The sequence below is a fragment of the Bombina bombina genome, chromosome 1 (assembly GCF_027579735.1).
Source record: "Bombina bombina isolate aBomBom1 chromosome 1, aBomBom1.pri, whole genome shotgun sequence".
Lineage (NCBI taxonomy): Eukaryota > Metazoa > Chordata > Amphibia > Anura > Bombinatoridae > Bombina > Bombina bombina.
In genome coordinates, this window is record NC_069499.1 from 508,729,148 (window position 1) to 508,801,236 (window position 72,089).

Sequence of the window (72,089 nt, forward strand, 5' to 3'; positions counted from 1 at the left end):
AGAGCAGAGAATTTCAGATCTTGAGGACACTAATCTGTCTTATAAAAATAGTATTGAGGCCTTAAACACAACATTATTAAAAATTCAGAACAAAATGGAAGATCTTGAAAATAGATCTAGAAGGAATAATCTAAGAATCATTGCAGTTCCAGAAGAGAAACAATATGAGAACCTAGATAAATTGATCACAGAGACAATACCGAGACTATTACAGATCCCTGAGTCCTCCCCAAGGATAGTTATCGAGAGGGCCCACAGAATAGGGACACTTACTTTAAACAAAACTAACACGAGGCCAAGACCCATAATTGTTAAGGTTTTGAACTTTCAGCACAAAGTGGCAATGCTCCAGGCTTATCGCAAATATCAACCTATATTTTTAGGCGACGTAAAAATTCTTATGTTCCAAGACTATTCAGCAGAAGTTGCCTCAAAAAGAAGGGAGATTGCCCCAGTGTGCTCACGGTTCATAAACCAAGGTGTACAGGCTGCCTTGCTTTACCCAGCAAAATTAAAAATACAAAGGGAGGGACGTACATACTTCTTTGATTCTGCCCAAGATGCAGTAAAATTTTATGATGAGATATTTCCCTCAGGACATGGTTAAAATTAGTTTTGACATTGTTGACAACTTAGATATTCTACTCAATACAAAAATGCATAGGAGTAACGTAAACAAGGGAGGGGAGGGAAGGGAGGGTAGACCTTTCCCACTAGCCTCTCCACAAGGGGATACTGGTGTTTTTTATTTCGTGTTTTTTTTTTTTTTTTTTTCTTCCTGTATTTATTTACAGCCTGACAATATCAATATAGATGGTTATGAGATGCATAATATTCACACAAGGCTTAGATCATAGCCTTTACATATCGCAATGGCTCTTGTTATATGTTGGGGTGTCTCGTCATGTCTTGTGTCTTTTTTTTTTTTTTTTTTTTTTCTCCCCTGAATATATGTGCTGCCCTATTCTTCCGTTTTTTTTTTATGCAATGATTGACATGATAAAAGGTTTTAAATTGGCCTCTTGGAATATTGGGGGTATCACATCACCTATTAAACGTAAAACAGTAATAGCACAGTTAAGAAAAATTCAGACAGATATCGCATTTTTGCAGGAAACTCACCTTAAAATGCAAGAGGTTCTTAAACTTAAGTGTTCTTGGGTGAATGAAGTGCTTGCGTCGCCCAGTACCCAAAGGAAAGGAGGGGTAGCGATACTATTAGGTAAAAAGATAAAATACCAGGTTCTCCACACCAACTCAGATCCAGAAGGAAGGTTCTTAATGGTAAAAATTAAAATTGATCAAATACTTTACACACTATGTAACATATACAGGGAGTGCAGAATTATTAGGCAAGTTGTATTTTTGAGGATTAATTTTATTATTGAACAACAACCATGTTCTCAATGAACCCAAAAAACTCATTAATATCAAAGCTGAATAGTTTTGGAAGTAGTTTTTAGTTTGTTTTTAGTTATAGCTATTTTAGGGGGATATCTGTGTGTACAGGTGACTATTACTGTGCATAATTATTAGGCAACTTAACAAAAAACAAATATATACCCATTTCAATTATTTATTTTTACCAGTGAAACCAATATAACATCTCAACATTCACAAATATACATTTCTGACATTCAAAAACAAAACAAAAACAAATCAGTGACCAATATAGCCACCTTTCTTTGCAAGGACACTCAAAAGCCTGCCATCCATGGATTCTGTCAGTGTTTTGATCTGTTCACCATCAACATTGCGTGCAGCAGCAACCACAGCCTCCCAGACACTGTTCAGAGAGGTGTACTGTTTTCCCTCCTTGTAAATCTCACATTTGATGATGGACCACAGGTTCTCAATGGGGTTCAGATCAGGTGAACAAGGAGGCCATGTCATTAGATTTTCTTCTTTTATACCCTTTCTTGCCAGCCACGCTGTGGAGTACTTGGACGCGTGTGATGGAGCATTGTCCTGCATGAAAATCATGTTTTTCTTGAAGGATGCAGACTTCTTCCTGTACCACTGCTTGAAGAAGGTGTCTTCCAGAAACTGGCAGTAGGACTGGGAGTTGAGCTTGACTCCATCCTCAACCCGAAAAGGCCCCACAAGCTCATCTTTGATGATACCAGCCCAAACCAGTACTCCACCTCCACCTTGCTGGCGTCTGAGTCGGACTGGAGCTCTCTGCCCTTTACCAATCCAGCCACGGGCCCATCCATCTGGCCCATCAAGACTCACTCTCATTTCATCAGTCCATAAAACCTTAGAAAAATCAGTCTTGAGATATTTCTTGGCCCAGTCTTGACGTTTCAGCTTGTGTGTCTTGTTCAGTGGTGGTCGTCTTTCAGCCTTTCTTACCTTGGCCATGTCTCTGAGTATTGCACACCTTGTGTTTTTGGGCACTCCAGTGATGTTGCAGCTCTGAAATATGGCCAAACTGGTGGCAAGTGGCATCTTGGCAGCTGCAAGCTTGACTTTTCTCAGTTCATGGGCAGTTATTTTGCGCCTTGGTTTTTCCACACGCTTCTTGCGACCCTGTTGACTATTTTGAATGAAACGCTTGATTGTTCGATGATCACGCTTCAGAAGCTTTGCAATTTTAAGAGTGCTGCATTCCTCTGCAAGATATCTCACTATTTTTGACTTTTCTGAGCCTGTCAAGTCCTTCTTTTGACCCATTTTGCCAAAGGAAAGGAAGTTGCCTAATAATTATGCACACCTGATATAGGGTGTTGATGTCATTAGACCACACCCCTTCTCATTACAGAGATGCACATCACCTAATATGCTTAATTGGTAGTAGGCTTTCGAGCCTATACAGCTTGGAGTAAGACAACATGCATAAAGAGGATGATGTGGTCAAAATACTCATTTGCCTAATTATTCTGCACTCCCTGTATGCTCCAAACGTATTTAGCTTCCCTTTTTGGGAAAAGCTTCAAGCAAACTTACTGTCCTATACAGAAGGTTTTCTGATACTAGGTGGGGACTTCAACATGGCACCACAATTCCCCCTAGACAGGCTAAGGCATAAGAACTCCTCTCTTAGAACCAAAAGGGACAACTTAGAAGCCAAAATGTTTCTCAAACTTTTTCAGAATCTCCGACTTAGAGATATATGGAGGTCATACAACCCAGACTCCAGGGATTTTACCTGCCTTTCCAAGGCGCACAAGTCACTGTCAAGAATTGACCTGATCCTCATAGATGAGAGATTATGCAAAGTAAAACTAGATGTTAAAATTTTACCTATTTGTATATCGGATCATGCTCCAATCTCTTTAGAGTTTTTCTCGAGCAATCCTACTTCAAGATACTCCAGATTTGTTTTTCCCACTTATCTTGCTTCTGATCTTAAATTTAAAAATTGGCTAAACACTAAGTTTCAGGAATACTCTTCCTTCAACAAAGAATACATTAATCGTCCTATAATCTTCTGGGAAGCTGCCAAGGCGGTTCTGAGAGGAGAAATTTTAGCCTATACGATAAACAGGACAAAAAAATTTAAGCTCAGAGAAAGAGAAATCATAAGATCTGTTTCTAACTCTTATAACGCCTACCTATTAGACAAAACACCCAGAAATTGGGCAAAATATACCCAAGCGTTAAAGGAAAGAGACTCCTTTCTCTTACTTAAGACTACACAGAAAGATCTGAAATTCCAAGCCAAATTATATAGGTATGGGAGCAAATCAGGAAAACTGCTAGCAAAATTAGCAAAAAGAGATAAGTGCTCAGCTATGATTGAGTCATTACAGGGGGAAAACAAGACAATAACATCTTCAGAAGATATAATTCAATCTTTTGTAGAATACTATCAGGACATATATTCCTTGAAAACCTCAAATTTACAGGCACGGGAATCTTTTTGGGATAAAATTACATATAATCTGGCACCGTCAGATCTAGTTGAAGCGCTTAATCTTCCTATAACTGAGCCCGAGATTTCAAAAGCAATTCTTGCTCTCTCCTTAAACAAAGCCTCGGGCCCCGATGGTTTACCTAATGAATTTTATAAAATACTTTCCACTTCAATATCACCTCATTTACTTTCTTTATATAATGAGATTTACATAAAAGGCATTATTCCCCCACCCAGTTTTTCTGCCTCAATCACAACCTTAATTCTTAAGCAGGGGAAAGAGCCTGATAGAAAGGAATCATACAGGCCGATAGCATTATTAAATACCGATTATAAAATTTTGTCTTCCATTTTAGCAGATAGGCTGCAAATACTTCTCCCTAGTATTATACATAAAGATCAGGCAGGGTTTATGTCTAAAAGAAACTCGTCAGCAAAGATCAGGGAACTTTTCTTAACTATAGATCATTTTAACAAGAAGGGGGAGAGGGAGGGGGAGGGAGGCGCCCCAGACGCTGCAATCATTGCAATAGACGCGGAGAAAGCATTTGATTCTGTTCATTTTGATCATCTGTTATACTCTCTTCAACAATTTGGTTTACAAGGTAATTTTCTTAATTTTATCGATAATCTACATAAAACAGCATCTACTAGAATATTAGCTAATGGTTTAACTTCTTCAAACATTTTTCTTAAGAGAGGTAGTCGTCAGGGGTGTCCTCTCTCCCCCCTCCTCTTTAATATCTCAATTGAGCCCTTTGCCATACACATCAGACAACATCTGGATGGTATTAGGATTGGTGAGAAAGAGATGAAATTAGCTTTATATGCTGACGATATTTTAATATATACGTCTAAAACATCTACGAATGTCCCTAAACTCATAGCAATCATAGAACAATTTGGGGCTTTCTCTGGTTATAGAGTGAACACGTCAAAATCCGAACTACTATGGATTAATCAATCCAAGGAATCTATGAGCAATATCCCATTCAAAATAGTGACTAGCTCATTTAGATATCTTGGTATCTTGATCTCCTCCAATCCAGATACGTGGTATAATCTTAACATACCTCCGATATTAAATAAGATTAAAGAAAACCTGAGAACCTGGCAAAATCTTCCTCTATCATTGTCAGGTCGTATTGCCCTATATAAAATGGTCTGCCTCCCGAAGATACTATATATTCTACAAAATACTCCCTTGGTTCTTAAAGGTAAAGATGTCTTAGTATTTAACGCTGCACTGAGAAAATTTATTTGGCAGAATAAAAAGCCTAGAATCTCGCTAACTAAATTGTCTCTTCCTAGAGAGTACGCAGGGCTAGCCTTGCCAGATATTAAACTTTATAATCTTGCCTTCTTGACCCGATTGATTTTGGATTGGATTTCAGAAAGAGATTATGTCACTAATAACGAATTGGAAAAAAATATTTTATATCCATTTACCCCTTTAGCTGTACTTCATTGCACGAGAAGCTCTCTACCGAAAGAAATGAAAAATATGAAAACAATATTTAATCCTTTATTAGCTTGGTGGAGAGTGTGTAAACTCCTCAATATCGAACAAAGAGTATCTAAACATATGCCAATAGTAGGCAACCCTCAATTTCAAGCGGGTCTTAATCTGTCTCCTTTCCAGAGATGGGAGGCACTAGGTTTGGGAAAAATGTATCAAATGTTGGATTTTGAAAGGAAATGCATAAAAACTTTTGATACTCTAAGAGAGGAGTTCAAACTATCCCATAAAGAGTTCTTTGCCTACCTTCAAGTAAGACACTTTGTCCTAAACTTAGTTGATAAATTTGGCTGGACTTGGTCACTAGGAAATATAGAGAAATGGCTAATTTTAGCTAAAAATGGCTTAATGTCAGTTTCCCCCATATATCGAGACCTAAATTCTCCAAAAGGCAACTCCAGCTTGGAAAAAATACTCAATAAGTGGGCGGTGGCTCTATCGCAGAACTTGGGGGATATTAAATTAATTCAATATTCACTATCTGAAGTCTCAAGAATCACTCTCTCCTCATCATGGAGAGAATCACATATAAGATTATTACTTATGACCTATTTTACTCCTGAAAAAGCTATGCGATGCAGGAACACTGAATTCAATCGATGTCCTAGATGTTCCTTACCATCGGCCAATCTTCTACATATGATGTGGAATTGTCCAAAAATTCAACAGTTTTGGCTGAAGGTACAATATTGGCTTAATACACTAGGAATTCTCCCCTTGACCCTCTTGCCAGCACACATTATATTTCTATGGAAAGAACCGGAAGATCGAGTAGTAAACACTAAAATAGTTAACTTAGCTGTTTTAGCAGCAAGATACTTAATTTTTAAGAAATGGAAGAATAGGACAGCCCCCAGTATCCAAGAGGTTAAAAACTGCCTTAAAAAACAATGTATTCTGGAACAAATAGACACCAATCTGGAAGATGAAGGGGATATTATTTTGTTTTTCAGAAAGTGGTCGGTTTTTATTAGATCTCTTCCCTTGAATGAAATTGACAGCTTAATATACCCATTCAGAAATACTGAATTGGTTTTGCTCGGTCTCTGGTAATTTTAATTTATTTTTTTAATTTTATTTTTTAATTTTTTTTTTTTTATTATTTATTATTTTTTTTTTCTTTTTTTCTGTTATTGTCTGTCTTGTTGAGTGTTGTAATGGCTTTGTCGAAATGTAATTGTCTTTTGTCAAGGGGGGGAATACAAAAAATGGAAAAATGTATCTCAACAGTTAATGACGAAGTTCGAGGAGTACTAGATTGAAACCATATGTTAAGATTAACAAGGGCTGAAAGCCCTTAAACTTTACAGAAGAGATTTATTCTTTTCTTATTATTTTTTCTTGTGTTCTTCTGTTATTGTTTTTCACTGTTTTATATATTGGGCATATCAAGATATGAAATGTATATGATTGTTTTGTTTCTAATTATTTGTTTTGTTCTCCTTTTATGCTGTTTCCACTGAAATTATACGAAATCTTATTATGTCTGTTGAAATACAAAAATAAAAAAAAAAAAAAAAAAAAAAAAATGCATTACAAAGTACAGTTGCACTTACAATAATTTTTAATAAAGTGTTACACTATATAATTATTCTAAATATTTGGCATTCCAATGTTCTGCACATATTAAAATATGTTTTTGTATTTTTAAATAGATATTCCTATATAAATATTTATGTATATCTCTATACCTATATATAATCATGTATATATAAAAGTATAGATATATATTATACCAAAATACCATCAGATATTTGTAGAAATATTTATTTATGAATACATAAAACATATTTCTTCTATGTGAAAAACATTGGAATGTGAAATATTCATATTTTTAAGTCGGCTAGCACACATGAGAATATGTGATCGGGTTTGCGCATGAGTAGGGTGTTTCCACTTTTTCTGGAGGGGCCAATGTGGGCTTGAATTTGCAAACAACATGGTTTTATTAAGCTGTGATTGGTTCTAGTAGAAGAAGAAAGATCTATTATTATTATTATTATTATCGCTGTATGTTTATATATTCTTGTGGATAACAAATAACAAATTACATATTAATCAAAACTAGATCATATCTTTCATAACTAAGTACATGTTTCTTGATAACAGAGAAACAGAACATAACTTTTTTAATTTGTAACTCCAGTTTTAATATTTTCCCCATGTTTTATAACAGAGTTTCCATAAAAGTTAGGTTTTATATTTTTCTGCAAATTGCTTCTAGGCACAGAGTGCTCAAGGTGTACAGAGAACCGCTTCCAACACTTGATTAAAGTATGTAAAGTTTTAAAGTATTAATATAAAATACAAGGGGGCCTAGTTATCAAGCCGTCAACCTCAAATACGCTGGAATTCCGCAGCGTATTTGTGGCGAGGCTGATTCGCCTTAGTTATCAAAGGCTAGAGACCGGCAAAAGTAGAATTTTGTGACGTAAACTTCAATCCGCCGGACTCAGTCCGACACAGACCGATTCTTATGTCACTCCAGATGTTCCGCACACAAGTGCGGCACAATCTGACTACTTTTGCTAGTTATCAAAAAACTAGCAGGTACGCTCGGCACTTTTCCGGCCCAGCGTACCTGGTTTTCAAACCCTGGAGGCAGCGGATCCCATAGGAATCAATGGGAGTCTGACCATAGCGAAAGTACAAGTTCGCTGCTGCCAGATATCCCATTGATTCCTATGGGAGCTGTCTACACCTAACACCCTAACATGTACCCTGAGTCTAAACACCACTAATCTGTCCCCCCTCCCGGAGCCCACCGCAACCTACTCTATAAATATTAACCCCTAAACCGCCACTCCCGGAGCCCACCGCAAGCTACTCTATACATATTAACCCCTAAACCGCCGCTCCCTGACCCCGCCGCAACTATAATATATGTATTAACCCCTAAACCGCCGCTCCCGGAGCCCACCGCCACCTACATTATACCTAGTAACCCCTATCCTGCCCCCCTATACCGCCGCCCTCTATAATAAAGTTATTAACCCCTATCCTGCCGATCCCGCAACTCGCCGCAGCTAAATATATAGTTTAACCCCTAAACCGCCGCTCCCGGACCCCGTCGCCACCTATAATACATTTATTAACCCCTATCCTGCCCCCCACTACACCGCCGCCACTGTAATAAATTTATTAACCCCTAAACATAAGTCTAACACTAACCCTAACACCCCCCCTAACTTAAATATTAATTAAATAAATCTAAATATTTCTATTATGAACTAAATTAATCCTATTTATAACTAAATACTTACCTTTAAAATAAACCCTAATATAGCTAGAATATAAATAATAATTATATTGTAGCTATCTTAGGATTTATTTTTATTTTACAGGCATCTTTCAATTTATTTTAACTAGGTACAATAGCTATTAAATAGTTATTAACTATTTAATAGCTTACCTAGCTAAAATAAAGAGAAATTTACCTGAAAATTAAATCCTAACCTAAGTTACAATTAAACCTAACACTACACTATCATTAAATAAATTAAATAAATGAACTACAAATAACTACAATTAAATACAATTACATAAACTAACTAAAGTACAAAAAAAAAAGCTAAGTTACAAAAAATAAAAAAATAAGTTACAAACATTTAAAAAATATTACAACAATTAGTTACTTACACCTAATCTAAACCCCCTAATAAAATAACAAACCCCCCAAAATAAAAAAAATGCTCTTTTACCTTACCAGCCCTTAAAAGGGCCTTTTGTGGGGCATGCCCCAAAGAATTCAGCTCTTTTGCCTGTAAAAGAAAAATACAACCCCCCAACATTAAAACCCACCACACACATACCCCTAATCTAACCCAAACCCCTCTTAAAAGATTGAGCTCATATTCTATTGGCTGATCGGAACAGCCAATAGAATGCAAGCTCAATCTGATTGGCTGATTGGATCAGCCAATCGGATTGAACTTGAATCTGATTGGCTGATTCAATCAGCCAATCAGATTTTTCCTACCTTAATTCCGATTGGCTGATAGAATCCTATCAGCCAATCGGAATTGAAGGGACGCCATCTTGGATGACGCCCCTTAACGGAGCCTTCATTCGTCGGTAGTCCGTCGGTAAAGAAGGATGTTCCGTGTCGGCAGGATGAAGATTGAAGATTGAAGACCCCGCTTGGAAGATGACATCACCGGGATAGAAGACTTCTTCAGCGCCTCTTGGAAGATGACATCGCCCGGATGGAAGACTTCTTCAGCGCCGACTGGAGGATCACTTCATCGGATGGAAGATTTCTTCAGCGCCCCTTGGATGATGACTTCTGCCGCTCCGTATCTCCTCTTCGGTTCCATCGCTGCTCGGCTGAGTGAAGACGACTAAAGGTAGGATGATCTTCAGGGGATTAGTGTTAGGTTATTTTAAGGGGGGTTTGGGTTAGATTAGGGGTATGTGGGTGGTGGGTTTTAATGTTGGGGGGGGTTGCATTTTTCTTTTACAGGCAAAAGAGCTGAATTCTTTGGGGCATGCCCCCACAAAAGTCCCTTTTAAGGGCTGGTAAGGTAAAAGAGCTTTGAACTTTTTTAATTTAGAATAGGGAGGGCATTTTTTTTATTTTGGGGGGCTTTGTTATTTTATTAGGGGGCTTAGATTAGGTGTAATTAGCTTAAAATTGTTGTAATATTTTTAAAATGTTTGTAACTTATTTTTTTTATTTTTTGTAACTTAGCTTTTTTTTTTGTACTTTAGTTAGTTTATGTAATTGTATTTAATTGTAGTTATTTGTAGTTAATTTATTTAATTCATTTAATGATAGTGTAGTGTTAGGTTTAATTGTAACTTAGGTTAGGATTTATTTTACAGGTAATTTTGTATTTCTTTTAGCTAGGTAGTTATTAAATAGTTAATAACTATTTAATAACTATTCTAACTAGCTAAAATAAATACAAAGTTACCTGTAAAATAAATATAAATCCTAAGATAGCTACAATGTAATTATTCATTACATTGTAGCTATCTTAGGGTTTATTTTACGGGTAAGTATTTAGTTTTAAATAGGAATAATTTATTAAAGTATAGTGTAGTGCTAGGTGTAATTGTAACTTAGGTTAGTTTTTATTTTACAGCTTAATTTCTTTTTATTTTAGCTAGGTAAGCTATTAAATAGTTAATACCTATTTAATAGCTATTGTACCTAGTTAAAATAAATTGAAATTTGCCTGTAAAATAAAAATAAATCCTAAAATAGCTACAATATAATTATTATTTATATTGTAGCTATATTAGGGTTTATTTTAAAGGTAAGTATTTAGTTTTAAATAGGATTAATTTAGTTCATAATAGAAATATTATTTAGATTTATTTAATTAATATTTAAGTTAGGGGGGGTGTTAGGGTTAGTGTTAGACTTAGGTTTAGGGGTTAATAATTTTATTACAGTGGCGGCAGTGTAGTGGGGGGCAGGATAGGGGTTAATAAATTTATTATAGGTGGTGACGGTGTAGGGGGGGCAGGATAGGGGTTAATAAATTTAATATAGGTTGCGGCGGGGTCAGGGAGCGGCGGTTTAGGGGTTAAACTATTTATTTAGTTGCGGCGAAGTGCGGGATCAGCAGGATAGGGGTTAATAACTATATTATAGAGGGCGACGGTATGGGGGGGCAGGATAGGGGTTGCTAGGCATAATGTAGGTGGCAGCGGTGTCCGGGAGCGGTGGTTTAGGGGTTAATACATTTATAAGAGTTGCGGCGGGGTCTATGAGTGGCGGTTTAGGGGTTAATAACTTTATTTAGTTGCGGGAGGCTCCGGGGGCGCCGGTATAGGGGGTAGAACAGTATAGTATAGTGTGGGTGCTTAGTGACAGGCTAGCAAGAAAGCTGTAAAAAAGCCGAAGAGCAGCGAGATCAGATGAGTGATAACTCATCTTGGTGCGCGGCTTTTTGACAGCTTTTTTGATAACTTAAGCAAATTTTTGCAGGTCCGCGGCGGCGATGTGAGGCGAGCTTAGGCGGCGTATTGGGCCGGCGAAGGCAGGAAAAGTAGACACATTGATAACTACCCCCCAAGGTATCCAGTGACTACAGTAAATCACCTTTGGGATATTGCCTCATTGATGCCATTGGCTGTGTTATATTTGTGGGACTGATGCTATGTATGCACTGCCATGCAAGATGACTGAAGTAAGAGACAATCTAGCATTCAATGTTCTCAATTGACTGTGTGGAATCAGACACAATGATCCATTTATTATTCGGTGGATAAATAGGGCCCATAGTGTGTAATGTCTTAAAGGTTAACAGGGGTTGTCTATATGAACACTTTTATTTTGTGACCGCCAACTCTTTTAAAGATATGATCATATTTTAACTCTTTACCAAATGACTTCTGTAATGGGTTAGAATTAGAATAAGATTATTGCTTTAAAGAGAGCTTTGGATATAGAAGGAAAAACTATAGCACGGTGTTTAGTAACTGTGCTTCTGCAGCTGTACTCAGAAGTTTAATGGTCCTTTCAGACAGCTCCTAAAGTAGAGAGTAGAAATGACAGAGACCTTAATATGTTCCACAGGTCAGAGCATCACGTCTGTGTGACACAGATAATGTTTAGTTTGCAGCAAAAATGTATCATGCAGACTGTATTCTTTTTAGCTTATCATATCGTTCAGTTTACTAGTAATTTATAAGGAAAACTTTCAGCTTTTACACTTCTTTAAACATTTTTTGCGTTTAGAAAATGCTGCATCTGCAATGAATACAGAAGGATGATAGGATGACAGAATCTATTACCACTAGATGAAAGCCAGTTTGGAAGTTTGTAGCAATGCATACTATGTGACTTAAAAGTAGCATCTGAATAAAATTGGTATTGCCTTAGGTTTGACATAATGAGTATTTTTCAAAGCAAAGGTGACACTAATGTAAAAGCTTAATTTTATGGATGATGCAAGCTTAAAAAATAAAAATAAATCTGTTGCTTTGAATTACTTTTTTTGTGTGGAATATATAAATGCATTACTCACTTTGTAACTTTTGGAAAAGGTAACTGATGTTAAATGTTAAATGTTGACTGAACTCTGAGTATATAGCAGCACTTAAGCATTGCATTTTAAATGTTTTAAAACTATTTAACACTATCAATTTGCTAGAGCAATTTACAGTATTTGCAAATAAAGAGCCAGGTGGAATCCTTGTTCCTTGTCTCCTTTTTATTATTAGTTAAAAGTTATCCCTCTTGCGCTAACCCGATGAGCGCAAACAGGGTTCCAATGCACTTATATATATATGTGTACATATGTATTTATATTTTTATATAAGTATATATGTCTGTAAATGCATATAGACATATAAATACATAAATATGTGCACATATATAGATATATAAATATACATATACATTTTTTAGACATGTGTATGTATCTCAATGTTAAAGCCCTTTTTTTCTCTAACACCTGAGATCTCATATATTTGAGCACTTATAACTTTTTTTGTGCAATTTTTTTTTAAATAATTTTTATTAGTGTTAATATGAGTGTAACTGTACTTTGTAGTGTATTTTTTATTTTTATTTTGTGACACTTTTGACTGACAAAACAGTTAACCACAGCTCTGAGGATGTGTAAATCGTGATTGCGCTCAAAGGATTGCACTCAACTTGTAACATGAGCGCAATTTAACCGTTGCGCAAACGATTACCAAAACCGGATCACGATAATTTGTAATCTAGCCATCAATATGTAGAATGTTGCAGGATCGAAGGTATAGTTCACCAAACTTAATTTTAATAGAAACACTGTGGCTTCTCTGAGCGAAGTGGAACAATCAAACTTGTCAAAGGTATTTTAAAATAAAGGCAGGTAAAAGAAATAATTGCTATTGTAGTGTTTTTTATTTTTCTTAATTAAATATTATCATGACCAGACCAGACCAGGTGAACCTGTGACTTAGATCAGTGGGTCTCTAGTGTGATCTAAGCCTAGAAAATATCTATGTAATTCCCCTTTTTTTGCCACCCCTTTATTAGCGCCAACAACCAGAACTATTGGAATAGGAAAATGGATTGACAAATGCTGCTTGCGCACACAAGTGGGGCTGCACAAGCAATTTTCATATGATCTCATTTTAGTAAATATAGTAGTTTTGTATATAGAAACAAATGCAATTTATGAATTCTGTTTTTAAGGCCATTTGACTAATGTGATATAATCACATCAGGTATAAGACATCACCAAAATAAACTTGTGTTATCACAGAGGAAGGAATTACTTTCTTATTGCATAGGGCTAGATTTATCATTGAAGTTCGCATTCATTTGATCCTGAGAATGAATCCCCTTATTTAGCATGTGAAAATGCACCTAAAGTGAAGATAATTCGACTCCAGAATTCTCCTTCCAAATTTCCATTTACCAAGGGGCATCAGTGCGTCAAAAAGGGTTCATTCTAGTTGTCGCGAGCTAATTTTTATGCCCTAAATGATTATCCTCAAATTTATCATTTACATGCACCTTGGGAGAATGCAAAATTCTCTCACAAATACACGCTCAACAGTGTTCCATAAGTACTGTAAAATCAGTTATCTTTCTGCTCTGGTTGTGCACGCATCTAGCTTTATCATGGAGGTTTTTTTAACACTAGCAGTAGGTGTATCTGTTGCAAGACAAGAGGTTGCATATGCTTGCATTTAAATTAAAAACTTTAATGTAATAAATATATATGTATATGTATGCTGACATGAAATTATCTTTTTTTTTCTTACCCACATAAATGTGTTTTACACATTTATTATACACAAAAGTAATACAAAATACACGTTACAAATATGGTGCAAATTATCCCCACTATTGTACCACTGTCTGTTTAATTTCTGCATATAGTTAAGGTTAGCTGAAGAACAGCAATGCACTACTGGGTGCTAGCTGGGCACATCTGGTGAGTCAATGACAAGCAGCAAATGTGTGTAATCACTGACTAGCTTTTTTCTTGAGCATATTCAGGTATGTTTTGTACACCAAGGCAACAATAAACATTTAATAATATTACATGCTCTATGGAAGTGTAGGCACTTCTGACATTGGGGATGAATTATTAAGCACCCTATGGTGCTTAATACATCTGTTTCCACACGAGCCTTCTTAAGACCGCTGCTCCTTAACTGGTCCACTGCCTCTGAGCAGCGGACAGCAATCAATTGATTGACACCCCCTGCTAGCGGCCGATTGGTTGCGAATCTACAGGGGGCGGCATTGCACAAGCAGTTCACCTGAGCAGATCATGTCGGACAGACATATTATAAATCAGCCCCCTAGTCTTTTTTTATTAGGTCAAATACACAAATGTGTTGTTATACATTTTAAATTTCTCATTTATTACACAGATATATAAAATATAAGTTACAAATAGGGCGCAAAATTGCCCCATGCAAAAGGCAAATGTAATGTTCACATATTGATATATACATATGAAGGAACAAAAACTGAACTAAAAATAGAGCGTCTTTTCATAATAAATAAGGAGAACTTCTTATTTCACGTGGAGAAATAATTTATCATTATTCACCCCAGCTCGTCTTTTGAAAAGCGTGATTTAATGCAACCTATTATTTTTAATAAATTTAAGCGCACTGGTGCGGCTCTCCGAGGGCGATCTGCAGAGAATTCATAGTAGAATTTAATGGAGAATTCTCTAAGCCTTTGATCAATCTAGCCCATAGTGTGATTTTACTGATTCATTGGGATCTGGAGAACAGAGCTTAAATAGTGTGTCACACAGAGGTCTGAGGTATTAATCATGTAGATTGGGATAACATAACCAGTGATGTTTGTCAAGTACTTTATGAATCCTTTAGTAAGAAAACAATTCTATGTAGATGTTTTATGTCCAGTTAAAATCATAATAATTTCGTAATGTCCATGGCCAGATGAAAAACATAATAAATAGATATTCTAGGTAAATTACTGGAAATGCAGAAACAAATTTTAAATTAACAGCAAAATGATCTAAAAACAATAAATTAAAGAATAGGTTCAGTACAGTGAGAGATAGGTCAGCCAGCAGTAATGAGTTTATTATTTTCATTAACACAAAGTTAGGTTGTTATGGAATTTACTGTATTAACCTTTGGATGAGCCATTGCACATTTAGATTACTTATATTTGGTTGACATGTATTTATTAATAACCAAGATCATTAAATTAAATAATAGAATTCAAGTGATGATCAACTAAGTCTCAGGAATCAATCCATGTTGTGTTTCGGATCACTAAAAGATAAAATTATATATATATATACTGTATAGATAGATAGATATATAGATAGATAGATAGAGATAGATTTTTATAGAAAATACAAGGTTAACATTTCTGATACAATAGACATTTTAATGTTTGCAGATTTTACAAACTGTTATTGCTGAATCTTCACTTCCGTAATACTTTAATGTATTTGTCAAAATGGAATAGCACCTATGCCAGTGTTGTTGTATATTGTTGGCAGTAATACTCTGGCAACTGCAAGAAAGGCATATGAAACAAATTGCTGTATCTTTCATCATGACTTTGAAATGTCTTTTTCAGACTAATAGGTCTGTTATGTAATGTTAACTTATTCCTGTCTCCATTGAAAGCAGACTATTGTTAACCATTTATCATTTCCTATGCTTCATTTGCAGCCTTGCCATTCCAATTGTTTTGTGTTATTTCTCATAGTAAAATATAAGAACTAATAATCTCAGACCAAAGGCAAGAGAAATATAATAATTTTAGTGAAACAAAATTTGAAGGATTATAAACTATTCACTGTAGGCAATGTTTATTTATGTTTTGAATAAGATAAGTATACTTGTGTATTTTATATATTGTTTGTAACCTGCATTGATAATTTGAGAAATTTTAAAGATTAAGGGGCATATTTAGCTTGATGCCCCGTGTTCTGAGGCGGCGGACAGAAATCGCCAGAAATCAACCCGACCGAATACGATCGGGTTGATTGGCAGCTGCAGGGGGCGGCATTGCACCAGCAGTTCACTAGAACTGCTGGTGCAATGATAAATGCCGACAGCGTACGCTGTCGGCATTTATCGATGTGCAGCGGACATGATCCACTATATCGGATCATGTCCGCTCGCACCATAATAAATATGCCCCTAAGGGACAGATTACAAGTAGAGTGCTAGTTAATGGTCCCGCTTGAGCGTTAACTGCAATAGAAGTACGTGTTGGGTTGCTTTCGTGTTATGAGTTCAAAGTATACTGTTTTCGTTCTTGGCCTAACCAGATGTGCGCAAACAGAGACGATAAGCCCCTTTTCGCTTGTGCGCAACTGTGAGCTCTCTACTTCAAATCTAGCTCTAAATGCACATTTCTTTTTGTCTAGGGCAACTACTGTTATCTTTTACACAAAATGTTTGTAGCCATAATAAACATATTTTTTTCCCTTATGATCTATCTGTGCATGTGTTATATTTAAGTTTGCATATATTTTTGACTAAATGTTATAATATTTTCATACTAAACACACTATTTACCAATGCAAAATATCTGGGGAGGTCTTGAAGCCACTTCCATGGCTTAGAGTATATTTGTACAAAAGATACAGTATTCCTTTAACTGTTAAAAACTGTATGATCTACTGACCAGCGCAAATAGATCTAATGGCAGATAATTACATATTATACCATGTCATGAATTATTTAAAGGGAGACTGAACACAAATTTTTTATTTTATTATTTAGATAATTCATCCAACTTTAAACAACTTTCTAATGTACTCCTATTATAAATTTTTCTTCATTCTCTTGCAATCTTTATTTGAAAAAGCAGTAATGTAAGCTTATAAGCTGGACCATTTTTGGTTCAGAACCCTGGATAGCACTTGCTGATTGGGGATCGCATTTAGCCACCCATCAGCAAGCATAACCCAGGTGCTGAACCAAAGATTGGTCGGCACATAAGCTTACATTCCTTTTTTTTTAAATAAAGTTACTAAGAGAACAAAGAAAAAATTAATAATAGGAGTAAATTAGAAAGTTGCTCAAAATTGCATGCTCTATCTGAATCATGAAAGAAAAAATGTGGGTTCAGTATCCCTTTAACACAAATAAAGCCAAATGGAGAAGCCATGTGTGAAAAACTAAGTACACCCTTAATACTTCCACATGAATTAAGAGCCAGGTATGTGTTCACTTTCAAAATTGAGCATGCCCACTCTTCTGATTGGTTATATTAACCAGAAGATCGGTGCAACCCTAGTTAATATGATTGATGAAGCGTGTTTGCAGTGTTTGAAAGCAAGGGACTGAGAATTTGGTGACCAGGCCAGAGTTTGAGTACATGGTGAACAAACGTGTAATCACTAGAATGAAATACATCTATACTGTATGCAGTTTTGGCAGGTGTATTTTGAACCACTAAAATGAACTCAGGTTCAAAATAGGAATTTCACAAAGTAAGTTAAGATTGCACAATAATTATTTTTGTAACCAAGCCCTCTACTCTCATGCAACCAATCATATGAGAGCAGGGGCTGTTAATCACCCCAGTCAGATGAGGTTACGGGAGGTTATGAAGCAGAATGGATAAGTGAGTGAACCTGCACCCCAATGGTTCCGAAGCTACATCTCCAATTTCATGAATCAATCCCTTGTGTAATAATATTAGAATATTGCTGCAATCTACTTGAAAATTTATTTTCTATTCATTTTTATTAAATATACAAGTAGAGCATTTTACAATGCCATTTAACTGATTTACAACTCATAAAAAGGTTGCCATAAATATATTTAATAATAATAATAAATGCTTGCACTGCCACATTTATTGTGCCTTCCACAGCAGTTGCATTTCCAGATGGCAGATGAATTTTATGCTTCATTTGAGCAGATCATTTTTAAACAGCAGTTCTAAAGTCCTGACACTGATTTCTATGAAAAGTGCAGGCACATCCACAATATTTATTTTTAATGTATGCTGAATATTTAAAATTTCTTCTAACAAGCTCCAGTTTAGTACCTGGCCACATATTGATTATGGATGTCCACCTTAAAAACTAGCAACAAACAAGCTATTAAAACCCAAAAAACAAATTTGTCAACATTTTGTCCATTCTAAAATATGTATCATTTCTATTCACATCTCCCAATGATTAGAAAGATGCCTTTTTTCAGACCTCTTACATTATTGTATGTTTAAATATTTAGGGTTAGATTACAAGTGGTGTGCTAAATACATTTTTCACACATGCGTAAACACTGCTGAAAGTAAACTTTTAATGCAGGTGGATTAGTGTGCCTATTAAATGTTAAGAGTAAATTGTTTGTGCTTGTGCAAATCCCGCACATGATCACTTCAGAACTTCGGATATCGCAACCATGTTCTCCCCATAGACTCTAAAGGAGCGTGTTTTAAAAAAACAAAAACAAAAAACGAACACTTATCGCTGACGTGCTAACCCGACACCTTGTAAGACCTACAGCACCAATCCTGAGAAATTCATATTTTACATTCCAACGTTCTTCACATAGAAAAAAAAGGTATATATATATATATATATATATATATATATATATATACATACAGTGAGGGAAAGCATTATTTGATCCCCTGCTGATTTTGTACGTTTGCCCACTGACAAAGTAATGATCAGTCTATAATTTGAACAGAGAGAGACAGAATAACAACAAAAAAATCCAGAAAAACGTATTTCAAAAAAGTTATACATTGATTTGCATTTTAATGATTGAAATAAGTATTTGATCCCCTATCAATCAGCAAGATTTCTGGCTCCCAAGTTTATTTTATACAGGTAACAAGCTGAGATTAGTTGCACTCTCTTAAAGGTATCCACAGAAGCAATCTATCAATCAGATTCCAAACTCTCCAACATTGCCAAGACCAAAGAGCTGTCTAAGCATGTCAGTGACAAGATTGTAGACCTACACAAGGCTGGAATGGGCTACAAGACCATCGCTAAGCAGCTTGGTGAGAAGGTGACAACAGTTGGTGCGATTATTCGCAAATGGAAGAAACACAAAATAATTGTCAATCTCCCTTGGTCTGGGACTCCATGCAAGATCTCACCTCGTGGAGTTTCAATGATCATGAGAACAGTGAGGAATCAGCCCAGAACTACACGGGAGGATCTTGTCAATGATCTTAAAGCAGCTGGGACCATAGTCCCCAAGAAAACAATTAGCAACACACTACGCCATGAAGGATTGAAATCTGCAGCGCCCGCAAGGTCCCCCTGCTCAAGAAAGCACATATACAGGCCCATCTGAAGCTTGCCAATGAACATCTGAATGATTCAGAAGAGAGCTGGGTGAAAGTATTGTGGTCAGAAGAGTCCAAAATAAAGCTCTTTGGCATCAACTCAACCCGCCGGGTTTGGAGGAGGAGTAATGCTGCCTATGACCCCAAAAACACCATCCCCACCATCAAACATGGAGGTGGAAACATGCTTTGTGGTTGTTTTCTGATAATGGGACAGGACAACTTCACCACATCAAAGGTATTATGCATGGGGCCATGTACCCTCAAATCTTAGGTGAGAACCTCTTTCCCTCAGCCAGGGAATTGAATGGATTGTGGATGGGTATTCCAGCATGACAATGACCCAAAACACACGGCCAAGGCAACAACGTGAGTATCTCAAGAAGAAGCACATTAAGGTCCTGGAGTGGCCTAGCCAGTCTCCAGACCTTAATCCCATAGAAAATCTGTGGAGGGAGCTGAAGGTTTGAGTTGCCAAACGTCATAATCAAAACCTTAATGACTTGGAGAGGATCTGCAAAGAGGAGTGGGACAAAATCCCTCCTGAGATGTGTGCAAACCTGGTGGCCAACTGCAGGAAAAAGTCTGACCTCTGTGATTGCCAACAAGGGTTTTGCCACCAAGCACTAAGTCATGTTTTGAAGAGGGGTCAAATATTTATTTCACTCATTAAAATGCAAATCAATTTATAACTTTTTTGAAATGCGATTTTCTGGATTTTTATTCTGCCTCTCTAACTGTTCAAATAAAGCTACTATTAAAATTATAGACTGATCATTTCTTTGTAAATGGGCAAACATACAAAATCAGCAGGGGATCAAATAATTTTTCCCTTACTGTATATATATGCCCGAAGTAACCACCCCAAACATACTGGTTTTGGGGTGGCAATGGGTCAATTTATTTGCATTAAGAAAAATTGTACTAATGCAAGTGATTGTGTTCATGAAAGTGATATATTAGTGGCTCAAATCCTTGCCAGAGGCTACTCCAAAAAGGTGGTTATTGCATTGATAGGGATTTGATATTTTTGGATCCGAAGGACCATGGACGTAACACTAAGTACGTTGTTCAAAAAACAACGTTTATAACTACCTATAGCGCCCAGTTTGAACAAATATGCAACATAGTCAAAAAGCATCTCCCTATACTCACTGCCGAGGACAACCTGAAGGATTTTGTTTCATTGGGTTGTAATTTTGTATCTAGGAGGGGCTGTACCCTTGGAAGTGTTCTATCTCCCAGTATGCTGCGCTCTCTGACTGTGCACACGAGTAGTTGTTTGAATATTAAGGGGAATTACAAATGCCATTAAGGCAATTGCATAGCCTGCCGACATTCTGAAGTGTCAAAATGTTTCCAATCTAGAGCAACTCAGAGGGTCTATGATCTTAACAGCTACACTAATTGCCATACTTATTTTGTTATTTACCTGGTGGAATGCACTCAGTGTAAGAAACAGTATATAGGATGGGAGGCACGTAGCAGGATCAGGGAACACCTTAAACACATTGAAAATGGCATACAGGGAGTGCAGAATTATTAGGCAAGTTGTATTTTTGAGGATTAATTTTATTATTGAACAACAACCATGTTCTCAATGAACTCAAAAAACTTATTAATATCAAAGCTGAATAGTTTTGGAAGTAGTTTTTAGTTTGTTTTTAGTTATAGCTATTTTAGGGGGATATCTGTGTGTGCAGGTGACTATTACTGTGCACAATTATTAGGTAACTTAACAAAAAACAAATATATACCCATTTCAATTATTTATTTTTACCAGTGAAACCAATATAACATCTCAACATTCACAAATATACATTTCTGACATTCAAAAACAAAACAAAAACAAATCAGTGACCAATATAGCCACCTTTCTTTGCAAGGACACTCAAAAGCCTGCCATCCATGGATTCTGTCAGTGTTTTGATCTGTTCACCATCAACATTGCGTGCAGCAGCAACCACAGCCTCCCAGACACTGTTCAGAGAGGTGTACTGTTTTCCCTCCTTGTAAATCTCACATTTGATGATGGACCACAGGTTCTCAATGGGGTTCAGATCAGGTGAACAAGGAGGCCATGTCATTAGATTTTCTTCTTTTATACCCTTTCTTGCCAGCCACGCTGTGGAGTACTTGGACGCGTGTGATGGAGCATTGTCCTGCATGAAAATCATGTTTTTCTTGAAGGATGCAGACTTCTTCCTGTACCACTGCTTGAAGAAGGTGTCTTCCAGAAACTGGCAGTAGGACTGGGAGTTGAGCTTGACTCCATCCTCAACCCGAAAAGGCCCCACAAGCTCATCTTTGATGATACCAGCCCAAACCAGTACTCCACCTCCACCTTGCTGGCGTCTGAGTCGGACTGGAGCTCTCTGCCCTTTACCAATCCAGCCACGGGCCCATCCATCTGGCCCATCAAGATTCACTCTCATTTCATCAGTCCATAAAACCTTAGAAAAATCAGTCTTGAGATATTTCTTGGCCCAGTCTTGACGTTTCAGCTTTTGTGTCTTGTTCAGTGGTGGTCGTCTTTCAGCCTTTCTTACCTTGGCCATGTCTCTGAGTATTGCACACCTTGTGCTTTTGGGCACTCCAGTGATGTTGCAGCTCTGAAATATGGCCAAACTGGTGGCAAGTGGCATCTTGGCAGCTGCACACTTGACTTTTCTCAGTTCATGGGCAGTTATTTTGCGCCTTGGTTTTTCCACACACTTCTTGCGACCCTGTTGACTATTTTGAATGAAACCCTTGATTGTTCGATGATCACGCTTCAGAAGCTTTGCAATTTTAAGAGTGCTGCATCCCTCTGCAAGATATCTCACTATTTTTGACTTTTCTGAGCCTGTCAAGTCCTTCTTTTGACCCATTTTGCCAAAGGAAAGGAAGTTGCCTAATAATTATGCACACCTGATATAGGGTGTTGATGTCATTTGACCACACCCCTTCTCATTACAGAGATGCACATCACCTAATATGCTTAATTGGTAGTAGGCTTTCGAGCCTATACAGCTTGGAGTAAGACAACATGCATAAAGAGGATGATGTGGTCAAAATACTCTTTTGTCTAATAATTCTGCACTCCCTGTAGAGTGCTCAAATTTTGTGAGACATTTCATTTATGTCCACGGGAAGAACGATGCTACCTTTAAATGGTAAATCTTCGAGCATGTTAAAATGTCTCAGTGGAGGTGACAGGACTACTAAACTCTTTTATAGAGAAGCCTTCTGGATTTTCCAGCTAAAGACCAGAAGACCAGTAAGCTTTAATATTGACGGGGACATCTTTAATTTTTGGTCCCGCCAACGATATCTTCTCTAGGCATATTGATCTAGCCATCTACCTCACGTGGGTTTCTTCTTCCTATTTAGTATATATTATATTGGGAAATTTAGCGGGACAAGCCTATGGGCCCCTAGTTATCAAGCCGTCATCCTCAAATACGCTGGAATTCCACAGCGTATTTGTAGCGAGGCTGATTCGCCTTAGTTATCAAGCCCTAGATACCGTCAAAAGTAGAATTTAGTGACGTAAGCTTCGATCCGCCGGACTCAGTCCGACACAGATCGATTCTTACGTCACTCCAGATGTTCCGCACACAAGTGCGGCACAATCTGACTACTTTTGCTAGTTATCAAAAAACTAGCAGGTACGCTCGGCACTTTTCCGGTCCAGCGTACCTGGTTTTCAAACCGCCGCGCTGGAGGAGGCGGATCCCATAGGAATCAATGGGAGTCTGACCATAGGGAAAGTTTCATGTTCGCTGCTGCCCGACATCCCATTGATTCCTATGGGAGATGTCTGCACCTAACACCCTAACATGTACCCCGAGTCTAAACACCCCTAATCTGTCCCCCCTACACCGCAGCAACTAAATAAAGTGTTTACCCCCTAAACCGCTGCTCCCGGAGCCCACCGCAAGCTATACTAAATATGTTAACCCCTAAACCGCCGCTCCTGGACCCCGCCGCAACTATAATATATGTATTAACCCCCAAACCGCCGCTCCCGGACCCCGCCACCACCTACATTATACCTATTAACCCCTATCCTGCCCCCCTACACCGCCGCCACTATATAAAGTTATTACCCCCTAAACCGCCGCTCCCGGAGCCCACCACCACCTACATAATACCTATTAACCCCTAAACCGTCGCTCCTGGAGCCCACCGCCAACTACATTATACCTATTAACCCCTATCCTGCCCCCCCATACTGTCGCCACCTATAATAAAGTTATTAACCCCTATCCTGCGGATCCCGGACCTCGCCGCAACTAAATAAATAGTTTAAACCCTAAACCGCTGCTCCCGGACCCCGCTGCAACCTATATTAAACTTATTAACCCCTAATCTGCCCCCCTACACCGTCGCCACTTATAATAAATTTATTAACCCCTATCCTGCCCCCCGTACATCGCCGCCACTGTAATAAAATTGTTAACCCCTAAACCTAAGTCTAACACTAACACCCCCCTAACTTAAATATTAATTAAATAAATCTAAATAATATTGCTCTTATTAAATAAATTAATCCTATTTAAAACTAAATACTTACCTTTAAAATAAACCCTAATATAGCTACAATATAAATAATAATTATATTGTAGCTATCTTAGGATTTATTTTTATTTTACAGGCATCTTTCAATTTATTTTAACTACAATAGCTATTAACTATTTAATAGCTACCTAGTTAAAATAAAGATAAATTTACCTGTAAAATAAAAACTAACCTAAGTTACAATTACACCTAACACTACACTATACTTTAATAAATTATTCCTATTTAAAACTAAATACTTACCTGTAAAATAAACCCTAAGATAGCTACAATATAAATAATTATTATATTGTAGCTATTTTAGGATTTATATTTATTTTACGGGTAACTTTGTATTTATTTTAGCTAGTTAGAATAGTTATTAAATAGTTATTAACTATTTAATAACTACCTAGCTAAAAGAAATACAAAATTACCTGTAAAATAAATCCTAACCTAAGTTACAATTAAACCTAACACTATACTATCATTAAATTAATTAAATAAATTAGTTACAAATAACTACAATTAAGTTAAATTAAATAAACTAACTAAAGTACAAAAAATAAAAAAAGCTAAGTTACAAAAAATAAAAAAAAGTTACAAACATTTAAAAAATATTACAACAATTTTAAGCTACTTACACCTAATCTAAGCCCCCTAATAAAATAACAAAGCCCCCCAAAATAAAAAAATGCCCTACCCTATTCTAAATTAAAAAGTTACCAGCTCTTTTACCTTACCAGCCCTTAAAAGGGCCTTTGCGGGGCATGCCCCAAAGAATTCTGCTCTTTTGCCTGTAAGATAAAAATACAACCCCCCCAACATTAAAACCCACCACCCACATACCCCTAATCTAACCCAAACCCCCCTTAAATAAACCTAACACTACCCCCCTGAAGATCATCCTACCTTTAGCCGTCTTCAGCCAGCCGACCAGCGATGGAACCGAAGAGGAGATCTGGAGCGGCAGAAGTCATCATCCAAGGGGCGCTGAAGAAGTCTTCCATCCAATGAAGTCATCATCCAGGCGGCGCTGAAGAAGTCTTCCATCCGGGCGATGTCATCTTCCAAGCGGCGTCTTCAATCTTCTTTCTTCCGGATCCATCTTCATCCCGCCGATGCAGAACATCCTTCTTCCCCGACGGCCGATGACTGAATGAAGGTTCCTTTAAGGGACGTCATCGAAGATGGCGTCCCTTCAATAGAATGCAAGCTCAATCTGATTGGCTGATTGGATCAGCCAATCGGATTGAACTTTAATCTGATTGGCTGATTCAATCAGCCAATCAGATTTTTCCTACCTTAATTCCTATTGGCTGATAGAATCCTATCAGCCAATCGGAATTGAAGGGACGCCATCTTGGATGACGTCCCTTAAAGGAACCTTCATTCAGTCGTCGGCCGTCGGGGAAGAAGGATTTTCCGCGTCGGCGGGATGAAGATGGATCTGGAAGAAAGAAGATTGAAGACGCCGCTTGGAAGATGACATCGCCCGGATGGAAGACTTCTTCAGCACTGCCTGGATGATGACTTCATTGGATGTAAGACTTCTTCAGCACCCCTTGGATGATGACTTCTGCCGCTCCGGATCTCCTCTACGGTTCCATCGGTGGTCGGCTGGCTGAAGACGACTCAAGGTAGGATGATCTTCAGGGGGGCAGTGTTAGGTTTATTTAAGGGGGTTTGGGTTAGATTAGGGGTATGTGGGTGGTGGGTTTTAATGTTGGGGGGGTTGTATTTTTATTTTACAGGCAAAAGAGCAGAATTCTTTGGGGCATGCCCCGCAAAAGGCCCTTTTAAGGGCTGGTAAGGTAAAAGAGCTGGTAACTTTTTAATTTAGAATAGGGTAGGGCATTTTTTTATTTTGGGGGGCTTTGTTATTTTATTAGGGGGCTTAGATTAGGTGTAAGTAGCTTAAAATTGTTGTAATATTTTTTAAATGTTTGTAACTTTTTTTTTTTTTTTTTTGTAACTTAGCTTTTTTATTTTTTGTACTTTAGTTAGTTTATTTAATTGTATTTAATTGTAGTTATTTGTAGGTAATTTATTTAATTAATTTAATGATAGTGTAGTGTTAGGTTTAATTGTAATTTAGGTTTGGATTTATTTTACAGGTAATTTTGTATTTCTTTTAGCTAGGTAGTTATTAAATAGTTAATAACTATTTAATAACTATTCTAACTAGCTAAAATAAATACAAAGTTACCTGTAAAATAAATATAAATCCTAAAATAGCTACAATGTAATTATTAATTATATTGTAGCTATCTTAGGGTTTATTTTACAGGTAAGTATTTAGTTTTAAATAGGAATAATTTATTAAAGCATAGTGTAGTGTTAGGTGTAATTGTAACTTAGGTTAGTTTTTATTTTACAGGTAAATTTCTCTTTATTTTAACTAGGTAGCTATTAAATAGTTAATAACTATTTAATAGCTATTGTACCTAGTTAAAATAAATTGAAAGTTGCCTGTAAAATAAAAATAAATCCTAAGATAGCTACAATATAACTATTATTTATATTGTAGCTATATTAGGGTTTATTTTAAAGGTAAGTATTTAGTTTTAAATAGGATTAACTTAGTTAATAAGAGAAATATTATTTAGATTTATTTAATTAATATTTAAGTTAGGGGGTGTTAGTATTAGACTTAGGTTTAGGGGTTAATAATTTTACAGTGGCGGCGGTGTAGGGGGGGCAGGATAGGGGTTAATACATTTATTATAGGTGGCGACGGTGTAGGGGGGGCAGATTAGGGGTTAATAAGTTTAATATAGGTAGCGGCGGGGTCCGGGAGCGGCGGTTTAGGGGTTAAACTATTTATTTAGTTGTGGCGAGGTCCGGGATCCACAGGATAGGGGTTAATAAATTTATTATAGGTGGCAACGGTATAGGGGGGGCAGGATAGGGGTTACTAGGTATAATGTTGGTGGTGGCGGTGTCCGGGAGCGGCGGTTTAGGGGTTTATACATTTATAAGAGTTGCGGCGGGGTCTAGGAGCGGCGGTTTAGGGGTTAATAACTTTATTGAGTTGCGGGGGGCTCCGGGGGCGCCAGTATAGGGGGTAGAACAGTGTAGTTAGTGTGGGTGCTTAGTGACAGGCTAGCAATAAAGCTGTGAAAAAGCCGAAGAGCAGCGAGATCGGATGAGTGATAACTATCACAGTCCGCTGCTCATCGCCCCGTACTTGGTGCGCGGCTTTTTGACAGCTTTTTTGATAACTTAGGCAAATTTTGAAGGTCCGCGGCGGCGATGGTAGGCGAGCTTAGGCGGGCGTATTGAACCGGTGAAGGCAGGTAAGTAGACGGCTTGATAACTACCCCCCTATATGTTTTAAATAACTCTAATTGACTAGCTATCTATTATGCTCCTAAATATTACCTATTAGTAATGGCTGTGTTGTTTGGTATTCAAGTAACATGTTCACTCAGGCTTATATGTATGAGTAATATATGTTCTAATTTCGATTTTAGGTGCCAAAGTTGAGGTATTATACTAATGTGAGTTATCATTTGTTCACATTACTTTCTTTACATTGGAGTATAGTTACTAGATGGGGACAATATATTATGTCAGCTTTAATAGGCAAACGCTTTTTGTAATTGTCAGCCTAACATATTTAATTTTTAGGAGCTGTTTATTTAAGATATCTTAATTTGTTGCTTTGAGCTATCCCTCATGTAAATCTCTGATTCAGATATGGTTAATAGCATTTGTATATAGGTGCACTTTTGTAGTCTTTTTCCATTTAGAAAAGGTCTAATCATTTAGGTTAGTAAGGGTGGTATTTCTTTAAGGTCTCAGCAGTCTGTAATTATCATGATTTTCACATGTGTATATAAATCTAATGAATTGCATTAACAGCATGTCTATGATTAAATGGACACTCAGGTCAAATTAAACTTTAATGATTCAGATAGAGCATGCAATTATAAACAACTTTCCAATTTACATCCATTAAAAAAAAATGTGCAGTCTTTTTATATTTACACTTTCTGAGTCACCAGCTCCTACTGAGCATGTGCACAAATTCACAGAATATACATATATGCATTTGTGATTGGCTGATTGCTGTCACATGGTACGGGGGAGTGGAAATGTACATCATTTTAAAATTTGTTAGAAAAATATCTAATACTTATTTGAAGTTCAGACTAAGTGCTATTACATTGTCGTTTTATCATGCATTTGTTGATTTAGCAAATCTGCTGTAGTGACTGGTCCTTTAAGGCAGTGTACTGCCAAAACACATAGGACATTGTTTCCATGCTTTGATCTTACCACACTTGTTTTTAACGTTTTATTCTCCATAATAAAGAATCGTTGTTTGATTCTAGACATTTTTTTTCTTCTGCTGTTTATATATATATATATATATATATATATATATATATATATATATATATATATATATATATATACACAGTGGATATAAAAAGTCTACACACCCCTGTTAAAATGTCAGGTTTCTGTGATGTAAAAAAATGAGACAAAGATAAATCATTTCAGAACTTTTTCCACCTTTAATGTGACCTATAAACTGTACAACTCAATTGAAAAACTAACCGATATCTTTTAGATAAAGGGAAATAAAACTAAAAAACTAAAATAATATGGTTGCATAAGTGTGAACACCCTTAAACTAATTCTTTATTGGAGCACCTTTTGATTTTATTACAGCACTCAGTCTTTTTGGGTATGAGTTTTTCAGCATGGCACATCTTGACTTGGCAAGATTTGCCCACTCTTCTTTGCAAAAACACTCTAAATCTCTCAGAATGCGAGGGCATCTCCTGTGCACAGCCCTCTTCAGATCACCCCACAGATTTTGGATTGCATTCAGGTCTGGGCTCTGGCTGGGCCATCCCAAAACTTTAATCTTCTTCTGGTGAAGCCATTCCTTTGTTGATTTAGATTTATGCTGTGGGTCGTTGTCATGCTGAAAGATGAAGTTCCTCTTCATGTTCAGCTTTCTAGCAGAAGCCTGAAGGTTTTGTGCCAATATTGTCTGGTATTTGGAACTGTTCATTATTCCCTCTACCTTGACTAAGGCCCCAGTTCCAGCTGCACAAAAACAGCCCCAAAGCATGATGCTGGCACCATTATGCTTCACTGTGGTTATGGTGTTCTTTTGGTGATATGCAGTGTTGTTTTTGTGCCAAACATATCTTTTGGAATTATGGCCAAAAAGTTAAACTTTGGTTTCATCAGACCAGAACACCTTTTGCAACATACTTTTGGGAAACTTCAGATGTGTTTTTGCAAAATTTAGCCAGGCTTGAATGTTTTTTTTTGTAAGAAAAGGCTTCCGTCTTGCCACTCTACCCCATAGACCAGACATATGAAGAATACGGGCGATTGTTGTCACATGTACCACACAGCCAGTACTTGCCAGATATTCCTGCAGCTCATTTAATGTTGCTGTAGGCCCTCTTGGCAGCCTTCCAGACCAGTGTTCTTCTCGTCTTTTCAGCAATTTTGGAGGGACATCCAGTTCTTGGTAATGTCACTGTTGCACCATATTTTCTTCACTTGATGATGACTGTCTTCACTGTGTTCCATGGTATATCTAATTTTTTGGAAATTCTTTTGTACCCTTCTCCTGACTGATACCTTTTAACAAAGAGATCCCTCTGATGCTTTAGAAGCTCTCTGTGGACCATGGCTTTTGCTGTAGGATGCGACTAACAAAATGTCAGGAAAGACCTACTAGAACAGCTGAACTTTATTTGGGGTTAATAAGAGGCACTTTAAATGATGACAGGTGTGTACTGACTCCTATTTAACATGATTTTGAATGTGATTGCTTAATTCTGAACACAGCTACATCCCCAGTTATAATAGGGTGTTCACACTTATGCAACCCTATTATTTTATTTTTTTATTTTTATTTCTCTTTACCTAAAAGATTTCGGTTTGTTTTTCAATTGAGTTGTACAGTTTATAGGTCACATTAAAGGTGGAACAAGTTCTGAAATGATTTATCTTAGCCTCATTTGTTTGCATCACAGAAACCTGACATTTTAACAGGGGTGTGTAGACTTTTTATATCCACTGTATATATATATATATATATATATATATATATATATACTGTATATATTTTTATATTTCCTAGGTTACGATATTATTTATTTCCATCTCAACAGTAACTTTCAATGTGTTATATATATTTACTTAACAATATTTTTGATTAATGGAATTATGAATATTAATAATCAATCATAAAATTATTGTCAGCAATATCTCCATCCAATTAATATAGTGGAATGTGTCAATACACTACAGTGAAACGTTATATAATCTCTGTAGTGTATTCCGGAATGATATTAAGATGTCTAGAAATTATAACTATAAAATTATTATAAACATTAATATTTAATCTCAAATTAAATTAATTCCTAAATTCTAACCAGTTAATCTCTATAAACACATATATTATATTTATGTAGTGACTGAATATCACCTATGACCAGTTATATCTATAAATTGATCAACACAACTTTAAAATATTAAGCAGGCTATAGAGATATTTAGATTAATTACTATTCAATAGATATTGTCATTTATCCCATGAATGGACAAAATACTTTTATAATTGTGAATCAAAAGGATGCACAAGCACTAAGGTAATCCCCACCTGTGGGTATGCAACAAACCGTTTGCAGGTGTGCCAGCTATTAGACCTGCACCATGGTCCAAGGTAAACAGTTCAAAGTAGTAATATAGCCGCACCACCAACTGTATTTAAAACATTATTGCTTTATTGTGCCAATTAAAACAGACAACGTTTCGGACCCATGTCCTCATTCATGTCTCATGGGTCCGAAACGTTGTCTGTTTTAATTGGCACAATAAAGCAATAATGTTTTAAATACAGTTGTTGGTGTGGCTATATTACTACTTTGAACAAAATACTTTTATAAATTAACCTTAACTCAAAATGAATTAATGGTACCTCAGTATTATGGACACAATCGGCTAGATTACGATTTTTTGTCGGTAATGGTTTGCGGTGCTAACGCACAGTTTTTCCTTACCGCTCACCTACAGTAACGCTGGAATTACGGGTCTTTAGAAACCGGGCGCAAAAAAAGTGAGTGCAGAGCAGAATTTAGCTCCACATCTCACCTCAATACCAGCGCTGTTTACGGTAGCGGTAAGCTGGCAAAACATGCTTGTGCACGATTTCCCCATAGGAATCAATGGGGCAGAGCCGGCTGAAAAAAAACCTAACACCTGCAAAAAAGCAGCGTTGAGCTTCTAACGCAGCCCCATTGATTCCTATGGGGAAACACATTTATGTCTGCACCTAACACCCTAAGATGAACTCCGAGTCTAAACACCCCTAACACTTAGTAACCCCTAATCCGCTGCCCCGACATCGCCGACACCTAATTTATATTATTAACCCCTAATCTGCTGCTCTGGACACCGCCGCCACCTACATTATACTTATGAACCCCTAATCTGATGCCCCCAACATCGCCAAACCCTACATTATATTTATTAACCCCTAATCTGCTGCCCCCAATGTCGCAGACACCTACCTACACTTATTAACCCCTAATCTGCAGCCCCCAATGTCGCTGCCACTATATTAAAGTTATTAACCCCTAAACCTAGGTCTAGACCCAACACCCCCCTAACTTAAATATAATTTTAAATAAATCTAAATAAATATTCCTATCATTAAATAAATTATTACTTTTTTAAACTAAATACTTACCTATAAAATAAACCCTAAGCTAGCTACAATATAACTAATAGTTACATTGTAGCTAGTTTAGGATTTATTTTTATTTTACAGGCAACATTGTATTTATTTTAACTAGGTATGATAGTTATTAAATAGTTATTAACTATTTAATAACATCTTAGTTAAAATAAAGAAAATATACCTGTAAAATAAAACCTAACCTAAGCTACAATTACACCTAACACTACATTATAATTAAATAAATTACCTAAATTAGCTATAATTAATTACAATTAAATTAAATAAACTAAAGTACTAAAAACCCCCACTAAATTACAGAAAGTAATAAAATAATTAACAATTTTTTTAAACTAATTACACCTAATCTAATCCCCCTAATAAAATAAAAAAAAAAAAAAAATAAAAAAAAAACCCTGCTCTTTACTTAATTACAAATAGCCCTTAAAAGGTCTTTTTGCGGGGCATTGCCCCAAAGTAATCGGCTCTTTTACCTTTAAAGAAAAATACAATACCCCCCAACATTACAACCCACCACCCACACACCCAACCCTACTCTAAAACCCATCCAATCCACCTTAATAAAACCTAACACTAACCCCCTGAAGATCACCCTACCTTGAGACGTCTTCACCCAACCGGGCAGAAGTGGTCCTCCAGATGGTCCGAAGTCTTCATCCTATCCGGGCAGAAGAGGTCCACCAGACGGCCAGAAATCTTCATCCAGGCGGCATCTTCTATCTTCATCCATCCAGCATGGAGCGGGTCAATTTTCAAGACATCCGACATGGAGCATCCTCTTTGTTCAACGGCAACTGGAACAATGACAGGTCCTTTAAATGACGTCATCCAAGATGGCATCCCTTCAATTCAGATTGGCTGATAGAACAGCCAATAGGATTGAGCGTGCATACTATTGGCTGATTGGAACAGCCAAAAGTATGCAAGTTCAATCTTATTGGCTGATTGGATCAGCCAATAGGATTTTTTCTACCTTAATTACAATTGGCTGATAGAATCCTATCCGCCAATCGGAATTGAAGGGACGCCATCTTGGATGATGTCATTTAAAGGACCCGTCATTGTTCCAGTCACCGTCAAACGAAGAGGATGCTCCGCGTCGGATGTCTTGTAGATGGACCCGCTTCACGCCGAATGGATGAAGATAGAAGATGCTGCCTGGATGAAGACTTCTGGCCATCTGGAGGACCTCTTCTGCCCGGATAGGATGAAGACTTCGGACCATCTGGAGGACCACTTCTGCCCGGTTGGGTGAAGACGTCTCAAGGTAGGGTGATCTTCAAGGGGGTAGTGTTAGGTTTTATTAAGGGGAGATTGGGTGGGTTTTAGAGTAGGGTTGGGTGTGTGGGTGGTGGGTTGTAATGTGGGAGGGGTATTGTATTTTTTTTACAGGTAAAAGAGCTGATTACTTTGGGGCAATGCCCCGCAAAAAGCCCTTTAAAGGGCTATTTTTAATTTAGTATAGGGTAGGGATTTTTTTATTTTGGGGGGCTTTTTTATTTTATCAGGGGGATTAGATTAGGTGTAATTAGTTTAAACAAATTGTAATTATTTTATTTTTTCTGTAATTTAATGTGTTTTTTTTAGTAATTTAGTTTATATAATTTAATTGTAATTAATTGTAGTTAATTTAGGTAATTTATTTAATTATAGTGTAGTGTTAGGTGTAATTGTAGCTTAGGTTAGGTTTTATTTTACAGGTAGTTAATAGCTATTTAATAACTATTGTACCTAGTTAAAATAAATACAAAGTTGCCTGTAAAATAAAAATAAACCCTAAGCTAGCTACAATCTAACTACTAGTTATATTGTAGCTAGCTTAGGGTTTATTTTATAGGTAAGTATTTAGTTTAAAAAAGGAATAATTTATTTAATGATAGTAAAATTTATTTAGATGTATTTAAATTATATTTAAGTTAGGGGGTGTTAGGGTTAGACTTAGATTTAGGGGTTAATAACTTTATTATAGTGGCGCGACGGGGGCGGCAGATTAGGGGTTAATAATTCTAGGCAGGTGTTGGTGATGTTAGGGACAGCAGATTAGGGGTTAATAAAATGTAACTAGTGTTTGCGAGGCAGGAGTGCGGCAGTTTAATATATTTATTAAAGTGGCGGCGATGTCCGGTCGGCAGATTAGTGGTTAAAATTTTTATTTAAGTGTTTTTACGATGTGGGAGGGGGCTCAGTTTAGGGGTTAATAGGTAGTTAATGGGTGTTAGTATACTTTTTATCACTTTAGTTAAGAGTTTTATGTTACGGCGTTAGCACATAAAACTCTTAACTACTGACTTTTAAATGCGGTAGGAGTCTTGACAGGAGATGGTGTACCGCTCACTTTTTCCAAGACTCGTAATACCGGCGTTAAGCAAATCCCATTGAAAAGATAGGATACGCAATTTATGTAAGTGGATTTGCGGTATGCTCGAGTCGCGGAAAAAAAGTGAGCGGTACACCTGTACCTGCCAGACTCGTAATACCAGCGGGCGTTAAAAAGCAGCGTTGGGACCTGCTTTTTGAGGCTAACACAAGACTCGTAATCTAGGCGAATATTTCTATAAATTATCTTTAACGCAAAACGAATCGCTTATTAAATATCACACATGAATTATAATAGAACAATTTATAACATTAACCCAATGCCAAAATATGGATTAATGATTTAACACTTGATTAACACAATATATCCCAATGTTATAATAAGAATCTTAGCTCAAATTCAATAAGTCTAATGGAATTTGCTGGAAATTATTATTCAACAACTAGCCAAAAATAGCCTTATATCACTTCAAATAATCAACCAGAGAGATTTATATATTATCAACACAATAGCCAATTTATGTGCGATTCTTAAGAGATTTCACAGTAAATAAGAGAATGAATTTATAAGTATGGACTGCAAAAACCCCTTTTCCTAATATAAAGGTTACTTAGCACTAATATATTTAATATATGAAGTACACTGGTCTATTTAATACTAGCGTTGCAACTATAAAGTACCTCTTTAAATACCAGCTTCAATTAAACTACAGCAATAAAGAATATCTTTGCTTTAAAACACTAAAAATATAACAACATCAAATCGCTTAATACATTATCAGATGACCAACATTTGAGAGTTCAGTCCACAATCAGAATTCTTTTTACTGTCATATAAGAGAGTATGCACAAATCTGGAAGTGAATATTAGGCCCAATTTAGTTTGCTCTTTTAGTATAAAGAGTTTCCCATCAGAAATTTGTCTCACAAAGACTGTATATTTCCCAGGCAGCAATTCAGCCAGTAAGACAAGGTAAGCACATCAGCCAGCATTGACCCCAATTATTTTCCGTGCAAGCATTTTTATCTATGATAAAACCCACCTCTTTTTCGAATCATCCAGTGAAATTTTGGGTATGCACTTTGAGTCTGAGCTTCTCATTGGCTACTGGGAAATGCCACTTTAATTCAATTCTCCCTAATTGAATATCTTTGGCCGCAATACCTCATATCGGACACCGGGGGCAACAGGTAACTGAAATGTAGCATTGTTTTCAAAATCTTAACTGTATTTCAAATATAGAGTGCAGAAAACGATAAGTTTAAAACTAACCAAAATTTTATTCATTCCAGTATAAAATACCCACAACATCCATGGGTGACAGAAAAACACATTGTATACATACAAAACACGGAAGGGAACTGCACTCTCAGACCAGACTGGGTACACATCCCATGACCATGCAACATGCACAGCCCTGGGTGCACAATAGCACTCTTAGGAAGCTGCACTGTCCCCAGAGTGACAGGCAGTTAACCCCAGACAGGTCTAGGTGCAAGAACCATAGGGAAAATTACAAAACAAATTAATACAGCATACAGAGAAAGTCCAGCACTCACTTACAAGCTCTCAGCTAAGAATAAAAGCAAAAATTTAAGAGTTAGTTACAGCATCTGGCCAAATGGGATAAACCCAGGTACCACATCAAGGTCTCTCCCAAAACCTGAGTCTCTAAACAGCCACACAAACAAGCTCTCAATCCAACAAACTGGGAACAAGTGAAAGGTGCACAGACCTACGTGATCACCCTAGACGTATACAAAACAAGGAAGGGGACTGCACTCTCAGACCGGACTGGGTACACATCCCATGACCCTGCAACATGCACAGCCCTGGGTGCACAATAGCACTCTCAGGAAGCTGCACTGTCCCCAGAGTCACAGGCAGTTAACCCCAGACAGGTCTGGGTGCAAGGCCCATAGGGAAAAATACAAAACAAATTAATACAGCACACAGAGAAAGTCCAGCACTCACCTACAAGCTCTCAGCTAAGATTAAAAGCAAAAATGGAAGAGTTAGTAACCGCATCTGGCCAAATGGAATAAGTCCAGGTACCACGTCAATGTTTCTTCGAAAACATGAGTCCCTAAACAGCCACACAATGCAAGCTCTCAATGCAACGAACTGGGAAAAAGTGAAGGGTGCACAGGCTTATGTAATCACCCTAGACATATACAAAACACGGAAGGGGACTGCACTCTCAGACCAGACTGGGTACATAACTCATGACCCTGCAACATGCACAGCCCTGGGTGCACAATAGCACTCTCTGGAAGCTGCACTGTCCCCAGAGTCACAGGCAGTTAACCCCAGACAGGTCTGGGTGCAAGACCCATAGGGAAAATTACAAAACAAATTAACACAGCACACAGAGAAAGTCCAGCACTCACTTACAAGCTCTCAGATAAGATTAAACGTTTTTGCTTTTAATCTTAGCTGAGAGCTTGTAAGTAAGGGCTGGACTTTCTCTGGTTTTGGAAGAGGCCTTGAAGTGGTAAATGGGCCTATCCCATTTGGCCAGATGCAGTAACTAACGCTTCCTTTTTTGCTTTTAATCTTAGCTGAGAGCTTGTAAGTGAGTGCTGGACTTTCTCTGTGTGCTATATATATATATATATATATATATATATATATATATATAATAGCGATGAATATTCAATACATTTATAATTTCATAGTTGTAATAAACTACATGTTTAATATATGGCCCATCTAATCTAACTGAGCATGTAATTTAAGACTAAGCATAAGTATATTGATTTAGTATGTATTCTTATACATTTAAATATTAGACCTGTGCATAATATTAACTTTATATAATATACATGGACAAATATATATATATGGAGCATAACACAGCGAGAATGATTTTTTTTTGTCACAATGGTTATTAAAAAAGGTGACATACTAGAATGTGACATCTTTAGTAAAGCCACAGACAGAAATAACTTGTCGTTTGATAGCTTTCACCCGCCAGCAATGATTAAAAGCCTACCCTATAGCCAATTATTAACCCCTTAACGACCGAGGACGTGCAGGGTACGTCCTCAAAAAAAAGGCAGTTAATGCCTGAGAACGTACCCTGCACGTCCTCGGTGTGGAAAGCAGCTGGAAGCGATCCTGCTCGCTTCCAGCTGCTTTCCGGTTATTGCAGTGATGCCTCGATATGGAAGCATCCTGCAATAACCTTTTTAAGCCATCCGGTGCAGAGAGAGCCACTCTGTGGCCCTCTCTGCACCGGAGATCGGTGGCTCCCTGCGTTGGTGGGTGGGAGCCGGACCGGGAGGCGGGTGGCGGCCATCGATGGCCCTGGTTATGTGCAGGGGGGGCGGGATCGTGGGCGGGGATGAGCGGGGGCGTGCACGGACGCGCGCGTGTGCACGGGAGGGCGGGGGCGGGCGCGTGCACGGGGAGGGAGCGGGTGGGAACCGCTACACTACAGAAAATTTATTAATAAAAAATGTTTAAATGTCTAAATATTTTTTTAAAAAAAAAAGATCAGCAAGGTGGTGGGGGTTTGTCTGTGTGGGGGGGGAAGCTACACTACAGAAAAAAGCCAAACAAAAATAAAAAAGCACTTTTTTTTTTGCAAACTGGGTACTGGCAGACAGCTGCCAGTACCCAAGATGGCCCCCAATGAGGCAGAGGGGAGGGTTAGAGAGCGGTTTTGGGGGGGATCAGGGAGGTTGGGGGCTAAGGGGGGGATCCTACACCCTAGCATATGTAAATATGCTAAAAATTTTTTTTTTTTTTTTTTTTTAAAAACCCTTTTATTTTAGTACTGGCAGACTTTCTGCCAGTACTTAAGATGGCGGGGACAATTGTGGGGTGGGGGAGGGAAGGGAGCTGTTTGGGAGGGATCAGGGGGTGGGATGTGTCAGGTGGGAGGCTGATCTCTACACTAAAGCTAAAATTAACCCTGCAAGCTCCCTACAAACTCCCTAATTAACCCCTTCACTGCTAGCCATAATACACGTGTGAGGCGCAGCAGGATTTAGCGGCCTTCTAATTACCAGAAAGCAACGCCAAAGTCATATATGTCTGCTATTTCTGAACAAAGGGGATCCCAGACAAGTATTTACAACCATTTGTGCCATAATTGCACAAGCTGTTTGTAAATTATTTCAGTGAGAAACCTAAAATTGTGAAAAATTTTACTTTTTTTTCAATTTGATCGCATTTGGCGGTGAAATGGTGGCATGAAATATACCAAAATGTGCCTAGATCAATACTTGGGGTTGTCTACTATACTACACTAAAGCTAAAATTAACCCTACAAGCTCCCTAAAAGCTCCCTAATTAACCCCTTAACTGCTGGGCATAATACACTTGTGGTGCGCAGTGGCATTTAGCGGCCTTCTAATTACCAAAAAGCAACGCCAAAGCCACATATGTCTGCTATTTCTGAACAAAGGGCATCCCAGAGAAGAATTTACAACCATTTATGCCATAATTGCACAAGTTGTTTGTAAATAATTTCAGTGAGAAACCAAAAGTTTGTGAAAAAATTTGTGAAAAAGTGAACGATTTTTTGTATTTGATCGCATTTGGCGGTGAAATGGTGGTATGAAATATACCAAAATTGTCCTAGATCAATACTTTGGGATGTCTACTAAAAAAAAATATATACATGTCAAGGGATATTCAGGGATTCCTGAAAGATATTAGTGTTCTAATGTAACTAGCGCTAATTTTGGAAAAAAGTGGTTTGGAAATAGCAAAGTGCTACTTGTATTTATGGCCCTATAACTTGCAAAAAAAGCAAAGAACATGTAAACATTGGGTATTTCTAAACTCAGGACAAAATTTTGAAACTATTTGGCATGGGTGTTTTTTGGTGGTTGTAGATATGTAACAGATTTTGGGGGTCAAAGTTAGAAAAAGTGTGTTTTTTTCAATTTTTCCTTATATTTTATATTTTTTTTATAGTAAATTATAAGATATGATGAAAATAATGGTATCTTTCGAAAGTCCATTTAGTGGCGAGAAAAACGGTATATAATATGTGTGGGTACAGTAAATGAGTAAGAAGAAAATTACAGCTAAACACAAACACCGCAAAAATGTAAAAATAGCCTTGGTCCCAAACGGACAGAAAATGGAAAAGTGCTGTGGTCATTAAGGGGTTAAAGGGACATGAAACCCAATTTTTTTTCTTTCATGATTTAGAAAGAGCATACAATTATAAACAACTTTCTAATTTACTTCTATTATCTAATTTGCTTCATTCTCTTGGTATTCTTTGCTGAAAAGCATATCTAGATATGCTTAGTAGCTGCTGATTGGTAGCTGCACATAGATGCCTCCTGTGATTGGTTCACCCAAGTGCATTGCTATTTCTTTAGTAAAGTATATCTAAAGAATGAAGCAAATTAGGTAATAGAAGTAAATTGGAATGTTGTTTAAAATTGTATTCTCTACCTTAATCGTGAAAGAAAATGTTTGGGTATAGTGTCCCTTTAAGAACGAAGCAGATCATTACAGATCCTATGAAAGCCCAGCTAAGGCTAGATCAGATGGCTGATAAATTCAAAGCTAGGGGCTACCCTGAGACTGTTGTGCCAGATAATCTTGCAAGAGTACAACATATAGATAGAGAAACTTTGTTATCTTCTAGACAAAAAACTGATCTAAAATGTTCTGTTCCCTTGGTCACTCAATATGGTTTGCATAGTAGGAAACTAAGATCTGTGATATCGAAACACTGGTACTTACTACAAGAGCATCCCCAAACATCTGAAGTATTTAAATATCTCCCACTTTTTCATATTAAAGGAATAGTAACCTCAGGGATGAATTTGTGAGGGCGGACTTTGGGCTCTACAAATCCGACCCCACCCCTGCATAAAAAGTGTTGCTTCCCTTCTTACAATTGCACACAATGCAATTCCTTCATCAAAGGTGATTATGTAACACATCCTCATACTGGATGTAAGATTGGGATTAAAAATACATATACTTGTAACTCAAGTTACGTAATTTATGTCATTAAATGCCCATGTGGGCTGGCATATGTGGGTGAGACCACACAGAGCATTAGGGATCGTATCAGACAACATAAGGCCGCTATTAATAATGAAGATTTTGATGCCCCGGTTGCACATCATTTTTTGACCCATTCATACAATAAGATTCAATTTCCCAGAGGAGGGGGTGATAGGCAAAATACTCTTTTTCATAAGGAAGCCCAATGGATTAGGAATAGAGATATCCCCTGGTTTTTTTTTTGTAAAGAGTATTTCTGTGCACTCCCAAAATGAGATATTCTATATATGTGTTTATAAAATGAGTTTCCATTGCAATTACGATAGTCATGGTATTGGGGGCATTTTTTTGGGGATAAGATGCTTAGCTATTGTTTCACAAATAGATGACCATTCCTGCATGCATGTGCTGTGTGGTTTGTAGAGATATATTGGGAATTGATAGTCCCCCGTAGTAAAGACATTCATGATATGTAATTACTTTGCTTATTAATGAATATTATGTATTCCCACATTGTAAATAAAGTGTTTTACAATGGTGTTCACTATGTACAGGTTTAAAGATTGCGCAAACGGTTTGCACGTAAGAAAGGTATGTTTTTGCTATCCAAACAAATGCAGCATATGAACTATATGAGGTGGTGAACACTATGATATAGTATACTCCTTGAGAAAGGGCGGAATCCCGAAACACACGTCGGAGGTTATTATACAGTCCTGTGGTGTAGCAACTCCTAAAACAGACTGGGGAATATCTAATATACAACAGGGCTTGGTTTACACCTTGCATCTGTGGGGTGTGAGGCCCAGGAGGAGAGGATTGCCCTAGACACACAGCATTTGCACTTGATACTAGAACAGCTGGGTATTGGACTTTGCAACAAGCTTCAATCAAGCTAGGTGTATAGTTTCACTATATGTGGATTGCAAAGTATCACTTTGAGCCCTTGTGCTTGTTCTATTTATTCACATTTGAACTGTGAACTGTGTGGAAAAGATGCCTATTTTTGCTTTTCCTTAGGGATGCCTAAGGGAAATTTGTGTGGTGCATTTCTTTGCAGCGTTTATGTGTTGTATGCAAGTCTGAATGAGGATAGGCTAGGTACCTCTTACCATATCTGCATATTTGTAATCATGATAGTATTACAATTCATTGCATTTCTTTTGTATCCATTTGGGGTGCTGAGTATTTTGTATTACTTAACTGTAAATGTTCACCTTTCTCAGAAACTTGTACTTCAAAGAAGTGACCACTTGTAAACTTTTAGGCTGCGGTCCATAGGGGTTCCTGTGATCTAGATAATAGGTTTCTTAGGCCAAATTAATTTAAATATTTTAATTTGGGTAAACTATACAACAAAAACTCTATTAAAATGACCTCTTTTCTGAGACCCTGATCAAAGGTTTTTGAGGTGTGACATTATCTCTTACAGTTTGGGACAGATGTTTGCTCTCTGGAACAAACACACCACATTTGCTCTTTAGAAGTCCTGGTTAGTGTACATCTGAACAGCAGGAGGTCTGATGAGACATACTTTCTTTCTGTGCAGTGTATTCTTAATCAGTAAGGGGGTTCAATATCACCCATTTCAGGTTTATTGATAAAGAACTGTATCATTATAGAAGTCAATACATTTTTGTGTCAAAGAGGATATATATATATATATATATATATATATATATATTAATCTTTAGATTTTACAAAGTCACTAACCTTTTACATGACATAATTCACCCTTTCCATTATAATATATGTTGGACACATGTATTGGAATTGACTTGAAACCTATGTAATTGGTGAGTGTACTGACAGTATATGCGTTATAGACAGTCTTCCCAGAAGAAAGTATGTTATTTTTCAATCCTCATATTTATGCTCTTTAGCTAGATATCTTATTTATCTATTAAACTACAACACTTCATTAGTGTGTTTGGGGAAATGATGGCACCTAGGATGGCATGCTCACAGCTGATTAATATGGACCCATTTATCTATGAAAGTATAATTTTTAAGGATCCTAATTTTATAGGCAACTGGGGATATTTTGTCAGTGATACCAATGCCAGCAACTAATCTGCGCTCATTATCAATAGTGGCATGGTAAGAACAACCATCAACATATACCCAAGGTAATGTTTGACAATGGTCCTTGTATATTTTATATGGGAAATTAAAATTTATTTCTGCAAGGGATAAAGTTTTGCTTACATAAGCAATGACTTTGCTTAAATTATCATGTTTTTGGTATAAAACAGCACTCATGCTTACATCTGTGTAACCTGTCTCTAGGTAGAAAGGTTTACTCACTTTAGGGAAAGTTAAGCAAGGTGTTTGAGTGAGTTTTCTCTTCAGCTCTCTTATGGCTGTCTCTTGAGCCTTACCCCAGTGCCATACTACATCCTTCTTTAGAAGATGTAAGAGTGGTTTGTCTAATTCTGCATAATTATCTATAAATTTGCAAGAATAGTTTGTCATACCCAGGAATGATCTTAATTCCTTTAAGCTAGTTGGGTTCTTAGATTTTATTAAGGCTTCCAACTTTTTCTTCTGAGGGTTTAACCCTTCAGAAGTAACCTCATGTCCCAAGAAGTTGACACAAGAGCGGCACCATTGAGCGTTTTGTAGGGATAACTTGACACCAGCACTTTTAAGTTGGCTGAGGACATGTTTAAGTTCTGCGATGTGGTTTTCAAAGTCTGCGCTTTTGATTAACACATGATTAACATAGCATAACGTCCCCCTTTCTAGTGCATCAGGCATAGCCTTATGCATGGATACAGTAAATTCATGTCCTGAGTTTATGTATCCAAACGGAAGTTTTTGGAATGCATATTGGACCTTCTGGAAGGAAAACGCAAGCTTATACTGGTCTCCCTCATTTACCTTTATGGTCCAATATCCCTGCGCACAGTCAATGGCAGTGAATATCTTAGATCCCTGAATCTGCGCTAGGCACTGATCAATGTATGGCACAGGCCAGCCAGACATGTACACTCATTTGTTTAGTTGTCTTAAGTCAGCACACAAACGCCATTGTCCATTGGGCTTAAGAATACCTAGAATAAGAATATTATAAGAGCTCTGCACCTGTCTGAGGAAACCCCTTTCATCCAAGTTTCTTATGATTTCGGCAAGTGAATCATATGAGGCTAATGGGAGTCTGTATTGCTTGCTTAACACATAAAAGTGGGACATAAGATCTCTTTGGATTCTTGCAATGTGCAGGTTTATAGTCCCATGGTCCTACAAATCCCTAGCAAAAATATTCTGGTTGTTCTTCAGGAGTTCTCGTAGCTGTTGGCGTTTGTCATTACTGGAACAGCCATTAGCTGAGGAAATTTGCTCTTCGACTATTTGCTGAAATCCTGGAAAGATTTCAGCCTGTTCATCTCATAGACTTCTTCAAGCCTAGATGTGAGATCCCCTTGATTATAATTTACATTACCCCCATGACTCTGGATATTGGGGTAGTCTTGCTCTATGACCGGTTGATCAAATACTAGAGAGACTTCTTCATTTTTACAAATGTCTTCTTCTGAGCTGAAAGGGTAAATAGATTGAATTGTAAATAATCCTACTGGCATGGATGCAAAGGATTGTTCTATTAACTGTTCTTCCGTTAAGTACATTTCACCTATTAGCCTGATTACATTATTCTGGAATCCGAAAGTATAATTACTGGATTTCAGAGCAAATCCTACAGTAGTTCCCTTGAATAAGGTGATATACTGTGGGGTCATGTTATGCACAATAACATGTATTGGAATAGTTCCAATATTTACCATAGGAGTATGAGTCATTGTTATACTCATATTTTGCATTCTCTGGGAGATGCAAATTAGTGCTTCAGTTGTTTTTAACTTCTGACGCCTTTTTACATGAGAAATGTATCAGCCCCAGCAGGGATTAGAATATCATTAGACACCTGCATATTCACAGCATATGGCATTTGCTGGCTTGATTTCAGGGCTGCATTTTCATACTGAAATACTTCAGGTTCCCCTTTTAACCTGCGCCAGAGGCAAAAGTTAATCAAATAAGGTGTTGATTATTACCTATGGAATTGGATAATAAACACTTAGCTATAATGTTATAGCTTTCAGAGTTATCATCTAGGTCATGGACCCAGTGATCTTGGGGAGAAAGATATTTTATTACTTTAGGTTCAGCTATCTGTGAGAATAAGCCTTCACTTATATAGCTAGCTTACTGAATTAAGTTTAATTTAGCATACTTGGGTTTTCCAAAGTCATGCACTTGCATAGGAATAGTTACATCATCCTTAATTTTCTCAATCCTTGTAAGGAACTGAGAATGATCACACCTTTAGGGAATATAGGATCCCCCATGTGGAGAGATATGGTTAATACATCACCATCTAGGGAAATATTGGCTATTTTCCCAGGCAACGTTTTAATGGTATGACCATCAGAGCCACTTAAGGGAGTCTGATCAAATATTTGTAGGACAGTTATTGCAGGTACAGAGCTATTCCTGAAATGAATTTCGACAGCATCTGGCTTCTCTTCCACCACATGACAGTAATGTCTGGTGTGAGGTATGCTGGACCGTTCAAATATAATAGGTCTTTGGACTTGTGACCAAATAATATTATTTATGTAATCAATTACAGTACTTTATCGCTTAAGAAGATCAATACCAATTATTAAATGATCATTTGGCAGATCTACTATAATGACAGGGTGTCTTATTACCCTGTTTCCCTGTTTTAGCTTTAACCATGCAGTGCCCCAGACTTTGAAAGAGACATCCCCCAACACCTATTAATGAACCATCAAATTCCCAGAGTTTAGGCTTGTTAGCTTTTATCTTACAGGTGCTACACACATTTAGCTGTGTGTAGTACCTGTAAGATAAAATAGTTGCTTGAGATCCAGTATCTATTAATCCCATTATAGGGTTGGTAACTGAATCCTGGAGCTCAGCTAATACATAATTTCTCCCTGCAGTTTCTACCATTTGACACATAATATTCTTATGTTTAAACATTTGTGGACTTCACCATGATTACCCAGAATCAACCACTTTACTTCATGTAGAAGAATTTTCATTCTTACCAGTCGCTTCCTCTATAATAGTAATGGCGGGATTCCTGTGTACTGCATCTGTGAGAATAAGGTTTAGGGACAACTTTGAAAGAAGAGTTTAATTTATATTTCCAGTCTGGGGACACCGGTCATCACAGTCAGGTCTTCCATTGCTGGACAGTCGGGAGAGAATTTGATTAGTATCATTATTAACATTCATTATCATCTTTGGTATTTCTCTCCCCCCAGAGAATAAGAAACTGTTGGCCATTGGCGGTACCCCTAAAAAAGGATTATTAGGTTGCTGAGCCATAAGAGCTTGACTCATATTTGCAAATTGTTCAGATAATTTAGCCAGTTGGGTAGTTGACCTACTTGATCATACAAGCTATTTCTACCCATGACCAATTATTTGATGCCCCAGGGTATTGATTCCTGGATCCTTGGGTTCCCTCAGAGTCACAGCCATTGTATCTATATTGATGTGGTTGTATTTGAGGTTCAACTTGTCCAGTGTTAATATCCTAGGGTGCACTATTTAATTGGGGTGTCTGGTTATCCTGAGAGTATCTGTGCCACTTATGATATCTACTTCTATGGGATACCTTTTACCTTGTGGGTATTCGTCTCTTTGGGGATATCTATTTTTTTGGGTAGGACCCCCATTTTGAGTATATTCCCTCCTATCAGCTTGCGGACTCTGTGCCTCAGCCCTTGGTGGGGTATGGGCAGACTCAAAACTTTGTGGGGAAGGTCTGTTTCCTCTGGCCACTTCCGCATAAGTTTTCTTTTTAGATTCAAAATGTATGAGGCCAAGTGACACCCTAGTTTCTGCCACAATTTTATGGTTGAGCATTGTTTCTCTTTTAACCCCCTGTTCACTGGACTGCTGAATGGAGTATAGCTTTGTACTTTCTCTAATAAGCCAATCAAATGTACAGTTATCATCAAAGTCTCTAGCAAGATTTACTTTGATGTGTGAGGGCAAGGCTTCATAAAATAAATTTACAAATTCTGAGCTTTCAAATGTTTTCTTGTTCTCTGACATACTGTAAGCTCCTTTTAGTGTAGAAAGGAATTTGTTTGGGCTTTGATTTGTGCCTCATTTTATATTGTATACAGCCGCTTTTGCTGTAGTTGGTGGTGCAATAATGCTCAAACTCTCTTTTACATTGTTGCTTTGTTTTACTCCAAGAATTAATATTCATATCCTTTAGTGAAACAAATAATTAGTGATTCTTACCTTCAAATACCCATGGCAGAAATTCAATTTTAGGCTGCTCACTATGAACATTTAGTATAGATAAAGCATTTTCATAGGCCTCTAAGTGAAATAAAAATGTTCCCCCTTTTGAAAAATGCAGGTACTGCACTGTTTAAGAAGTTAATTATCTTATGGGTGTCATATACCTTATTAGGTACATCTTGGATTCTCCTAGGGACCTTATTAATACGGCTGGACCGCCCCCTCTCTGTCCTATTTTTACTACAGGGAGATCCCTTATGTGTATTATGATTATATGGGCTATCTGGGTAGCTGGCTCCATCCTCTGACTCACTATAATAACTGTCCTCTCCCTCTGAAGTGTACACATTCCCTACATTTAAACCCTTAGGTGACTGCCTATGTGGGAAGTTTATTTCTGAGACATCTGGGGTCCTTTGTTTAATTTCTTCCCTTAAACCTTGTATCTCACTTCTCACAAATTCTTTTAAGGATTTAATAATCTCTGTATTATTTTAAATATTTTCATTACTAATGGAGGGGGGCATATTATTGCTAAGTTGCTCATTTAAGCTTTTTATTTTAGCGAGTAATTTTTGGTTATGTTTATCTAAGGCATCTATGTCTTGCTTAAAGGAACATTGAACCCAATGTTTTTCTTTCGAGATTCAAATAGAGCATGCAATTTTAAGCAACTTTTTAATTTACTCCTCTTATCAAATTTTCTTCATTCTTTTGGTATCTTTATATGAAAAGCAAGAATGTAAGTTTAGATGCCGGCCCATTTTTGGTGAACAACCTGGGTTGTTCTTGCTTATTGGTGGATAAATTAACCCACCAATAAACAAATGCTGTCTAGCATCCTGAACCAAAAATTGACTGACTTCTTAGCTTAGATGCCTTCTTTTTCAAATAAAGATAGCAAGATAATGAAGAAACATTGATAAAAGGAGTACATTTGAAAGTTGCTTAAAGTTGCATGCTCTATCTGAATCACAAAAAAAAAAAAAAAAAATGGGTTCAGTGTCCCTTTAAGAGGAACCATTTCATTTTGGGCTGTTTCTAAACTTTCTTTGCATTTGCGTGATGAGCGAATTTCATCTCTTAGCTGCTTTAATTGCCATTCCTTTTCTATAAGGTGAGTGGACAGTTGGTCATTAATGCATATTACAAGCGGCCAGGATTTGAATATTATCTCATCCAGTTTTTTAGAATTCTTGCATTGATTCATTTTTAATAATTCTTGGAATAAATAATTTGTTTTGTTCCACTTTCTATTATCAATAGCAATATTTTTGGCCTTAGTGGTAAGCATATCAATATACTTGTTTAAATTACCCAAAATATTAAATCTATTTTTGATGTCGCTGATTGCGTTCATTCTAAGGGAGTCTGCCTTTGTAATGGGTAATATTGGAGGGCACATTTCAATACTGTGTATAGATTCTTTTGAGTCACTTCTAGTGATAGACATTGTGATCATGCCTTTGCCGCTTGCACAAGGCAATCTAGGCATTATTTTTTAAAAAAATTTTTTTTAATACTTTATCAGTGGCGGACTTCCAGGATCCTAAAGATCACATAAACCATTTGTTGTGGCCACCGGGCCCTGGAGATCCGCCACTTGCGAGGGCCCAGGCCAGGACCGTTCCTAAGGTGCCTCAGTCAGTACTGGCTTCTCCAACGTGTGCTCGGCACTCCCTCTGTTACCCAATGACTCGTGACTTCACTGCTCATTCCGCTCTCCCTGGCAGCACGTCCGGCTCACTCTGCTGACAGTCTCAGTCTGGTTATTGGGGCTCTTCAAGAAGATCATGGATGATGATTGTCACAATTGCATGTTACCCTGGTCCCTGCCAGCTCCACCTGGCTCCAGACTTCTGTGAGTACCGTACCGGGTTGTTAGGGAACTCAAGGCTTGAGCTGTGTCACAGGGTCAGTAGTACCTGCTGTGATGGCAAGGTGTCCTGCTATGTACCCACCAAACCTGTTATATATATATAGTTTATATAGTATATATAGTATATATATATATATATATAGTGTGTGTGTATATATATAAATATATATATATACAGCATGTATATACATATATATATATATATATATATATATATTGTACATACATGTATATATAGTATATATGTGTGTATATTAAAAAATATATATATATATATATATATATATATTTATATATATATATATATATGTGTGTGTGTGTCTAAATATTTAAATAGAGAGAAAGAGAAAGACCCTTATTATTCCAGCACCCAACTATGTATTGAACAATATAGTATTAGTCTCAGAATTCTGATTGAGCCAAACATCAAAAATGAAAAACAAACTCTTTAAAGTGCGTGATTAATTCTGTTTTTATAAATGTCACAGCAATACAATGAATTATAAGCATTACCCCCAAATTATAGAGCTAATAGTTCACAACCCGGGTTGTAGGTAAGAGTTCATAGGTTTAGTCCCTTGGTACTCCGGTGTATTGGAATTATAGATTCAAATGCCTTTAATTAGCATATTTGTAATCCAAAAGTGGAAATCAACGTTAATGCAGGTGCGGCACCAAAATTTGCAACACTCTCAATGCAGGATTATAACTTGTATCGCAACACTCAATGCAGAATTGAAACTTGTATCAACTTCAACAAGATATAATAAAATGGCAACTTAACATTACCATATTCATCTTGATTGTAACAGCTCTGTTCAGCATATTGTAACACGATAAACAAGTACCTGTTTCCTTGGTGTCATGGTGCCAAAAACTACCTGCTCATTGCTTCCAGCTACTTCAACAAAGACCGGGACTTTCAACTTTGTCACCTTTACTCTTCCTCCGCAGTTGTCGGCTCTTTAAGTGCATCCGCACGCCTTATCCTTTAGCGGAGATGTGGATTTCTTGGGGGATCAGCTGTTAGACGGTGCTCAGCTGTTGCACCGCTCCAACAAACAAACAAACAAGCTACGCGCATTTCACCCCGGTTCCATTAGGGCTTCTTCCGGCTGTGCATGATTGGAGAATACTCTCCACAGAATTTAAACAGTTTGCTCCGCCTTCAAAAACTTTTCTTATCAATATAAATAAGCCATTCAGGTGAAATATTAAACAAAAATTACTATTTACATTGCTTTGCTATTTTTAAACATATAATGAAATAACACACTTCATTAGTAGAAACTCTAATGTTATTAGTTCATATACCGCAGAGTCAATGACAAATTCAAATCCACTTTTTTAATGTGGTACAAATTTACTTCTTTGAATTTTTCTACAATATGATCATAGATAGATACTTGTATTATTACCAGTCTAACAGCTGATCCCCCAAGAAATCCACATCTCCGCTAAAGGATAAGGCGTGCGGATGTACTTAAAGAGCCGACAACTGCGGAGGAAGAGTATAGGTGACAAAGTTGAAAGTCCCGGTCTTTGTTGAAGTAGCTGGAAGCAATGAGCAGGTAGATTTTGGCACCATGACACCAAGGAAACAGGTACTTGTTTATCGTGTTACAATATGCTGAACAGAGCTGTTACAATCAAGATGAATATGGTAATGTTAAGTTGCCATTTTATTATATCTTGTTGAATTTGATAAAAGTTTCAATTCTGCATTAAGAGTGCTGCGATACAAGTTATAATCCTGCATTGAGAGTGTTGCAAATTTTGGTGCCGCACCTGCATTAACGTTGATTTCCACTTTTGGATTACAAATATGCTAATTAAAGGCATTTGAATCTATAATTCCAATACACCGGAGTATCAAGGGACTAAACCTATGAACTCTTACCTACAACCCGGGTTGTGAACTATTAGCTCTATAATTTGGGGGTAATGCTTATAATTCATTGTATTGCTGTGACATTTATAAAAACAGAATTAATCACGCACTTTAAAGAGTTTTTTTTTTCATTTTTGATGTTTGGCTCAATCAGAATTCTGAGACTAATACTATATTGTTCAATACATAGTTGGGTGCTGGAATAATAAGGGTCTTTCTCTCTATTTAAATATTAATCAACTACCCTTACCGTGCACTACACTGAGAAGTGTGTCCTTATATAGGATACACAATATTTATTCTCTGTGTATATAACTGTGATATTTACTAAACTAGGGGTGCTGGTACAATATATATATATATATATATATATATACAGGGAGTGCAGAATTATTAGGCAAATGAGTATTTTGACCACATCATCCTCTTTATGCATGTTGTCTTACTCCAAGCTGTATAGGCTTGAAAGCCTACTACCAATTAAGCATATTAGGTGATGTGCATCTCTGTAATGAGAAGGGGTGTGTTCTAATGACATCAACACCCTATATCAGGTGTGCATAATTATTAGGCAACTTCCTTTCCTTTGGCAACATGGGTCAAAAGAAGGACTTGACAGGCTCAGAAAAGTAAAAAATAGTGAGATATCTTGCAGAGGGATGCAGCACTCTTAAAATTGCAAAGCTTCTGAAGCGTGATCATCGAACAATCAAGCGTTTCATTCAAAATAGTCAACAGGGTCGCAAGAAGCGTGTGGAAAAACCAAGGCGCAAAATAACTGCCCATGAACTGAGAAAAGTCAAGCATGCAGCTGCCAAGATGCCACTTGCCACCAGTTTGGCCATATTTCAGATCTGCAACATCACTGGAGTGCCCAAAAGCACAAGGTGTGCAATACTCAGAGACATGGCCAAGGTAAGAAAGGCTGAAAGACGACCACCACTGAACAAGACACACAAGCTGAAACGTCAAGACTGGGCCAAGAAATATCTCAAGACTGATTTTTCTAAGGTTTTATGGACTGATGAAATGAGAGTGAGTCTTGATGGGCCAGATGGATGGGCCCGTGGCTGGATTGGTAAAGGGCAGAGAGCTCCAGTCCGACTCAGACGCCAGCAAGGTGGAGGTGGAGTACTGGTTTGGGCTGGTATCATCAAAGATGAGCTTGTGGGGCCTTTTTGGGTTGAGGATGGAGTCAAGCTCAACTCCCAGTCCTACTGCCAGTTTCTGGAAGACACCTTCTTCAAGCAGTGGTACAGGAAGAAGTCTGCATCCTTCAAGAAAAACATGATTTTCATGCAGGACAATGCTCCATCACACACGTCCAAGTACTCCACAGCGTGGCTGGCAAGAAAGGGTATAAAAGAAGAAAATCTAATGACATGGCCTCCTTGTTTACCTGATCTAAACCCCATTGAGAACCTGTGGTCCATCATCAAATGTGAGATTTACAAGGAGGGAAAACAGTACACCTCTCTGAACAGTGTCTGGGAGGCTGTGGTTGCTGCTGCACGCAATGTTGATGGTGAACAGATCAAAACACTGACAGAATCCATGGATGGCAGGCTTTTGAGTGTCCTTGCAAAGAAAGGTGGCTATATTGGTCACTGATTTGTTTTTGTTTTGTTTTTGAATGTCAAAAATGTATATTTGTGAATGTTGAGATGTTATATTGGTTTCAATGGTAAAAATAAATAATTGAAATCGGTATATATTTGTTTTTTGTTAAGTTGCCTAATAATTATGCACAGTAATAGTCACCTGCACACACAGATATCCCCCTAAAATAGCTATAACTAAAAACAAGCTAAAAACTACTTCCAAAACTATTCTGCTTTGATATTAATTAGTTTTTTGGGTTCATTGAGAACATGGTTGTTGTTCAATAATAAAATTAATCCTCAAAAATATAACTTGCCTAATAATTCTGCACTCCCTGTATATATATATGAGTGTGTGTATATAATTATCTTTAGGGTTTTTTAGTACATCTCTTTAACATTTTGTAAAAATCAGAAATGGTATATGGTATGTAATTGGGGGGGGGCGCAAAATTTATCCTCGCCTGTGTGACCAACAATTTTAGCACCGGCCCTGATTGTGATTTCAGTTTAGTATTTAATTAACTTAAATCGCCAAAACAATTTTAACAACAACAAATAATAGGGAAGCACTTGAGTTTCCAGTGAAATTTTGGGTACGCCCTTTGAGTCTGAGCTTCTCAAAGGCTACTGGGAAATGCGACTTTGCAATTCAATTCTGCCTAATTGAATATCTTTGTCTGCAATACCTCATATCGGACACTGGGGGCAACAGGCAACTGAAATGTAGTTTTGTTTGCAAAATCTTAACTGTATTTCAACTATATATATATATATATATATATATATATATATATATATATATATATATATATATATATATATATACAATGTTAAGAGAGAGCACGCTCACCCCAATTCCAACTGCCAGGGTGCCAACAGTTAAATATAAGGATAGAAGGAGGCACTCGCTGGACTTTTAATAAGTGAATTTAATCCTTAGAGCGTGACGTTTCGGGGGGACACTCCCCTTCCTCAGACAAACGCACATATACAAAATATATCACATTTAGGGGTTCAAACATGGGATCTGTGTTGGCCATAATAAACATATACTATACATATTAGGTAAGGTACCTGTAGCATAACTGTGCATTATATCTGTAAGAAATGAGAACTATAAGTATAAGATCATGACCATAACACTCTCCTATTGTCTCATGTACAACATCAAATTGTACATATTATTTAAGCAAACTAATAGACGAATGGAAGATAAACACCCTATACTGCGAGTTCTTACAAAACTGGATTATGGAACCGGCATGTATTTATAACTCCAGTGGAGAAGTCAAATTATAAGCCAGGTCTAAATTGTATTGGCAGGTCACACCAGTATTTATATATACAGTATATATATTATATATATATATATATATATATATATATATATATATATTTATTAAACTTCTAAATGTACACTAAACAAGAAGCTCCGGCTTATTGCCGTCCTTAAAGCTAGTGTATTTGTTAAGGCATGTAATCACGGCTAAAACGTGTGAAGAACAGCTTCATCGGGGCACACTAAGGGGTCTAGTCCATAAATATAAACAGAGTTCAGTTTTTTTGTCTAGCTTTGCAGACCAAACATAAGACTATTGTCTAAGACAGTTCTAATAACATATATAAATGAAACTTATATAGGTTAAACCTATCATCAAAGAAAAAGTTACTCATGTCTCAACTGTAACCCTGAAAAATAATTCCATGCTGTAACCTTCTTAAATCGACCGCCACTCATTTACTAGCTTACTAACTATCAATTGCATGGAGCACTCCAAATGGTCTAATAGCAAAGTGTCATTTATCAGGTTGTCAGGCCTTCATATAGAGAATATGCTGTATACTGTCCCATGCATCGTCTCTTAGTTCTTATTATTGTGTATTATTGCAGTTCTAACTGAATCTAAGGAGCAGCGATATACAGTGGAAGAAGTGGATGTTGTTATGCTGAGTCCCGCAGTGAGGCGGCCGATCGCTGGTGAAACTTGTGCTTCAAAGAAGTGATCACTTGTAGACTTCTAGGCTGCGGTACACAGGGGTTCCTGTGAACTTGGTAATAGGTTTCTTAAGCCAAATTAATTTAAAGATTTTAATCTGGGGAAACCATGCAACAAAAACTCTATTAAAATGACCTCTTTTCTGAGACCATGCTCAAAGGGCCTTCATATAGAGTATATGCTGTATACTGTCCCATGCATCATCTCTTAGTTCTTATTATTGTGTAGACTAGCAAATAAACCTACCCAACGTTTAACAGGAAAAATATTGGACCTAAACCCTGCATGTCCCATAGCCGTAACATTATCTCTGAAATGTCTTCACCCCACACCGGCTTGAACTACAGGAGACCTTCTCTCCATGTCAGTGTTGGTCTCTGTTACCCGATAGGGGCAGACCGAGGAATGTTCAGACTTTATAACAACATTTTCTTCAGGCATAGTCGAGCAGCTTAGCGTAACCGCTTCTATCTCAAGTTTCTGTATGATTAGCTGTTTTTGAGCATCCAGACTTTGCGTGGGTTTAGAACCCAATCCTCCTTATTGGCCTTGTCTGCTGTTCCCCCAGCGATCGGCCAGCTCACTGTGGCACTCAGCATAACAGCATCCACTTCTTCCACTGTATATCGCCGCTCCTTAGATTCAGTTAGGACTGCAGTAGGAAGCATTTGTCTCTTTGCTCTATTTGCCTGTTCTTTGGAACTTTCAACTTTTATAATGTTAGGTCCCTGAGTTATTGCATTCTGCATAGTTCTTTGTGGATCGCTCGGGTGTGCTGTTAGGGTCTCATAGAGATAGTAATGTACTGTTTCTGATATCTCCTCCTTAATCCGAGTAAGATGCGCAGCTAGAACACTCTTGATTGTTTCATAAATTTGTGCCGCCATGTTAGTCTTATCTGGGTGATATCGACCTGGTAGCTAAGATTCCTGAATGTAGGTCAGTGCTTAAGACTTCAGAGGAACCAGTGTCCATGCATCCAACTAGTAGCTTTTTAATAATGGCATCTATAGTCGTCAGCCTCGTGGGCCTATTATGATACTAAAGACAGGCTCCAAGCGCACTACAGGTTCCAGGGTCACTCATAAACATCAATAAGTGAGACTGTCACTATAAATACAAGAGTTATATATCTTAATGTTATCCAAGTCCATTTTTTGGCTCTTAAAAGTCAAAGTCAGGATCCCCTGATATTCACAAGCTGCCATGTTGGTAGTTAGCTCCGCCCCCGTATTAACTTTTAACTTCTCCTTCTGATATTAAGATTTAAGCTGCCATCCAGTCTGGGAATCTGTGTATTGAGAAGGCTCAAGGAATAATTAGCACAACTGTAAATGTTTACCTTTCCTGGAAACTTGTGCTTTAAAGAAGTGATTACTTGTAGACTTCTAGGCTGCAGTCCATAGGGGTTCCTGTGAACTAGGTAATATGTTTCGTAGGCCAAATTAATTTAAAGATTTTAATCTGGGGAAACCATGCAACAAAAACCCTATTAAAATTACCTCTTTTCTGAGACCGTGATCAAATGTTTTTGAGGTGTGACATTATCTCTTACAGTTTGGGACAGATGTTTGCTCTCTGGAACAAACACACCACATGTGCTCTTTAGAAGTCCTGGTTAGTGTACATCTGAAGAGCAGGAGGTCTGAGTAGACATACTTCCTTTCTGTGCAGTGTATCTTAATCAGTAAGGGGGTTCAATATCAACCATTCCAGGTTTATTAATGGAGAGAACTGTATCATTATAGATTTTAAGAAATGTTTATATCAAAGAGGAGAAATATATATATATATATATATATATATATATATATATATATATATTTACAAAGTCACTAACCTTTTACATGATATAATTCCCCCTTTCCATTATAATATATGCAGGACAAGTGTATTGGAATTGACTTAAAACCCATGTAATTTGTGAGTGTACTGACAGTATATGCATTATAGACAGTCTTCCCAGAAGAGAGTCTGTTATTTTTCAATCCTCATATTTATGCTCCTTAGCTAGATATCATATTCATTTATTAAACTACAACACTTCATTAATGTGTTTTGGGAAATAACATTTCATTCTCCCTCTATGACTTGGAGTTGGGACCTAGGATGGCGTGCTCACAGCAGATTAATATTGACCCATTTATCCATGAAAGTATCATTTTTAGGAATCCTAATTTTATAGGCAACTGGGGATATTTTGTCAGTGATACCAATGCCAGCTACTAATCTGCACTCATTATCAATAGGGGCATGGCAAGAACAACCATCTGTAATGCTCGTGGGATATTCCACTATCAGACCAAACTTGGCCAGTTTTCTTATCCTGTCATCAAGCTGAAATGATAGGGAATATCCCAGAGCAGAAAAAGTTTGCAAACTGAGGTAAACAATAATCACACTATGCAGGTTAGTCTTTGGCGGCAGCATGGAGGAATCAGCGGTTAGGCAGATGAAGGGTAAACCACTTAAAGGACTGGAAACAGACAGGAAAAACTTTGACGGCAACAGGAAGGCAATCAGCGGTTAGGCAGTTCTAGGGTAAACCACTTGAAGCACTGAAAGCAGACAGGATAGTCTCTGACGGCAATAGTTCATCAATGGTAAAGCAATCTATCAATTCAGGGGTTAATTCAAGCAGCATAGTCAAGTTAAGCAATCCAGCAATGCAGAGTTTAAAACAAGAATCATAGTCAAACAGGCAGAGTTCATCAACAGTTAAGCAACCCAGCAATGCAGAGTTTAAGACAAGCAGCGTAGTCAAACAGGCAGAGTTCATTAACAGTTAGGCAGTCCAGCAATTCAGGGGTTAAGGCAAGCAGCATAGTCAAACAGGTAGAGTTCAGCAACAGTGAATCAATACAACAATTCAGCATACTGATATACCACACCCAAGAGCACAAGAAGTAACAACTATACTTGGGCACAGGTGAGAGAGACTGAGCCCTTTATATAGGGAAGACAGGGCAGGCGGTGATGATGTTATCAACATGCTGCAGTTACACTGATGTATCCCTAGCAACAGGATGGGTGCCTGTGTCTGTGGCAATGGCCACAGCAGAGCAGAGGAGCAGCCTGACAGAACCTCCTTCTCAAAGGGAACCTCTGGGACCCTACATAGGCTTGGTGGGATGTGCAGCATGAAATCCAGGACCAAAGATGGAACATGCACATAACAAGCAGGAACCCAGGAACGATCTACCACAGAGTAGCCCTTTCAGTGTATGAGGTACTGTAGTTGCCTGCACCTGTATCTGGAGTTTAGGATCTTAGCAACCTCATACTCAGGGTCACCATGAATCAGGACCAGGGTAGGAGGTAGTTGGAGCTGAGTATATCTGTTCTTGATGTGAGGTTTGAGTAACAAGATGTGGAAGACAGGGTGTATGCACAGGGTTCCGGGCAAGGCTACTTTGTAGGCAACAGGAGACAGTCTTTTAAGGACCTTGTAGGGGCCGATAAACCTAGGCCCTAATTTGTGACTGGGTTGACGTAGACAAATATGTCAAGTAGAGACCCAAACACGTTCACCTACCAAAAAGGCATGAACAGAAGCTCTATGATGATCAGCAAACCTCTTGTATCTGGAGACAGCTGAACATAACTGAGAGCAAATACATTGCCAATGAGTAGTGAGGTTAGTAACGTGTCAGTCTGCAGCAGGCAGGAACCCCTGTGGACTGAGCAGAAAGAGGAAAGACACGAGGTTGGTAATCTGCTGCAGCTTGAAATGGAAAACATCATAGAGAAGAGTGCCAATGAGTGATCTTTCCCAGCTCAGCTAGTGACAACAACTCAGACCAGTTGGTATAGAGAGAATTAACACAAGTTCTGAGATCGGCTTCGAGATCTTGATTCACTCTCTCAGTCAACCCATTAGTCTGAGGATGGTAGCCGGATGACAAGAAAACAGTGGTTCCAATCAACTTGCAAAAGGCTCTCCAAAAGGCAGAGATAAATTGTGGACCTCTGTCGGAAACTATATTAATGGGAAGGCCATGCAGTCGTACCACATGTAACAGAAAAAAAGACAATAACTCTTGGGCAGATGGCAGTTTCTTTAAGGGTACAAAATTAGCCAGTCTGGAAAATTGATCTACCACAAATCAGATAAGTGTATGATGATCAGAAGGAGGGAGGTCCACAATGAAATCCATTGTTATGTGTGCCCAAGGTTGTTTGGGAATGGACAATGGTTGGAGTAAACCAGGAGGCAAGGATTGAGGAGTCTTATTGGCAGCACAAGTTGTGCAGGCTTTCACATAATCCTAAATATCGGTCCTCATGGTAGGCTACCATACATGCTTAGAAAGAAGGTTAAAAGTTCTTGTTAAACCTGGAAGTCCTGAAAGTTTATTATCATGAGCCCAGGATAGCACAGGGGTGTGTAGGTTCAGAGGTACAAAGAAGATATTGGGGGCCGTGGGGGCTTCAGGAGGCTTTCTAGACTGGGCACATTGCAGTCTTTGAAGAAGAGAGATATTAAGTTGAGCAACCACACAGGAGGGGGGTATGATGTGTCCAATAGGAGCATCATAGGAATCAATTGACTGAGGAAACTAACGGGAATGTTCGTCAGCCTTTTTATTCTTGTTCCCAGGAAGATAAGAGACCACAAAGTTAAAATGGGAAAAGAACAAGGCCCACCTGGCCTGTTGAGGATTGAGTCTATGAGCAGTCTCAATGTAAGTCAGATTCTTGTGGTTAGTGAGAATCTGAATGGGATTGGCGGTACCCTCTAGCCAATGATGCCATTCAGTCAGAGCCATCTTAATGGATAAGAGTTCACAATTACCCACTTCATAGTTCTTCTCTGCAGAAGTAAAGCGCTTGGAGTAAAAGGCTACAGGGTGCAATTTGGACCGTTTGGGTTAGGACTGCTCCAGCTCCAACCTCGGAGGTGTCAACCTCTAAAGTGAACTGTAGGTCAGGCTCAGGATGGCAGAGCACAGGAGGAGACCAAAAGACCTTTTTCAGGTGAGAGAATGCATCCCTGGCTTCAGAAGGCCAGTTTTTGCAGTCTCTGTTCCGTTTAGTTAACTCAGTGAGGGGAACAACTATTTGGGAGAAGTTTTTCATAAACTTGCAGTAATAATTAGAGAACCACAATAATCTCTGTAGTTTCTTTAATGAGGTGGGTTGAGGCCATTCCAGGACTGCTGTGAGCTTAGAAGGATCCATGGCAAAACTCTCCTTCGATATAACATAGACAAGGAACTGGATCCGAACTTGGTCAAATTCACATTTCTCCAGTTTGACTACCAGGGAATTGTCTCTGAAGCAAAGAAATACCTGTCTCACATGTTCATGATGCTCCTCAAGGATGGAGGAGAAAATAAGGATGTCACCCAGATAGACAATTACAGTGCAATTGAGGAGGTCAAGGAAGACATCATTGCCAAATGCCTGTAAGACAGCAGGGGCATTACACAGCCCGAAAGGCATTACAAGGTATTTGTAATGCCCTGATCTTGTGTTGAAGGCAGTCTTTCATTCAAGCCCTAAGAATATACAAACAAGATTATATGCCCCACGTAGATCCAATTTAGTGGGGTAGCGAGCATTCTGGAGCGAATCATACAGTTAATTAATTAACGGAATAAGATAGTGATTCTTGATAGTGATGTTGTTAAGGGCTCTGTAGTTGATACAGGGTCTGAGCCCACTGTCCTTCTTACTGACAAAAAAGAAGCCAGCCCCAGCAGGAGAAGAGGAAGGGCAAAATAAAAACTTTAGCTTGGTTCTCTTGAATATACTCCTCCATGGCCTTGGTTTCAGCTTTGGAGAGTGGATAAGTCCTCCCTTTAGGAAGTGGAGCTCTAGGAAAGAGGTCAATCAGCAGTTGTAAGGACGGTGGGGTGGCAACACGTCAGCTGCTTTCTTGTCAACTGTAGGTCAGGCTCAGGATGGCGGAGCACAGGAGGAAACCAAAAGACCTTTTTCAGGTGAGAGAATGCATCCCTGGCTTCAGGAGGCCAGTTTTTGCAGTCTCTGTTCCGTTTAGTTAACTCAGTGAGGGGAACAACTATTTGGGAGAAGTTTTTCATAAACTTGCAGTAATAATTAGAGAACCACAATAATCTCTGTAGTTTCTTTAATGAGGTGGGTTGAGGCCATTCCAGGACTGCTGTGAGCTTAGAAGGATCTATGGCAAAACTCTCCTTCGATATAACATAGCCAAGGAACTGGATCCGAACTTGGTCAAATTCACATTTCTCCAGTTTGACTGCCAGGGAATTGTCTCTGAAGCAAAGAAATACCTGTCTCACATGTTCATGATGCTCCTCAAGGGTGGAGGAGAAAATAAGGATGTCACCCAGATAGACAATTACAGTGCAATTGAGGAGGTCAAGGAAGACATCATTGCCAAATGCCTGTAAGACAGCAGGGGCATTACACAGCCCGAAAGGCATTACAAGGTATTTGTAATGCCCTGATCTTGTGTTGAAGACAGTCTTTCATTCATGCCCTAAGAATATACAAACAATGTATTTGTCTTTCATTCATGCCCTAAGAATATACAAACAAGATTATATGCCCCACGTAGATCCAATTTAGTGGGGTAGCGAGCATTCTGGAGCGAATCATACAGTTAATTAATTAACGGAATAAGATAGTGATTCTTGATAGTGATGTTGTTAAGGGCTCTGTAGTTGATACAGGGTCTGAGCCCACTGTCCTTCTTACTGACAAAAAAGAAGCCAGCCCCAGCAGGAGAAGAGGAAGGGCAAAATAAAAACTTTAGCTTGGTTCTCTTGAATATACTCCTCCATGGCCTTTGGAGAGTGGATAAGTCCTCCCTTTAGGAAGTGGAGCTCTAGGAAAGAGGTCAATCAGCAGTTGTAAGGACGGTGGGGTGGCAGCACGTCAGCTGCTTTCTTGTCAAATACATCAGTAAAATCTGTGTAATTGAGGGAAAGCTTAAAGGGGTCTGTAGTCTGGCAATGGGGATGTAGTATAATGGAGTAACTTTAGCCAGACAGGAGTGGAAGCAGGATGTACCCCAGGAGGCCAACTGTCCCTCATTCCAGTAGAACTTTGGATTGTGTATACAGAGCCAAGGAAGACCAGATATTACTGGTTGTGCTGGAGAATGAATGACATTGAACTGCAACTGTTCAGTATGAAGGACTCCCACAGTCAGGGTTAGGGGTGCTGATTCAAAATGGATTAAACTTGATCCTAGGGGAGTGCCATCCAGAGCAGTTATTTTAAGACAATTTTTTTTTCTGCAGCAGAGATAACCCTGCCTGAATCATGAAACGGTGATCCAAAAAATTTCCAGCTGCCCCTGAATCAATAAAGGCCTGAGTGTGGACAGAATTCTGAAGAAAGGAGAGGGTAACAGGTACCAGGATTCAAGAAGGTTGAGGGGATTTAGTAGTGACCACACTTAGAGGTACCCCAGTTGTATCCTATTTTCCCAGCAGGGTATCACAGTTCTTTAGCTGGTGTGAGTTAGAACCACAGTAGAAACACAGTCTCAATCTCTTTCTTCTCTGTCATTCAGAGTCTGTGGGTTTGAGGGAGGAGAGATCCATGGGTTCCTCTACTGAAGTAACTGGAGGTGCTGAAGGGGTAGAGGAAGGTCTAGAGACCAGATGAGTAGGAGGACAGGAAGGAAGGATTCTATGAGTTCTGTCTCTCTCAGCTTGTCTTTCCTGAAAGTGAGTGTCCAGAGTACAAAGTGCTATGAATTCATCCAGGGAAGTAGGAACATCACAATAGGTAAACTCGTAGTTGATGCATTCATGTAAACCTCTCCTAAAGGCCGCCTTTAGAGCACTGCCATCCCAACTGGTCTTGAGTGCCAAATTGTGAAACTCGATGGCGTATTGAGCCAGAGTTCTATTACTCTGGCAGAGGTCCAAGAGCGAATACTCTGCTGCAGCAGCACAGCGGAGGTCCCGAATACAGAAGATAATGCAGAAGTGAAGGCATCAGCATCGTTCAGGAGTTGAGCACTCTGTTCCAGAAGAGGAGAGACCCAGGCTAGGGCCTAGTCTTTCAGTAAGGAAATAATAAAAGTGACATTTGACTGATGAGACTGGAAGGTGTGGGGGTCATTGCGAAAGTGCAACCTGCACTGGTTCAGGAAACCCCTACAGTCAGTATTACCATCATATTTGTCAGGCAATGGTATCCTGGGTATACTTCCAGAAGCAGGGGAAGGAGCTGAAGCACTAGCAGCAGGTACTGGCTGTGTAACAACAGGAGCAGCATTCTTTTCAGCAACCAGTGAGGACAGCAAAGTGGTTATAGCCTGTAGTTTTGAATCCACACTCTGCAATTTTGCGGTATGTGATTCCAGCATCAGACGCTGATGAGTACTGCATTTGTTACCACATTTGGGTCCATGGCCCAAGTATAATGTAATGCTCATAGGATATTCCACTATCAGACCAAACTTGGCCAGTAGTCTTCTTATCCCGACATCAAGCTGGAATGATAGGGAATATCCCAGAGCAGAGAAAGTTCGCAAAATGATTTAAGCAGTACTCACACTATACAGGGTAGTCTTTGGTGGCAGCAGGTAGGAATCAGCGGTTAGGCAGTTCAAGAGTAAACCACTTGAATGAATGGAAACAGACAGGATAGTCTTTGATGGCAACAGGCAGGGAATCAGCGGTTAGGCAGTTCAAGGGTAAACCACTTGAAGGACTGGAAACAAACAGAGTTCATCAACAGTGAATCAATACAGCAATTCAGCATACAGATAAGCAGCACCCAGCAGCACAAGAAGTAACACCTATACTTGGGCACAGGTGAGAGAGACTGAGGCCTTTACATAGGGAAGACAGGGCAAACATTGATGATGTCATCACTGTGCTGCAGTTACACTGCCATATCCCTAGCAACAGGAGGAGTGCCTGTGTCCATGGCAACTGCCACAGCAGAGCTGAGGAACAGGGGGACACCATCAACATATACCCACGGTAATGTTTGACAATGGTCCTCATTATATATTTTATATAAGGAAAGAGTCCAAGCTGTTATGCAGCTATTTAACAGGTTCCCATTTCTTATTTCCTCACTTTACAAATATAGCAAAGACTGGTGGGCCGTTTTAATTTTCTAGTCCTGTATGTAGCTGCGGAAATTTTGTAGAGCCCATACAGTAGATAAGAGGACTTTTTCGCAATCATTACATTTTATTTCTACAGGGGATAAAGTTTTGCTCGCATAAGCAATGACTTAAATTATCATGTTTTATACCAAAATCATCCAATAGAATTTCAGTAGCTCTAATCCTATTGGCTGTTTTGAACAGCCAATAGGATTTCAGAAGCTCTCATCCTATTGGCTGGGGGGACTTTTTTATTTTTTGCCAAGTAAAAGAGCTGTTTTTCGTGTCGGCGATGTCGGGGAGCGGCAGATTAGGTGTTAATAACTTGTATTAGTGTCAGCGATGTCCGGGAGCCGCAAATTAAGGTTTAATCATTTTCATTAGTGTCGGTGATGTTGGGGAGCATCGGAATAGGGGTTAATAACGCACAGCACAAGGAGGCTTTTCAGTAACTTGTAATGGCAGTGCTATGAAGAGTGCAATAAAGAAACATTTCGGCGTTAGTTTTGCAACCTGTTTAGCGCAAAACTCGTAATCTAGGTGAAAGACAATTAAATGAACAAAAATTCTAGGATGTTTTTTGTATCCCAATAGAGCTCATATAGTGAAAGGATCTCAAAGATAATAAAGAAGCACCGGCATATACTTAGGGACTGTAATGGTGGCATAGAGGCCTTCCGAGAACAACCAATGATGGCCTTTAAAAGGGTAAAAAACCTGAGACCAATTAGTGAAAACAGACGTTGGCCCAAGTAAACATATACAACCAACATATCTGATGAAAAGGCGATTCAGATTCTTTCCCTTTATGGGCTGTATGAGCTGTCATTCCATGATTAAAGGAAATACATTTAATCATCCAAGAAAAGGCTGTAAATAGAAAATCTAAATGTTTTGCATTTGAATCAACTCATGTAATATGATCACATGCCCTTGGTCTATATAGGCGAAACGTTTAAATGGAATTTGAATATGTAATAAAATAATGCAGAAATAACTGTTTTAAAACATGAATAAAAAAATGCCTTTAAGTTGCTAAAGACTTGAGGTGAAATGTTGCCTTTAAGAAATTTTAAGAAATAGCACATGCTGTGGCCACTAGATGGCAATTTTGCATTAGAAACTAGTAAAATAATAATAAATGGTATTTTGTGTTTTTAAATGTATGATGCTTTGTGATATAAATAGAATCAAGCAGCTTCAACCAATCTATGCATGATTAAGGGCTGAAAGGCCTGAAACATCACATGTATCTTAACTTGTCCCTATAAAGGAGTTACTTTAAGACGAAGGTGCTGTAAACACTTGCTGTTTGCTTTGTATATTCAAATTCAGTAAAAGATTTTACACACATTCTTAAGATTCTATCAATTACTGTATTAAAATTACCTCAAAATAGATAGTGTATTATGTGAGCAATGACAGTGAGGTAGCTGTGTGTGCAGTGACAATAAGGGTAATGTGTTGGTTGTTTAATAAGGGTGTGCTGAGAGGGTGCTCTATGTAAACTTAACCCCTTAATGACCACAGCACTTTTCCATTTTCTGTCCATTTGGGACCAAGGCTATTTTTACATTTTTGCAGTGTTTGTGTTTAGCTGTAATTTTCCTCTTACTCTTTTACTGTACCCACACATATTATATACCGGTTTTTCTCGCCATTAAATGGACTTTCTAAAGATACCATTATTTTCATCATATCTTATCATTTACTATAAAAAAAAATATAAAATATGAGGAAAAAATGGAAAAAAACACACTTTTTCTAACTTTGTCCCCCAAAATCTGTTACACATCTACAACCACCAAAAAACACCCATGCTAAATAATTTCTAAATTTTGTCCAGAGTTTAGAAATACCCAATGTTTACACGTTCTTTGCTTTTTTTTTGCAAGTTATAGGGCAATAAATATAAGTAGCACTTTGCTATTTCCAAACCACTTTTTTTCAAAATGAGCGCTAGTTACATTGGAACCCTGATATCTGTCAGGAATACCTGAATATCCCTTGACATGTATATATTTTTTTTTAGAAGACATCCCAAAGTATTGATCTAGGCCCATTTTGGTATATTTCATGCCACCATTTCACCACCAAATGCGATCAAATAAAAAAAATTGTTCACTTTTTCACAATTTTTTTCACAAACTTTAGGATTCTCACTGAAATCATTTACAAACAGCTTGTGCAATTATGGCATAAATGGTTGTAAATTTTTCTCTGGAATCCCCTTTGTTCAGAAATAGCAGACATATATGGCTTTGACGTTGCTTTTTGGTAATTAGAAGGCCGCTAAATGCCACTGCGCACCATGCGTGTATTATGCACAGCAGGGAAGGGGTTAATAAGGGAGCATGTAGGGAGCTTTTTGGGGTAATTTTAGCTTTAGTGTAGTGTAGTAAACAACCCAAAGTATTGATCTAGGCCCATTTTGGTATATTTCATGCCACCATTTCACCGCCAAATGCGATCAAATAAAGAAAAACGTTAAATTTTTCAAAATTTTAGATTTCTCACTGAAATCATTTACAAACATTTTGTGCAATTATGGCACAAATGGTTGTAAATGCTTCTCTGGGGTCTCCTTTGTTCAAAAATAGCAGACATATATGGATTTGGTGTTGCTTTTTGGTAATTAGAAGGCCGCTAAATGCCACTGCGCACAACACGTGAATTATGCCCAGCAATGAAGGGGTTAATTAGGTAGCTTGTATGGAGTTTGCAGGGTTAATTTTAGCTTTAGTGTAGAGATCAGCTTCCCACCTGACACATCAGACCCCCTGATCCCTCCCAAAGAGCTCTCTTTCCTCCCCCACCCCAAAAATTGTCCCCGCCATCTTAAGTACTGGCAGAAAGTCTGCCAGTACTAAAATAAAAGGTATCCTTTTTTTATATATAGCATATTTACATATGCTGCTGTGTAAGATTCGCCCCCAACCTCCCTGATCCCCCCCAAAACAGCTCTCTAACCCTCCCCCTCTGCCTTATTGGGGGCCATCTTGGGTACTGGCAGCTGTCTGCCAGTACCCAGTTTGCATGTAAAAATGTCTTTATTTTTTTTAATTTTTGTTTTTTCTGCAGTGTAGCTTCCCCCCCCCAAGACTAATCCCACACCCCCTCCCAGATCCCTTAGATTACTTTAATCAGGGATTTTATCCCTCCTTTCTCCCCATAATAAAAAAAAACGTTTCTGTAGTGTAAGTGGTTCCCACCCGCTCCCTCCCCGTGCACGCGCCCGCCCACCACCCCCCGTGCACGCGCGCGTGCCCGTGCGCGCCCCCGGCGATACCGCCCCCGATCACGCCCCCCTCTCTGACTAAGAAGCCATCGATGGCCGCCCACCCACCTCCCACTTTAGCTCCCACCCACCAACGAATGCGGCCATCGATGTCCGGTGCAGAGAGGGCTACAGAGTGGCTCTCTCTGCACCGAGGGGTAAAATTTTTTATTGCCGGATGCCTCAATATCGAGGCATCCTGCAATAATCGGAAAACAGCTGGAAGTGATCAGGATCGCTTCCAGCTGCTTTCCACACTGAGGACGTGCAGGGTACGTTCTCAGGTGTTAACTGCCTTTTTTCTGAGGACGTACCCTGCACGTCCTCAGTCATTAAGGGGTTAAAGTGGGGCTGCTATGTGTGGAGTAATCAATGAGAGTATTGTGTAGGCAGTTATTGTCCTGTTTGTGCTCCAAGTGTGTAGTATATTCAGTGACCAAAATGGTGCAGTGTGTGCAATGACAATGAGGGTGATGTGTCATTGCAATAATTCAGCCCCAAGCCTTCTGGTCCCAAATAATTTCCATGAAATGTTGGGAAGAATGACTTTACAACAGCAAGGAGTAATAGCAGTGCCTGAGACTTCCGAAGTGAGTGACACAGGGGCAGGTGTTTTCATGGCTGCTGTTAAATATTTTGGTGCTTAATTGCAGTGTGTAAATAGATTCAAATTAAAGAGAGTTCATTCCATGTGCTTTAGAAGCCCAGAGGTGATAGCTGTTCTTCATATGTAAGTATATTCATTATTCTTTAAATTGTGTCTATTACTTCCTTGAAGCACGCAGGGGACCCGCGCTAATCCTCTTTTTCTTCATAGACCGCAGGCGTGCTACAGGTACATTAGAGTGCCAGATCCCTTCTCCTTTAGCGCAGGCAGGTGGGGTTCCCACCGATTTCTGGCTCATATTCTTTTTTTTTTCTATTGTTTGAAAACATTTTGATGATATTGCTGATGCAAATATTTTAACTATATTACAGTTGTCTCAAAGTTGGGTTGCGAATAAACCATAGAGTTTCACAAACCTGAAGACAATTTGTGACAATAGCATCTAAATATACTGTATATATACAGATATATTTCTCTCTGTTTTTAATATAATATTTGTTTACAAATAAAGTTGAATTAATTTTCTTAGAAAGTGCCTACCCTTCTACGTTTTTATTATTATTATTATTATTATTATTATTATTATTATTATTATTATTCAGTCAAGTGTATTGGACCACAGTATTAGGGTATACAATATCAAAACTTTTTCTAAAACAATATGTTTATACATTGGGCTCAATTTAAGAAGCACCAGGTGGACATTGCCGGGCAACTCCAAAATTGACTGACTGGCATTCCGGATAACAGGCAGTAATAAGATTCCTGCATTTAACATCATGCAAGCATCTGCTGTCAATCATCCCTGTTGGACAAGTCTGGGGAAATTGCAAATCACCAACTCAGAGCTGGCAAATAGGTTAGGAAGCAGTATCGGCTTCATAGCATCATCTGCAGCTTGTTAAATGGAGCCTACCGTGACCACAGTTGTTTTGAAAGTAAACCTTTCATTGTAGTTGCTAATCATATTCCATTTAATTCTGATGATTGTATAAAGTAAATTCCATTAATCTTTTACTTTAGTGCAGGCCCTGGGAGCTGCAGTGCTAAGCATCCTATGAGATGGTCGGGGCTTTCTAAAGAAGAGGACCGGATAAGCATGGCTCTCCAGCGCACTAACGTTAAGTATTTTAACTGTTTAAAGGAAACGAGTGAATACTGAAAAATTCAATATGTTATCCCTCATAACCTCTGCTGGTAACTCTGTCCACATAACGCTACACGTCACGCTACCCCATCTACTCTGACACCACATATGACTTTCCAAGAGATATTTCTGTTTATTCATATTGTATCGCTAACCTTTCCATTTGTTCTAAAAATAATTTTAATTTCTTTTTCATTCTGTTTATGTAGCCTATGTTTTTATTCCTTTTTTTATCCATTTTCTTTTCAAATTTTTGTTAAATCAATGTTTTCCTGGTATTTCAATATTTCTTTATCTTTACACTTTCCCCTTTGTATTTGTTTCCTCTTTTCTTCTCTTTTACTGATCCTTGATATTTCCGATTGATTTTATTTTGTATTTCCTTGTATTTCCTTGTACTGTTCTTCCCATTGGATAGTTTTTCTTCTGCTTACTTTTTTTCTCCCTGATGCACAATTTAATTTCATGTCTATTTAATTTAGCTATGTCAAAATATAAAACAGCTAACACTGAATACATGCACACTATAACCATTTGTTCATTTATAACATTTTACTTTTATATCTTCACTTCCATTTTTCATTATATACCTGTATATATTCAAAAAAAATATGCTCAAAATATTCTGTCTAGGTGTTGTAACAAAATATATATGTAGTAAAGTTAAAACAATACTTCCCTCTGTTGACGAACCACTACTGTCCTACAGTTTCTCCCAAAAAACTGTGCTGAATTCTGTGTCAGTAGAGGAGGCACTGGTCTCTGGGTTCTTGATCATTAATCGAAAGTGCTCAAAAAGTCTGGATTTCCTTCCGAAATGGAGTTACCTCTTGTTAGGCAAGTGAGTAGTTTCCAGAATCAGGCAATTTATTTAGATTCTGGAAAACAAATTGCCTGATTCTGGAAACTAGTCACTTGCCTAACAAGAGGTAACTCCATTTCGGAAGAAAATTCAGATTATCCTAATATTATGACGGAATAATCTAGATTTTATTAAAGAGACAGAGACGAATATTTTGCTTGTAACTTTTCTTTACTGCTTAACAGCTTTTCAAAGTATAACATATAAACTGCCATAACTTAATGAAAAAACATAAATAACATCCAATGAGAATAGGATAACATAGGACAGTATTTGAATGTCCAGTAAACGGTTAATAGGTATAAATAGTCCAAGTAGATAGTTAAACATCCTATTTTCTGTTTGATGTGATGAAGAAGAAAATTATTGGAAGAAGGAAAAAACAAAATTCAGAAAAAATGCAACACATGCTGAAAAAATACAACAAAGACAAGGCCAAACGAATCCCTCATGGAATGAATGGGTTAGTCAAACTTGATCTCGAAGACAACTTTGGAACCGGAGAATTTAGAAAATTTGAAGAGAAATCTATAGAATCTTCTCTCTTAAATTCCTGGAGCTGAAGAAGGTGAAGCTGAAAATATATATAAAAATTATTAAATATAATAAATATAAATATATAGGGAGGGAATAATAAACAATGAAAGAGGTGGGAAAATATTTGTCTCTGTCTCTTTAATAAAATCTAGATTATTCCGTCATAATATTAGGATAATCGGAATTTTATTACAAGGACAGAGACTTCATATTTTGCTAGTTTAAAGCAAACAAATAATTAGGATACCAGGTGGTGTGGAATAGAGGAAATAGGTTTAAAATAAAATTGACGAAAAACAGAATCAGAGGACCAATCTGCTGCATTCAAAATATCTTGTAAAGAAGCAGATTTTGAGAAAGCTTTAGAAGCTGAGGCTCCTCTAATTGAATGGGAAGTAAAAAATGTATCCACACCAGCTTGCATCATAATCCATTTAACGCACCTACTAATTGTAGTAGAGGAAACAGGTAAATGAGGAATAGAAAAAGAAATCAAAAGTTGACTAGAAGAAGAGTTTCGAAGAGAAATAGTTTTAGATTCATAGATTTTTAGACAAGATACAACACAAAGTTTAGGCTGTTCATAGAAATAAGGGTAAAATATAGAAGAGGATAAAGTTTTAGTACGTCTAGACAAGGAAAAAATGACACCATGAGGAGAAAACATTTTTGCATCATAATCTATAGCTCTAACATCTGAAATTATTTTACATGATAAAAGACATAATAAAGTATCCAATTTACATGTAAGCTGTTTTAATGATAAATCAGAATTATCAGGCCAAGAATTAAAAAGGTTAATAACTAAGTCTACATCCCAAAAATACTTGTATCTTGGTACTGGAGGTTTTTTTAACTCTAATAGCTTTCAGAAGTTTACATATAGTAACATGTTGACCTATAGGAATATTATGAATAAGTTCATGTCCAGCAGAAATAGCAGAACATGCAACATTAATTGATCTGTAAGCCAAACCAGCCTCAAATAAAGAAGTGAGATAATTAATAACTTCATTTAAAGGGGCTGAAAAGGGATCCAGACTCCTGATGTCGCACCAGCTAAACCATTTAGACCAGGAGGAAAGATAACATTTTTTGGTTCCTGGTGCCCAAGACTCTTGAAGGAGGAGTTTAGCTCCTGATGAAAGACCATCGGAGGACCAGGATCCCCTGAAATGTTCCAAGCAGTAAGTTGAAGGGAACCTAGAAGAATTAGTTTGTGAAAATCTCCTATGGGATTTGTGAGAAGGTCTTGTTGAAGAGGGATTAATATTGGAGGAAGGAAAGACATTTCCAGAAGAGAAGGGAACCAAGATTGAGTTGGCCACCAAGAAGTTATTAGAAGGAGAGATGATAGATTCCTTTTCACAAATGAGATTGTTCGAGGAATCATCGAAAAAGGTGGAAATGCATAAGCTCCTTTGATTGGCCAGTGTTGCAGGAAGGCATCTGTCGCTAGTGCTTTGGGATCTGGTCTTCAACTGAAAAAGGGGAGAATCTGAAAATTCATACGAGAGGCAAAAAGATCTATGGAAAAAGGACCTCTCAGAGACTGTAAAAGAAGAAAAATATTTCTGTTCAATTTCCAATCGCTGGCATCCGACAAATATCGAGAACCCCAATCCGCATCTTGATTGTTGAGACCTGGTAAATATTCTGCTTGTAGAAAAATATTTTGAGAAAGACATTGATGAATAAAATCCTTGGTAAGATTGGATAAAATCTTTGAAGTGGTACCTCCTAAATGATTGACATATTTGACTGCTGAAATATTGTCCATTCGAAGGAGAATTGAAACTGGTTGATTGTTTTTTACAAAACTTTAGACTGCAAAAGAGCCTGCTAAAAGTTCTAGACAATTGATATGAAGATTCTTCTCTGGCCAAGACCATTTTCCTCCTGTAATATGAGGGTCGCATCTTGCACCCCAACCTGATTTGCTTGCATCTGATTCCAGGATAATGTCTGGTGATTAACCGAAAATTGCTTTGCCATTCCATGCTTCTATGTTTGCAAGCCACCATTGTAATTCTATTCTGGCTTCCTCTGATAAAGAGATTTTGTGGAAATAAGAGAAACCTTGACGAAGATATTGAATCTTCAATCTTTGAAGAGCTCTGTAATGAAGAGGAGCTGGAAAAATAGCTTGAATAGAAGCTGACAAAAGTCCTATAATACGAGCAAGAAAGCGAATAGGAAAAAGATCTCTTTTGAGAAGATACATAATTTCTTTCTTTATTTTCTTTATTTTGTCTAGTGGAAGACTCAAAGTAGCAGATTGAGTGTTGATATGGAAACCTAAGAAAATAAGATTCTGGGAAGGAATAAGAATAGATTTTTTTAAATTTATGATAAAACCTAAGTTCTGAAGGAGAGAAATAGTGAGATGTAAATGAACTAGAAGTTGAGAATAATCTTGGTGAAATAAAAGAATATCGTCCAAATAAATAATTAGACGAACGCCTCTTGTCCTCAACCAAGCTACAATGGGTTTTAAAACTTTCGTAAAAGCCCAAGGAGCGGAAGAAAGACCAAAAGGGAGACAAGAAAATTGCCAAACACAATCTTTCCAAAGGAAGCAAAGATAATTTCTGAAATCCGGATGAATAGGAATGGTTAGATAAGCATCTTTTAAATATAGGCGAACCAACCAATCGAAATCTAGAAGACAATCTCTGAAAAGATGAATACCCTCCATTTTGAAATGATTGTATTCTAGAAAACAATTTAAATCTCTTAA